A 72,089-nucleotide genomic window follows, 5' to 3' on the forward strand; every position below is an offset into this window, starting at 1 on the left:
GATTATTTGTTGTTATCGTTGTTGTTGTTGCTGTTGTTTTTAGTAGGCAATTTAAAATTGCACAATATTGGTGTACCTGGGTGGCTCAGTCAGTTAAGCACCCGACTTTAGCTCATGTCATGATCTCACAGTTCATGGGTTTGAGCCCCACATCAGGCTCTGTGCTGACAGCTCTGAGCTTGGAGCCTGCTTCAGATTCTGTGTCTCCCTCTCTCTCTGCCCCTTCCCTGCTAGTACTCTGTCTCTCTCTGTCTCTCAAAAATGAATAAAAATGTTAGAGAAACTTTTTTTAATTGTACAATATTGACATTTTAATACCACATCTCCTTATATCTCATAGTATGTATTATATATATATATATATATTTTTATTATTATTTTTGGGACAGAGAGAGACAGAGCATGAACGGGGGAGGGGCAGAGAGAGAGGGAGACACAGAATCGGAAACAGGCTCCAGGCTCCGAGCCATCGGCCCAGAGCCTGACGCGGGGCTCGAACTCACGGACCGCGAGATCGTGACCTGGCTGAAGTCGGACGCTTAACCGACTGCGCCACCCAGGCGCCCCATCATAGTATGTATTATATAACACAAATATGTGCAAGAAAAATGTAAGAGAAGGAAGAATTAAAGATGACATCTAAGGTTTTGATTTTGTATTTTTCTTAAATACCTGGGAAATGATACAATTCAGTAAGATAGGTTTTAAAGATGCAGGGAAGGTTGAGGAAGAAGGCTAAAGATCTTTCCCTGTCACAAATTGCTCTCCTTATTGCACAGTTGTGGGAATTGTGGTCCTGTGTGATTGGGAATATTCCTGTGGTCACGTAATTAGTCACTGTGAATTTTGAGATTTTTAAATCATTCATCTGTTACTCTTTCTGCTCTATTCTCAATGGCTGCATGCAGTATCACTACTGTATCAAATCCCCAAAGAGTCTAAGTCAGTACTTTCGGGATCGAATTCAAATATGTGCTTTTCATACAGAATAGAAAAAAAATTTGGCAATTTTGGCATGCTCACCAGGTTTAGAATGGCTGCACTGTACTATTTAAAATTATCTAACATGTGTGTCTCTAAGTAGCTCTTAAAATAAATGCATTTAATATTCAATCTTATTTTTATTCTGTATGAAAACTTGGATCTTTCACCATATTTGCCTCTTTTTTTCCCATTTAAATAACATCTTCACGTGATTTAAAGGTTACTATAAAATCAGAAACAGTATTCTGCTATGTTATCAGACCATATCCAATTTTTTCAATCCCACCATTTTCATTTACAAATAGAAAAATATTCCTGTCTTAAAGGAGAATGATATACAAGACCTGGTCTCTAATATCCCCTCTATATTGTCCTGAAAATGAAGAGTAAAGAATATTAGCAAAAATCTTGCAGAAATAATGGAAAAATTGGAAATACAACATTTGACTTTAAAAATGAAAAATTCTGGTGATAAAAATAAATCCATTTGATTTTTTTTAAGTGAGAGATCTTTTGGTTGCAAGAAAAGAACTTCAACTAAATTGACATATAAAAAGAGGAAGATGAAGTAAAATAGGTCTCAACAATAAAACAAATTAAATGTCAATAAATGAATGTGGCCAAGTCCTATGTTGTGCAAAGTGGAGTAGGAATTGATATGTTACACTTCCTTTCTCACTGAGGCTATGTAATCAACGAATCTCTCACTCCTGTTTCTTGCCACATAAGCCAGCTGTCCACTTCTCTCTTGCCTATCTATACCAGTTTCCTCACTTCCCTCCTCTTGTGAATGGTTCACTGGAAACTTCCAGCGCCTATTCAGCATTACAAATGTTCATTGCCACTGGTGCACTGCCACCTGTAGGTCTGAGTCTTAATGGAAATTTTTGAGCAAAACAGTGAAAGGAGGCTGAGTTTGTGTGTGAGAGACAGAATGAAATGGAAAAGACGGAGTTATTTGAAAGAAATATGGTGATATCAATCTTGTGTTTTCATTTTTCAATGATCTATCTTCTAGTCCCTAGTATGGCCTATCGGAACACGCAGGATGTGGCACCTGCCTCTTCAACTCGCTTCATTTCATGCTGCTCTACCCTTTCTTCTCTGTGTGCCTTCCCCTCCTCCTCCTCTCTCACCCTTTTTTTCCATTTCTCAACAATATCATACTCCTTTTTCAGCTCAAGGCCTTTAAACACGTAGTTTTTTTCTTCCTGGAATGCTTTTTATACCTCTCTTACTTAGTTGCTAGTTAATTCCTACTTATTCAGATAGACTGCATAATGAGAAAAAATTGTTAAAGGTTGTTTCCATTTTTAAGACAAAAATCACCTTCTTCAATAGTCAACTGAAAGTAGTATGTTTTCTCCTGTAGTATAAAATGAAGAGAAAAGGGGTCACATCTTTCTTCTTCACTTAAGTATTTCTAAAATAAAAGTGCTCATTAAGTATCTACTGAGTTGATGGAGTAGGGCACAAAGGAACAGATAAATGGATGAATGAGCACATTTTCAGAGCCACGTGCCAAGAATGTGATTCTCTGTTCTATTCAGTCTTTTGCTCTATCTTCTAACAGAGGTATTCGTATAGTATACCTATGAAGTCCAACTCTGAACCAATTAATGTATAACAATTAATATATAACATAAATTGGTACAACATCTCTTTCATTCTAGTTGTATGTGCAGTTCTGGGAAAATAATAAAAGAATAACGATATTTTATTGAATGCCACTGTGCCAAATTCTAAGTGCTTTATATTGTTCAAGAAAAATCTCACCATACTTCCAGATACACATGTCCTTAAGAGTTGGGATTATTCACAATTTCTGAAGGGAAAATCACCATTATTCTCTTTAGATGTTTTCTTTTTTGGGGGGGGGGAGTTCTAGGTGAAGGTTACAGTCTCTGTGCAGGTGTATCTTTCCCATTCCTAGGTCAATTCTTCCTGTCAGACACAGGGTCATGCAATCACTATGCCAGCTCAGTCTTGAAGACTGCAAAATATCATGTGGGGTTACCAGAAGGGGAAACAGAAATTGTTTTCTTTAAAAATGAGTACAACCTAGCTGGCTTTTGTCAACCCAGAACTTTACAAGTCATACTGATTGCCACAATAGTGGCATAAACTTTAAGATGTGGGGAATGAGACATTGTCATGTGGGGTCTGAAACAGCGCTTAGAGTGCCAGTAGAGCGCTGAAACAGTGCCAGGAGGAATTAAGTTGGCTGAAATCAGGCACATGAAATAAGAAAATTCAGATCTGAGAATGCAGGTTGAATATTGCATTAAAGCCAAGCAGTGAGTAGAAGTAAAGCCAAAAAATAGAGTGAAATGTAAATTAGATAACCAGCAACAAAATCTGATGAGTTTAGTTGTAAGTGGAAACTAATTCTGACACCGCAGCCTATCCATCTTCTCTGCCATCACTCTTCAGTATTGATCACTATCAGTCAAAGAGCAAGGGAGAAACATCCATTAGGGGCCAACATGTCTATAAATGACACAAAATGCATCTCCCAATTGAGAGAAATCAAGAATTTGTTTCCAGGTTTATCACTGAACTGGAAATAGTTTCTACATTTTTTGAATTATTTGGAATTTTTTATTTTTATTTTTAAGTTCATTTATTTTTGAGAGAGAGAGAGAGAATGAGCAAGGGAGGATCAGAGAGAGAGGGAGACCAGGATCTAAGCAGGATCTACATTCAGAGTGCAGAGCCTGATGTGACGCTCGAACTCACAAACCGTGAGATCATGACCTGAGCCGAGGTCACATGCTTAACTGACTGATGCACCCAGAAGCCTGAAACACTTTGAATTTTTTAAAATCACTTAAATTTTTATTATTAAAAAGTAATGATGATTTTATTATATATTATGTATCTCAGGTATTTCTTAGAGATTGCACCATAGCAGCTCAAGAGAACTCTAATTAGACAAAAATCTCAATATGAAGGAAAACTAAATTGGGGTTAGAAATTATATGCAAGTACACAGCAGTGATTTATACCAGAATCAAACAGCACTGATAATTAATCATCTTAGCAGATTACTTTGGATAAATAGAACTGGTCGGATTAGTAATGATGAAGTGGTTGTACATACACACCATCTCTTCAGTTCTTCTCTAGACATTTTGTTCTTTCCTCTTGTTCACATTTATAGCTAACTGAAATAAGTTGGTCATCTGCTCTTGCATGTAGCAGTGTTACTTAAGAGTGAAGTAGAATTGGGGCCCCTGGGTGGCTCAGTCGGTTGAGCGTTCGGCTCAGGCCACCATCTCATGGTCCGTGAGTTCGAGCCCCGCGTCGGGCTCTGTGCTGACAGCTCAGAGCCTGGAGCCTGCTTCGGATTCTGTGTTTCCCTCTCTCTCTCTGCTCCTCCCCTGTTCATGCTCTGTCTCTCTCTCTCAAAAGTAAATAAACAAAACAAACAAACAAAAAAGAGTGAAGTAGAATTAAATCAAATAATTTAAATAATTCAAGATTCAAAAAGAGTCAAAATGGAAGATTATGATTACCTGACTTCTGATTTTTTTCTTATTTAAATATTAAGACAATAGAAAACAAGCATCTCCAAGGAAAATATTCATTTGCATTTATCTTTAATGAGAGTGTTTGTTAGTGTCTTTCAAACTTGATGAAATAGAAATGTGGTTCTTTCAAAAAATACTACATACCCCCTACCTTGAGAAGGATATTTTCCTGTAAAATATGTAACAATTCTCAATTTCTATGACCCACGTGTCACTATGCATGTGTACCTCTAGAACATAGTATTTGCCTCACATTTACAACTTGGCAGTTACTCTTCTATAGATTATTTCTTTCTGATATTCCCTAGTATGGCTAACTTTATGTGTTAACTTGACTGAGCCATGAGATGCCCAAACATTTGGTCAAACATTACTCTGGATATATCTGTAAGGACGTTTTTGGATGAGATTAACATTTAAATCAGAAGACTGAATACAGCCCATTACTCTTCCTAATGTGGATGGGCCTGATTCAATCAGTGGAAGGCCTAAGTAGAAAAAAAGGCTGACTTTCCCATGAATAGTAGGCAACTCCTACCTGACTTTCTAGAGCTAGGATATCAGTTTTTTCTTGTCTTCTGACTTGAACAGAAATACCTCCTCTTCCTGGGTCTCAAGCCTGCCAGCCTCCACACTGGAACTACACCATTAGTTCTCCTGAAGCTACAGTTTGTATAAGGATCTATGAATTGGTCAGCCTCCATAATCATTTCAGCCAATTCCTTATAATAAAATTCTCTCTTTTTCTCTTTATATACCTATAGATAAATATAGATGCATGTCTTATTCTGCTTTTCTGAAGAACTCTGATGAACACACTCTTACTTTTCTCAATTTTTTCTCATCACAGCCACAAACTTTCTTCCCTTGATAGGATGCCATTTACATGACAAGAACACTGTCAGTGAAAATAAAATGGTACAGGACATACTTCTTTTATGATTCATTTGTTTACAACATTGCCATTCTGTGTTTGAAAGGTAATATTACACTCTTAATAAAGGAATAGGAGTTACCAAAATAAATTCTTTTTTTTTTCTCTTTTAGAGAAGGAAGAACAGTTGAAAACTACTTTATTTTTGAGGGTCCTTTTAATCCAATGTAAAAATAACAAGAGATGTTAAGCTTTCAACAGAGGCAAATCTCAAAGATAATAAAGTACCTGCTCTTACTTGTATCTGCTCAAGACCATTTGCCAAAGAGAAGTAGTTTCTTGCTTTAAAACCACAAAGTGCAAATCTCTTTAGCTCTTTAAGGAAACTATTTCCCTCCCCCTGGATTTGGTCTTAACCTTTGGTTCATCTCTCAGCCTAACAAATGATCCATATGATGCATTACTCCTTAGAGTCTTGAGTCATTAAGCTGAGACTGACACAATAGGAAAACTTAAATGAAAAAAACAATGATAGTCCCTTCTGAAATCTCCCCACTAGTGTGAGAATCAGAATGAAGCATTCCTCTGGTAACCCAGTACATAAATACTAAATGAGATCACTTCCCTAAGAGGAGAGGGTATTCATTTTGAGAGAAAATTGACCTAGATATTTTAGTGTTGAATATAGAAAAATAACCCTTGAAATGAACAGAACTGGATAGCCTGCTGTCTATAACAGATCTAGGTTTACAATATTATGTTGAGCAGGGTCAATTCAAAATATGCTTCCCGCCCACACTGCATACAGCTCTAACTGCACCAGTGGTTCTTGATATTGCCTGCTCATTAGAATGAACAAAATGCAAAACTGGAAAAAGGATTGAGAATAGAGAGACTCCCTATGACATATGGGGTAGGCTTACTACATGAAAAGAATATCTGAGGGGCGACCTGAGCATCAGAAATCTCTTTCAGCTCCCCATGTACATTCTCGTGTATCAACAGGATTGAGAACTACTGGTCTAAATTTAGCTTCCAGAAACTTACAGAAAAAAGTTTTAAATAAAAAATACACAAAACCAACGAGGAACATTTATGTAACATTGGAAAACATCATAAGTACAATTGATTAATATGCCAGAGGGAGAAGAAAGAGAGAGAACATTTTTATATACCAAATGCTACACTTCCTATTATTTCAATAAATGAGCATATGCTCCAGAGTGAGTGTGAGATGGAAGAAATGAATGTACTGTTCCTTCAGCAGGTTTCAGTTCCCACAACCTTCTCCTAAGTGGGGGCTTGTGAGAACATGGAGAGCAAATATTTAGATTAATATTTAAATAAGTTGTTCTTAGGACATGGGTTCTAAAATGAAGCCAACTGCCTTTCTGGTGCTCAGCCACAGAGTAACAATCTGTCCCAATAATGAAGAAAAAAATGTGATATTCGATGTATTGAAAGACATTATGTTCTTCAACAGTATAACTTTCTGAAGGACACAGACTGCCTGCAGTTGGATGTTTTTAGTACCTAAATTAGCCCAATGCGTGCATATATTTTTCTCTAGGTTAGGCCAGGTCATATTCCCAGGCAGGGGTTTTTTTTTTTGTTTTGTTTTTTGTTAGTTAGTTAGTTTGTTTTTTAATATCTTCTCACTTAGGCAGAAGAGAGGCAACATATCCTCAATACACTGTATATGCAAAACTCACAGGGTAAGTGAGGTTACACTCATAATTCATTACCCATAATATAACTTCTCATTTAATTTATAAGACAGATACCAGCTGATTTAAAGTAAAAAAAAATTAAGAGTTATTACTGTATTTGTAAGGTGTTACAATGTTTTAGCATAAACTCGAATCTTTGGGAAAGATTTTAAGTCATGTTACAAAACATAAATGGGTTTGATCACACTAATAATCTCCGGTGGGTGAAGTTTACAATTGTTTCCTGAGGGATGATTGTCTTTTGTATTGACCTTGAAATTTTTCCTTATTTCTAACATTATGCAAGGGTAATATTCCTAAATTGACCAAAGAACCTTTTTTTTGTTAATGTCTCACCACAACTGAACTTAAATGTTAAGAAGAAAAGTTCTCTCAGACTTATTGCAAATAAAATACCAATCTGTCATGTTTTAGTATCGCCATTGATTGTTTTGACCAAGTGCCATCTACTGTACTTGATGTCAGTGTTAATCATAGTCTTTAAGTGATACTTGTACAAGTATAGCCTGGGTCACTGCAGTAGCAATTTTATTTCTAATATACAAAGTAAGATATGTAGGGTATTCAAAATCAAGTTTTCTTAATTTGTACCTTCACAATCACTAGTATGACATGGGGAAGACAACTAAGATGCAGAAACTCTCAAAGATTTCTGGTTACTCCACCACCTAAGCAACTTGTAACAGCTGAAATAGAGGTAAAGGTGAGAAAGATCTGAAATAACTAATGGAGGAGGAGGAGTCAAATATCAGATATTGATATAATGTCATCTGTAATAGCTACAAGTAGGATTCTACTGAACACTTTGTTTTATATCTTTGCAGAGTGTATGGATGGTCATGACTTTGCTTGGGAGTTTATAATGTATTGGATTTAATGGAAGCTGCATGGAAAGTGTAAAGTGTGTAATCCCTTTGTGTAATTTCTTTCTCAGTCTCAGCACTATTCTTTGCTAGATAATTCTTTGCTGTGAAGACCTGTCCTGTATGTTGTAGATTTAGCAGCAGTCCTGGACTCTACTCACTAGATACCCGTATCTCTCTTCCAGCTGTGACACACCCATTCCCACCCCCCAACACACACACATACAAACAGTCAATGATATTTATGTCTCCAAATTTTGCCTTGCCTTAAACCAGTCCCTTCCCAGTATTTCCAGTTTTGTTAGCCAATTAGTCTCTATTTTGGCTCATCTACTTTGATTTGTGTTTTTGTCACTTGACAGGAAAGAGACCTACTTTTTTTTTCATTTTTTAAAATTTGTGTCTGAGAGACAGAGAGAGAGCACAAGTGGGGAAGGGGCAGGGAGAAAGGGAGACACAGAATCTGAAAGCAGGTTCCAGGGTCTGAGCTGTCTGTACAGAGCTGATGCAGGGTTCAAAGCCATGAACCGTGGGATAATGACCTGAGCCGAAGTCAGACACTTAACCGACTGAAGCACCCCATAGTCCTACTTTTTTGGTTGGTTAAGCATCCAACTTTGGCACAGGTCATGATCCCATTGTTCATGGGTTTGAGCGCTGCATAGGGCTCTCTGCTGTCAGTGCAGAACCCACTTTGGATCCTCTGTCCCCTCTCTTCTGCCCCTCTCTGGTTGTGCGTTCTCTCTCTCTCTCTCTCTCTCTCTCTCTCTCTCTCTCTCTCTCAAAAATAAATAAATAAACATTAAAAAAATTAAAGAAACAAACATAAAGGGGGTTATGGGACCAGGGAGTGGCAGGAACTAAGTAAAGGAACCTAAGTCACCAAAGCAAGACAAGTTTGCTACAAGAGCCAGAATATTCTGACATATGGTACTGGGTGTTTGGTCATAGTGTTCCTAGCTATAAAGTAGATAAGCAGATTACTAACTTCTTATTGGATCTGCACAAATAGAAAAGCTCTAGGTCGCACTGGGTGTTGTATGGAAACCAATTTGACAATAAATTTCATATATTGGAAAAAAAATTTAAAGAAGAAAAAAAAAAAAGAAAAAAGAAAAGCTCTAGGTCCAGTGAACAAAAGTCTGACTTGAGCCCCTACAATGGGGAGTCCTAGTCCCTCAACCAATTTCCAGGCTTGAGTCAGTTTACATATCTAGATCCCACTGAATAAAATGTAAGCTCGGTCCCCTTGAGTAAGGTCTCTGCTGTAATATCAAAAATTATAGTTTCAATCTTTCTCATAACCTTCTGGAGAAAATTTACCAGGATCACTGTACATTAGGTTTTATTATATTACTAAACTCCCAATTGACACAAATTTTTGGACAACCAAAATGCCACTTTGGTAAAACATTCAGAGCAAAAAGGTCAGGAAATCAAGTCCATTTTTAGTTCAAGTCTACTTCATAGAGGGCTCAGCTAGTCCCCAAACATACCTTGTACTTACTTTTCCCATTCTAGAATACACAATTAGAGTAGACATACTTAGTATCTAGCAGAATCAGCAAATATCTACATTAGTTATGCATTGCTGTGTACCAGTATTACCATAAATTTAGTGGCTTAAAACCATTTCATAGCTTCTAACTCATAGCTCCTTAGAATCTGGAGTCTATGCATGGCTTAACTGCATTATCTAAACTACTGTGATCAAGGTGTCATCCAGAACTGGGTTTTTCTCAGTTCTACTGGACAAAGATCCCAGGCTCACACCATTGCTAACAACATTCAGTTCCAGCAGGTGTTCAGACTGAAGGTCGCAGTTTCTTGCTGGAAATCAACTGTAGGTTGCCCTCAGTTCCTTAATATGTGACCCTCCCTATATACCAGCACACAACATGGTGACTTGCTTCTACAAAGGCAACAAGGGATTAGGAGGTGAAAAGAATAAAATATTAAGAGTTTAAGTCCTGGCATCAAGACCTTGAATCTTTTCATGCTGATTCTCAAAAGGGTTACGAATCTTTTCTATTAACTCCAAAGATGATCCTGACATATTGATGAATGACTGATAGGATTCACATTGAAGAAGAGAAAGAGAACATTCTAAGCAGCCTGGAGTGGGTGGCTGTTTGGAAAAATGTAAAGAGTATGAGAATTAATATTACTGGCTTGTTCAGGAACAAATCATTGTGGGACACAGGTCTCTTATACTAACTATACAAAGACAAAATTGGTTATACATGCTTGACTCTGGAAAGCAAAAGATGCCTGTATACACAGGGTGTGGATTTTATCCCACAGTTATTGTGGAGTCAGTGCCTTTGATCAGAGAAAAATATGAAATAATTAAACAATATGACTATTATAAATATTCAATAAATCATAGGTAGATACAGTAATAGTCACTATTATCATATATATGCTCAAATTTCTTCCTGAACAATTCTGAATAAGCTATAGGCTCAAATCACTGTGGTAAATTGTTTTTCACTGTTTTCAATACACTAATACATCCCCCAAAGTGCAACTTCAATGCAAATACAAGTGTACAGGGCTCTATTGTGACTAGGTTTGTAATTCCTCCTTTTAATGGACATTTTATATTGTTGAAATTGAGATAATTGATTCCATTAACCTCAATATCTATCAGTATGCAATGTAATGGAAAATAGCTCTTACCAATTCATTGTGCAAAGCATACTGAGAAGATGTTCAACAATCACCAATTAAAAAGAATGAGAGTACATTTTTAGGGATGACTTCAAACAATTATACCTGACATGCCTGTCAACTAATGTCAATATGGTTGCATTAAAAATTAAGAATAGATTTCTGTGCATGAAACATATTATTTTAGATACTTAGCATATAAAGAAAATAAACCAAGCATCCTTCTTCAATGTTGAACACTTGTCAGCCTTGACAAGTGGGGATGCCTTGAAGTTTGGTCACATTCACCTATATTTAAGATTTATCACTGATGCAATCTTCTTATATTTCAGTATGAAAGCATCTAGTAAGGGAATCATTATTTGTCAGCACTGAGGTACCAATGTGGAAACATTAACTAAGAGATAACATATGGATCTTATCATGACTAACATAAGCAAGAAAGCTAAACCAAACTTTGGAAATACTTCTATGATGCTGAAAGTGATTATGGCACATGATGCCTTCCTCGGGATGACAGTTTTTCCTGTGGGGGGAAAAACTATTTCTCAGTTAATAATAATAGAAGACAAAATTTAACCAACTAACCCAAATAATGAAAATCGGGAAAATTAAAATAGACAAATTACTTTATTTTGAAGGTGATCCTTCCCCAGTCTACCAATTTGAATGATAATCTCTCTTAGAAACACCTTCCTAGACACACCTCGAAAAAATATTTTACCAGTTATTTGGGCATCCCTTAGCCCAGCCAAGTTGGCACATAAAGTAGCCATCATGGATATTGTGATTTTTTAGACTTTGACATTCAAGTGGCAGTCATTTGTTCCAAATAAGTTAATTTTCCTATTTCCATTAGATCCAGGCATTATGCTGCTGTGGCACTTAACTCTGGTTCCCTACATTGTAGCCCCAGAAAATGTAATCATTATTCTCTTCACATTCAGTACAGCATCATTAACATTTATTGATCTTGTATAATGTGCAACAGAGTAGTTGTCTTCCCTACTTTGTTTTTAAGTCATATGCTCTATCTGCCAGTTCAGAGCTGGAGGTATGTGTTTCTCATCTTTGCATCACCAGTGTAATTATATAACTCAATAATTGTTTGCTAAATATCTACAGAATTTGAATAAATTGTCATAAAAATTATTTTCAGGGTTCTCCATCATGAAATTGGGATACTAACTGCCACCCCCTACTACCTCATAAAGAGAATAAAAAAAGGAAGAGGTTTCATTTTACAAAGTATAATAGGCTTCTACTATAATATTATATAAACATGTCACTTAGTTTTTTAAAATGACAGCATTTTATCGAACATTCAGCTTTATAGTTGAATAGTGTGTGTGTGTGTGTGTGTGTGTGTGTGTGTGTGTGTGTGTGTTTTGGCAAATGAGAAGAAAGATGGATGTTTGAAGTTAAGATTGACAAGTAGCCAGGTAGTTCTTGATCAGCAGGCAATTGCTAGATCTGCTCCCTCTCCACACTGATAGATTTGGCCAGGTAACAGTAAACCCAAACGAAAACAGACAGATTAGTATACATGTAGCAGCAGGATGCATGACCTTCAGTTTTGCAACAGCTCCCCCTTGCCCTCACGGCCCATGAAGGCAATGCAGAATGAGCCCATGTGAATGCTGTGCACAATGAAGTCTATGCCACACCTAAGGAAACCTGAGCTTAAGAAACCCCCAACTGTATAAGGATAGTAGCAAATCTACCCAAACTTTATCTCAGAAGGATCCATTATTGTGATGATACTACTCAGGAAACAAATGATCCCTCTCAAGGGATATGCCTCAAGACAAGAGAAAATATGTCTCAACTTGAAAAGACAGTCTGAGATAAAATTTATCATAAGTCATGTAGAAACACTAGGAGAAGTGTCTCACAACAATGGTAAGTATAGGCTCAAAGTAGCAGGCCTAATACTCTCTAGTTATCAGTTATTAATGAGTATATTTTATCTAATCTAAGAGAATATAAAACTGGGTATGACTGCAATTGTCGGTTACATCCAACATGTTTGTACAAAATCTGAACATTCTCTTTTAATCTGACCCTATTAAAAGAAGAACCACTGACCAAGAACTAGCGCTATGCTCTAGCATGGATTATATATATTTTTTATTTAATAAACTTCATATTAAAGAAATTTTAGGTTCACAGCAAAATTAAGCAGAATGTATAAAGCTGCCATATACTGCCTGCATCCCCACATGCACAATCTCCCCCACTATCAATGTCCCTCACCATCGCAATATATTTGTTACAATCAGTGAAACTACACTGACACATCATTATCACCTAAAGTCCATAGGTTTACATTAAGGTTCACTCTTGGTGTTGTACATTCTATGGGTTTTGACAAATGTATAAAACTATGGATCTGCCATGTAGTGTGATACAGAGTAGTTACACTATCCTAAAAATCCACTGTTTCTCTTTCTCTTCCCTCCTACCTGTGGCAACCGCTGATCTCTTTCCTGTCTCCATAGTTGTGACTTTTCCAGAATGTCATATAGTTGGAACCAAACATATGCAGCTTTTTCAGATTGGCTTTTTTCACTTAGCAATATGGATGTAAGTGTCTTCCATGTCTTCTCATGGCTTAATAGCTCATTTCTTCTTATATCTGATTAATACTCATTCTCAAGATTTACCACAGTTTGTCCATTCACCTACTGAAGAGCATTTTGATTGCTTCCAAATTGGTAAATTATGAATAAAGCTGCTATAAACATCTATATGCAGGTTGTGTGTGTGTGTGTGTGTGTGTGTGTGTGTGTGTGTGTGTGTATTAAGTTTTTAATTTGGGTGAATATCAAGGAGGGGAATTGCTGGATCATTTGGTAAGAGTCTGTGTGATTTCATGAGAAACTATGAAACTATTTTCTAAAGTGGCTGTACCATTTTGCATTCCTGCCAGCAATGAACAAGAGTACCTGTTGCTGTACATATTCTTTGCCAGTATTTGGTGTTGCCAGTATTTTGGAATATTGCACTCCAGTTGGAAGCTATGTCTGGAAAGTAGTATGCCAATGGAAAAAGAGGGGAGGGGAGTAGGGAGAGAGAAAGAGTGTGTGTGTTCCTGCTAACAGTTAAGCATTGCTTTAAAAACCCTTTTATGTTTGAATAAATTTTACAATTCATTTACAAATATCTTTCCAGTTATAAGAACTAGGAATACTAATATTCACTTAACAACAAATGGCTGTTTCATTGAAGCTTGTCTGGTTGTATGTTTCTGTCCACTTCCTGTCATAGGAGAAGGCTAAACTGCAGAAAATGTTTGTGCTGCTTGTACTATAGAATCTCATTCATTCTCTCTCTCTCTCTCTTTCTTTTATTTCTGCTGCAAACCAAAACAAATGCCAAAAAGAGTAAGTTCCTGTAATGGACACTTCTGTATCCTGTATCTTTGTTTCATGGAACACCGTGTGCTGTAGGAGACCTCTGTCTGCCATGGGGAGCACGAAACTGATGGAACTTTGAATTCATACTCACGATTCAAGCAGAAAATTCTCATGCTCTATGTAAAACTTTCAAGTAAGGTTTTGTTTGAATAATAAGATTTAGCTGATAAAAACAAATTCCTTAAAAAATTCTATATGAATAGGGGCAATGAATGTGTTTGTTACTAAAACTGAATCTTGGTGGGAAAAACAAAAATTCTATGCCTTAAATTTATAAAGGATACTAGTGTTTTTTCTTTATGTTAAGGTGAGCAAAACTCATTTTTCTAGAATTTAAAAAAAAATCAAGAAAGAGATTCCAATTTGAAATGACCTGAATTTGCATGACTCTTACGCAATAAACGAACAACAGCAAAAGTAAAAACACGAAAGGAAAAGAAAGAAAGAAGGAAAAATGTTAAATGTAGTCTGCAGTGACTCTGCTGCTTAGCAACAGTGAACCAAATCCTTGATATTGTTTACTATTGCAGTGTATTTTTCTGATAAAGTCCTTCGGAAGGACCTTCACCATTTTATCTATCACACTTTCACCAGCTTAATGTGACAAAGCGAGAAAATACAATTGTGGGATATACACATGATTACCAAACCTAAAGGTATTCCCTCTTCTCAAGGTGAAGAGTACAAAAAGCAGAAAAAAAAAAAAACATTTCTAGCGTAATCACTGATATATCATTTACTTTTAGTACAGGGACTAATATTATTTCTAGGTTTATTTTTATCAACACAAATAGTAATTATTTTTTGCCTATATGCAGAGAAACAGCCCAAACTCTGAGATATACTAGAAATGAAGCCACAGAGAAAGAAGGGACAGGGAAAACTTACTGGACAGGAAAACAAGGTAGAAGATTCTGCCTGGAGTAAAAATGATTCACTTCTGTTGTAAAATAATGGATCAGAAACTTCAATGGATAGCAAAGGTTAATGTAGTAATTTATGAGACAAGTAAATGCTAAAAACCGAATAAATAAAACCACATACTATTGTATTAAAAAGTGAAATTTCTAGAAGGAGAAATGTGAACAAGTCAGTAGCTAGGGAAAGGTTATCTTCATTTCCTATCGGAGTTAACAAATGAAATGGAGGTCAGAAGACACACAACAAACTTACTCTCCAGGTATATACTGAATGGCAAGTGAGGAGGTTCATTCCCAAAGGAAATTAGTGGGCAAAATGTATTTGAAAAAGTAATTATCTAAAGTAGGGAAACCTTTGAAGCTCTTTGAACTCTGAAATGGGCAGTTCCTCTGATAAAGATCTGATAAAGCAAGGAAAAATGAAGTATTCTGCATCTGTCCTTTTAAAGGAAAAAAGTAGTAACTTCCATCAAACTAAACCTGAAATTTTTTTTTTAATTTTTTAAATGTTTATTTATTTTTGAGAGACAGAGAGAGATATCATGAGGAGGAGAGGGCAGAGAGAGAGAGGGAGACCCAGAATATGAAGCAGGCTCCAGGCTCTGAGCTGTCAGCACAGAGCCCTGGAGCTCAAACTCATGAGCCATGAGATCATGACCTGAGCCGAAGTCGGATGCTCAACGCTCAACGGACTGAGCTGCCCAGGCGCCCCTAAACCTGAAATAAGTTAATTGCCCTTGCCAGCACAGTCTTAACTGAAACCCAGAAAACAGGACAGTATCTGATTCACAACATAAAAAGCCCTATACCTCTAAACAAAGTTTCTTTCCTTCTATGGCAAAATTCAAAATAGCAAACAAATTTAATGACAATTGAAGCTATAGATCTCTAAATGACTGATTTCAAAAAGCCCCAATGTAACCTAGGAAAAGGAATGGAAAAGAATGCTATTATTACTCATCTAGAATTCAACATTTATTTTTAGTTCTTAAAAGCAAAACAAAATTAAAAGCAAACAAATATACTATCAAATAAAATGTGCAGATCTTGGGCAAGTTGGAGATTGTAGGGTAACGGCAAGATTTATTTTTCATGTTTTTTTCTATAGATTCTATGGATTTATTTTCTATGCTGAATTTAGTGTAACTTTGATGATACTGCTGTAAGCAATGTCAGACTGAAATGTTTAATTAATTATTGCTTTTTAAATGAATTTTATTAAAACTAATGCTTAGCTGATGCATTAACTCTGACCCAGATAAACAAAACTGACTAATATATTTGCTCAATAAAATATTTAAAATGGGTATTCTTCTAATCTGTGCTATATTTTTGAGTATTTGCATATTATTTTCATAATGAAATAATTAATTTATATCCTTTAAATTCATACCTATTACATCATTTTGGATATAAGTTGAAAATCTTAATGTTGTGTGTTATTGTTCAAACCCCGCTCACTAACTGTCGCTCTTGCCAGAAGTGTGGGAAGAGGTGGCAAGGAGTGCTATCTCCAAAATCAGCTTTGTCTTTTTTGTGGCTCCAGTTAACATCCCCTTCTTACCTGGCTATTACCTTTTCTTTTTTTTTTTAATTTTTTAAAAAATCTTTATTTATTTTTGAGAGAGAGACAGAGTGCAAGTTGGGAAGGGGCAGAGAGAGAGGGAGACACAGAATGTGAAGCAGGGTCCAGGCTCCAAGCTGTCAGCATAGATATGTCCGATGTGAGGCTCAAACTCAGGAACCATGAGATTATGACCTGAGCTGAAGTTGGCCACTTAACCAACTGAGCCACCCAGGTGCCCCACGGCCACCACTTTTCTATAAACCCTCTAGTCCAAGGGAGAGAATGGCATTTCACAGTAGCTAATCTGTGGGTTGCCTCGTATTTCTTACTTTTTCCTATCTCTTTCAAAAATTAGCCCCCAGATTTAAATTCTTTACACTTTACAATATAACAGAGGCATTGTTTCCCAGACTATAACCCACAGCCTTATTTCCTGAGGACCATATACTGCAGAGCACATTAACTCATGTTTATAACAGTGACTCTCTTTGAGAAGGTACATTAATAAGGTGGTGTTTTTGTATTAACATTATAGTAAAGCTACTAGTTTAACCTCAGATATGAGTAATAAAAAATGTTCTACCTCAATGATTCTCTAACCCATCTTTTGAGTCGGTAGTATTGCAGGAATCTCTCTGCCCTTGAACCTTCGTCTTTAATAAATGATCTCTAAGTATCTGTCCCTAGATATCTAATTTACTAGGTTTTATTTCCTTATAAGAATGTTGTCATAATTCTAGATGTTGATAACAGGTCTGTGGCTTGCTATTTAAATTCTGAAGACTCACAAGTTTCCTTCCCATCAAGTTTGATAAATTGTATATTATCATACACTTCTACTTTATTGTAACTGCATTTTAGTTATCATTTCTTTCTGATTTAAACCCTAGAAATTATGTGTCTGCATTTTCCTCTTCCTAGGTCACTGTTGCCCTGGTTGTACATCACTGCTTCTCCACTTTCTGTAGCCAAATCTGCACCCAAACCCACACACCTGCCTAGCTGCCTACTCCTGGCCTCAATTCAGGATTTGTGGCTGCATCCCAGTTTTCGTTATGGCAAAAAGTTGTGATTGTTTTATATTTCTATGCAAATATGCAAAAGAAATTCAACACAAAAAAATAATTTTGCTAGGAACAGTATATTAATTTTGCTGATAGAAAAATAACTCAGATTCTGCCTGAAGGGTTTTTCCAAGCTATCTTCAGAAAGTCCTAGGAGTTAAGGACCTACTGAAGTGAGTTTAACATTTATGAAAAATTTATTTTAATATTATTTCTTTCATTCAGGATAAGTGATAAAAAGCATTTTGACATTCTAAACACTAAATACTTTGAGGTGGCGTTGAGAATTTGTTCTTAATTTTAGTTTTCTTATATGACTCAAAATTTGTATTAGATTATTTATACATTGCAGAATGGCATATTAGTTTATTAATTAAACATACAGTAAGTGTTTACAGATACTACTATGACTGAATATAACAAGATAGTTATTTTCATTTTATATACAACAAATGACATAAGAAAATGTGACTAGAGAGTGTTATAGGAAAATTGTCTCTTTCTCAGGTAACTGTAGCTTATCTCCTGCACTGCTCCTTGTGGCACACAATAGCTTTAATCTCTTTAATCTGGTATTAAGGCAACCACCATTTAATATTCTCATATCACTTCCTATATTTCATTCATACCTTTGTAATCAACAAATTCATTTTCCTCTATTCTCTGAAATATGGTTTAATACTTACTATTTTTTAGATTATATTCCTTTCTGTTGAAAAATATTCACTTTCTATTCAAATTCTATATACCATGTGAGGTCTAACCTCTACTTGTGCTCCATAAAAATTTACCACATTACTCTTGCCTGTGAATGAACTCAGAGTATTTAATCTTTCTCTCATTTCCCCCCTTATTTGTGTTCCCATAACACTTTCTCTATCCCTCTATTATAATATATATATAATATCATGCTATGATTTTCTGTAGTAAAACTTGAGCCTCTTATGTACAGCTTCTGTAATAACCTATAAACTACAATAACCGTGAGGTTCTCCAGGACAAGACATATGTTAAGGCATATTATAGTTCTTAGCACATGACAGAAAATAAGTGTATGTTTTGTTTAATAGAATTGCATTGCTCACCAGATACCATGTTGTATTGTAAATCCCTTCACATTCGTGTCTTACCCCTTCCATTTCAAGCAGAATATAAACTCAAGGAAGAAGGAATTACATCAAATGGAGGCTTATTTAAACTAAGCAGTTTTCAATGGTGCACAGAAGTAACTGTCTATACAGGAGAGATTTCTTTTTTTTTTTTTTTTTAAATTTAATTTAATTTTTTTTTATTTTTTAATATATGAAATTTACTGTCAAATTGGTTTCCATACAACACCCAGTGCTCATCCCAAAAGGTGCCCTCCTCAATACCCATCACCCACCCTGCCCTCCCTCCCACCCCCCATCAACCCTCAGTTTGTTCTCAGTTTTTAACAGTCTCTTATGCTTTGGCTCTCTCCCACTCTAACCTCTTTTTTTTTTTTCTTCCCCTCCCCCATGGGTTTCTGTTACGTTTCTCAGGATCCACATAAGAGTGAAAACATATGGTATCTGTCTTTCTCTGTATGGCTTATTTCACTTAGCATCACACTCTCCAGTTCCATCCACGTTGCTACAAAAGGCCATATTTCATTTTTTCTCATTGCCACGTAGTATTCCATTGTGTATATAAACCACAATTTCTTTATCCATTCATTAGTTGATGGACATGTAGGCTTTTTCCATAATTTGGTTATTGTTGAGAGTGCTGCTATAAACATTGGGGTACAAGTGCCCCTATGCATCAGTACTCCTATATCCCTTGGATAAATTCCTAGCAGTGCTATTGCTGGGTCATAGGGTAGGTCTATTTTTAATTTTCTGTGGAACCTCCACACTGCTTTCCAGAGTGGCTGCACCAATTTGCATTCCCACCAACAGTGCAAGAGGGTTCCCGTTTCTCCACATCCTCTCCAGCATCTATAGTCTACAGGAGAGATTTCTTAAAGATTGTTGTTATGATTTGTTCAATACAAGTTTGGGGAAAGGGTTATTATGGATCATGAGAATATTATAAGTATTTACGTATGGCATATGTAATTTTGAACCAAATAAATATACTTTGAAATAGTTAAGGATCAATTTCTTCATTCTGGAATTACTAAGATTACACTTCATTAAGAAAAAATCCATTCATCAAACATTAATGAGTATCTATTATGCATCAGACACAGATATTAATGAAATTATCACCAAAAAAGGTGAGCACCAAAAAAACTAGAGTTATTTAATGTAGGGAACACCACTGTGTGAGAGACCATAATACAGAGTTGAAGAGGAGTGGGTCATAGATTGATTCCTTTGAGCTAGAGACACTGAGATACATCGTAGGGTAGTGGCTGCCCATGAAAATGGGAGTTGAGCAAGAAGCATAGACAGATGAATTACCATCTATGTGACTATGTAAGGTATCTAGACTCTGAAGCCTGAGATAGACCTTGCAAATTATGGCACTTATGGAATATGGAACAATAAAATATTTTTATGTTGTTATAAAGAATAAATATATATTTAAAGAAAATGTGATCAAGCAAAGAGAAAACAGTAGTATTATGTTAAGACTGAATAGCAGAATAAAGAGTTTAATAGGGAATTCCCGGGGTTGGTACACATTCCCTGACACTTTGTGAACCACAGAGATCATGGAATGGGAACATGAAATGATTCTGGTCTTATTTATTACAGGCAGAGTTAAAATAGAGGCTAACGAAGAAACCAAGATCACATATGTGGAACAAAAATTTCAGGAAGTTTTTAATTTTAATTGATTTTATTAATTTTTTTTAAGTTCATTTATTTATTTTGAGAGAGACACAGACAGAGCACATGATCCTGGGAGGGGGGGAGAGAGAGAGAGAGAGAGAGAGAGAGAGAGAATCCTAAGCAGGCTCTGCATTGTCAGCATGGAGCCAGATGTGGAGCTCACACTCACTGACTGTGAGATCACGACCTGAGTCAAAACCAAGAGTCAGATGGTTAACCAACTGACCCATCCAGGTGTCCCTTTTTTATTTTTTTTATTTCATTTTTACACACACTGAAAAGGGCTGTCAGTGTACATCCTCACCCCTACTTAAGACAGCTTCAGTTTGACTCTTCCTTAGACAACGTTTTCCAACTGGTTCATTCAGCTCCTTGTTTTCCACCCTATATTGCTACTGTAGTTTCAAAGGCCAATATCAAAAGAGCCATGATCTGAGGAGACATACTGCTTTATCTGTTATTTACCATGTAAGCAACATGATTCTATAAACAAGATCAGAGCTGGAAGGTTGGCTAGGCATAAAGGTAAGGGGATGTGTGTGGTAGGGTGTGTGGGTGTGTGGGTGTATGGGTGTGGATGTAGGGTAAATGTCATTTAAGACACTAATTTACATAAGATAGACTAGAATAAACCATTCTTTCTGCATTCCCCCACAACCTTGGATAACCAGGACCCAAATGGAATAGTGCCAAAAAACATAAGTTAAATGAATAATCCTTCATAGTAGTTCCATGTTACCTATCCATCAATATGTGCATGTTGATTGAAAGCACAAACAATGTCGTGTTTCTGGATGTTTTATATATATATATATATGGCACACGAACATATAGAAACAGAACAAAAGTGCCTAATTTTTAACTTGTATCCGCTTTCTTAGCTTTGCAATGTTTGATAATTTTGTCTACCCTTTAAGCATATTTTTTATGTATAAAATAAGGATACCAATTTCACCTCCTCAGATTTTCTAAGTATTGAATAAAATATTTCTGTGAGACATCACCTGCCAGAATGTGTGATACATGACATCTGTTCAATAAATGCTAAAATGTTCTATTGTCAAATCAGTGCACATCTGGAGGGGGTGTTCCTGCCTCTGAGTGGAGAACCTATTCCAAGTGTCTTCTTTAGTCCAGTATTTCCAAATCTTCACACATAATATGAATGATGTTCATGTGTATGCATATGACCTATAAGGATACTCTATCACTAAAGATATTATATTGGAATATAACTGATGTTGTTACAGACATAATACTGAAACTCATACAAGTTTTTAAGTAATTCATTCTTATATTTATGGCACCACATAGTACAATTAACATATATCTGCAATACACTTATAATTAACTTTTAAAGACATGTTTTCCTGTAGACCACCTCAAAGATAGCAGGTAGGTTTCATCCCAAAAGACAGTTTCAACTGGTAGGACTGTAATGATTTCAGTATACATGAGGAATGAGAGCTGGCACATCAGTTCATTCGGGGAGTACGCTAATTGATTAACAATATTCACTACCAGGACAAGAAGGAGAAGTAGTGACTCACATGACAGATTATTTGCCATCCGTAGATTATTTTGTTTAACTTTGTAACATCTTACTGTAGTAAGACAATATCATATTGATAGGCATTTAGAAACTATGCAAATACTATGTGGTTGGAGTAGAAAGCCAGATATAACAAAATGTAATTCCGAAATGCAATAACCTTTGTAAGAAATTTTATTTTGTTTAAACCAAGTAGTCTAAAACTTACTCCACTAAACCATATTTAAAGCAAAAGGAACCTACAACAGAGAAGGAAGGAGGCAAACCGTAAGAGACTCTTATACGGAGAACAGAGGGTTGATGGGGAGTGGGGGAGAGGGAAAAATGGGCGATGGGCATTAAAGAAGGAAACTTCTTGGGATGAGCAATGGGTGTTGTATGTAAGCGATGAAACATGGGAATCTACCCCCAAAATCAAGAGCACAGTGTACACACTGTATGTTAGCCAATTTGACAGTAAATTATTTAAAAAAAAGAATAGAAAAGGAAAGAAAAATAAAATAAAATAAAATAAAATAAAATAAAATAAAATAAAATAAAATAAAATAAAATAAAAGGAACCTAAGCAGTAAGCAGGCTTTTCATTCAAAGGTGCATTAGCAAAACTTTACCTTGATAAGAAATACATCAGACTTATTACTTTGCAGTGCCCTGTAGCACATAAAGATTTTGATTAATGCATTTGCAAATGACAGTGAAAGAATTTATATTTATATATGTACATGAATAAAATGATTTTAATTTGAAAAACACAATATTTATGATTGAGGCTATTTATCTTCTTAAGGGACAGAATCAAGAAATTAATTATGTTCTCACAGTGATTACAAACAGAATTTCACCTAAACGACCTCCCTTGTTTACCTTTCAGAGAAGGATGAGTCTATATTTGAATACTTTAAGGCATCCACTCTTTAATAGCTTGGACACAGTGAATTCTATTATTTTCTAACAAACATATAATATGTGAAGAACAACCTATAAATATCTTTGCTGTTCAATGAAGCATGAAAAGAAAATTAATTCTTCACAGTTATTTAAAACATTAAAGGAAACATTATATTAGAGCATTAATATAAATTAAAAATAATTCTTTTCTTTTTAAAAAAAAATTTTTAACGTTTATTTATTTTTGAGATAGAGAGCGACAGACCATGAGCGGGGGAGGGTCAGAGAGAGAGGGAGACACAGAATCTGAAACAGGCTCCCAGCTCTGAGCTGTCAGCACAGAGCCCGACGCAGGGCTCGAACTCACGGACCACGAGATCATGACCCGAGCCGAAGTCAGACGCCTAACCAACTGAGCCACCCAGGCGCCCCTAAAAATAATTCTTAAAATAATTGGCAATAAGAAATGCAACCAGTGAGTATTAAACAGTAACTTTGCAAAAAGTATTTTATTGATAAGAAGGCTTTTTTTTTAAATGGCCAAGACCAGATTAAATCATAATTCAAAAATCCCAATATAGTTTCTTTTCTTTCTTCACAACAATTAAGATATGAATGGTCCTGCATGGTTTCAAACTTTGCCACATGTTTCTCTTTGCTGCCCACAAAGTTTAATGCAATCTGATTCATTACTTTCAGTATTCTTTCACATGTAAATATCCAATTTTCCCAGCACCACTTCTCAAGACTACCTCTTCTTCATTGAGTATTCTTGGCTCCCTTATCAAATAGTAGTTGACTGTATATACATGAGTGTATTTCTGGGCTCTCAACACTGTTTCTTTGTTTTTTTGCTCCTATTTTTATGCCAAAACCATACTGCTTGATAACTACAGCTTGTAGTATGGTTTCAGATTAGGAAGTGTGATTCCTCTGGTTTTGTCCTTTTTCAGAGTTGCTTTGACTACTATTCAGCATTTTTTGTGTTTTCATACAAATTTTTTATTTTTTATTTCTTTGAAAAAATGCCATTGCAATTTTGATAGTGATTGAATTGAATATGTAAATGGATTTGGATAGTATGGGAATCCATGCTAACAATATTAATTCTTCCAATCTGTGAATGTAGGTGTCCTTTCACTTGTGTCTTCTTCAATTTCTTTTACAAAAACCTTGTACCTTTCATTGTACAGATCTTTAACTTCCCTGGATAAATGTATTGATATTTGTGTTTTGATGCTATTGTGAAATTAGATAGTTTTATTTCTTTTTCAGATGATTTATTTTCAGTATGTAGAAATACAACTGATTTCTGTATGTTGATTTTCTATCCCACAACTTTACTGAATCTCTTCACTAGTTCCAATAAATTTTTTGGTTTAGTCTTTAGTATTCTCTGTACATAAGATCATATCACCTGCAAAAAATGACAATTTTACTCCTTCCTTTCTGATTTAGATTCCTTCTATTTCATCATCTTGTTTGGCTGCTTTAGCTAAGATTTACAGTACTATTTTTTTTCTTTTTAAAGTTTATTTATTTATTTTGAGAGATAGTGGGGGAGGGGCAGAGAGAGAGGGAGAGAGAATACCAAGCAGGCCCCCACTGTCAGTGCAGAGCCCCATGTGGGGCTCGAACCCATGAACCGTGGGATCATGACTTGAGCTGAAACTAACAGTTGGATGCTTAACCAACTGAGCCACCCAGGCACCCCATCCAGTACCTTTTGAATAAGTGTGGTGAGTGGGTACACTGCCTTATTCCAGATCCTAGAAAAAAAGCTTTCAACCTTTTACCAATGAGCATGATGTTAGCTGTGGTTGTGTTATTATAATATAGCTTTTATTATGTTATTATAAGTTCCTTCAATACCCAATATATTGAGGAGTTTTTAATCATGAAAGTCCGTTATATCTTGTCAAATGATTTTTCTGTACCTATTAAAATTATCATATGATTTTTACCTTTCATTCTACTAATGTGGTATTATCACATTTATTGATTTGCATATGTTGAATCATCCTTGCTTCCCAGCAATAAAAATAGTAATATTTAAACTGAAAAAAAGGAGAGAAGCAAGATTCCATGATGGGTTATTATGAGATTTACTTAGAAGATCAAAATAATTAAGCAGCATACAGAGAAATCAAGAAATCGATTCCATTTACAATTGCACCAAAAACCATGAGATACCTAGGAATAAACACAACTAAAGAGGTAATAGATCTGTGCGCTGAAAACTATAGAAAGCTTATGAAAGCAATTGAAAAAGACATGAAGAAATGGAAAAACATTCCATGCACATGGACTGGAAGAACAAATACTGCTAAAATGTCTATACTACACAAAGCAATCTACGCATTCAATGCAATCCCTATCAAAATAACACCAGCAAATTCACAGAGCTAGAACAATCCTAAAATTTGTATGGAATGAGAAAAGACCCCAAACAGCCAAGTAATTCTGAAAAAGAAAACCAAAACTGCAGGCATCACAATTCCTGACTTTAACCTGTATTAAAAAGCTATAATCATCAAGACAGTGTGGTACTGTCACAAAAACAGACACATACAGCAATGGAACAGAATAGATACCCACAAATGGATACATAAATGTATGGGTAACTCATCTTCAACAAAGCAGGAAAGAGTATCCAATGGAAAAATACAGTCTCTTCAGCAAATGGTGCTGGGAGAACTGGAAAACAACATACAGAAGAATGAAACTGGACTGCCCTTCTTATACCATACACAAAAATAAATTCAAATGGATGAAAGATCTAAATGTGACAGGAAACCATCAAAATCCTAGAGAAGGTGACAGGCAGCAACCTCTTTGACCTCGGCCACAGCAACTTTATACTAGGCATGTCTCAGGAGGCAAGAGAAACAAAATCAAAATTGAACTCTTGGGACCTCATCAAGATAAAAATCTTTTGCAGAGCAAAAGAAACAATCAACAAAACTAAAAGGCAACCTATGGAATGGAAGAAGATATTGTCAAATGACATATTTAATAAATGGTTAGTATCCAAAATCTATAACGAACTTATCAAACTCAACACCCAGAAAAGAAATAATCCAGTGAAGAAATGGGCAGAAGACATGAGTAGACATTTTTCCAAACAAGACATCCAGATGGGCCAACAGACATGTGAAAAAATGCTCAATATCAATCCTCATCAGGGAAATGTAAATCAAAACCACAATGAGATTACTACCTCACGTGTGTCAGAATGGCTAAAATTAACAACTCAGGAAACAACAGATGTTGGCAAGGTTGAGGAGAAAGGGAAACTTTTGCTCTGTTGGTGGGAATGCAAACTAGTGCAGCCACTCTGGAAAATAGTATGGAGGTTCCTCAAAAATTAAAAATAGAACTACTCTATGATCCAGCAATTGCACTACTAGCACTTTTTCCAAAGGATACAAAAATGCTGATTTGAAGGAGTACATGTTTATAGAACTGCTATCAACAATAGCCAAAAATAGAAAGACCCCAAATGTCCATCGATTGACAAATGGATAAAAACGATGTGGTGTGTGTATGTATGTATGTGTGTGTGTGTGTGTGTGTGTATATATATATGTATATGTATATATATGTATATGTGTGTATGTGCATGGGTGTGTGTGTGTGTGTGTGTGTGTGTGTGTATGCACACACACATCCACAATGGAATACTACTTGGGGATCAAAAAGAATGAAATCTAGCCATTTGCAATAATGTGGATAGAACTAGAGTGTATTGTGCTAAGTGAAATAAGTCAGGAAGAAAAAGACAAGTATCATATGATTTCACTCATGTGGAATTTAAGAAACACAACAGATGGAAATAGGGGAAGAGAAGCAAAAATAAGATAAAATAAGATAAAAATACAGGGAGTAAAACATGAGACTATTAAATATAGAGAACAAATTGAAGGCTGCCGGAGGGAAGGTGGGTGAAGGGATGGGCTAAATGGGTGATGGACATCAAGGAGGGCACTTGTTGGGATGAACACTGGGTGTTATATGTAAGTGATGAATTACTGGGTTCTACTCCTGAAACCAATACTACACTGTATGTTAACTAACTTTAATATAAATAAATAAATTTTAAAAATAATAATACTAACACCTAAAAAAAGATCAACATAATTCACTTTTGAAGTCCTTTAAGACTCTCAAGAGCCAGTGCATATATCTCTTCTCATGTCCTTGTTCAAGAATATCATTTTGTAGTCTGAAATTGAAAATGGCAGGGATATTTATTTACACTACAGAAATTCTCAAACATTACAAATCAGTGTCTCTCTCTCCACCCACCAAAATAAGAACTAGTTTTCCTGCATACTACTGAGACAGCTTGGTGCAAATTCTATCTTCTTCCTAACAACAGTGTGATCTTGCATGTTTGTTAGCCTCCATAACTATGATTTTTGTCTTCTATAAAATGGGCATAATAGTACAGAGACAATTATATTTTAATTTTTTATGAGTATTTTATCAGATAATCAACCTCAAGCATTTAGAACAATGCCTGTTACCTAGGGCATACTTGATAAATGTGTGCTAAAATAATAATTATTATTTTTTTCTTTAAAGATTTTCAGAAGCTGCCATCCTATAGTGGGCAATAAGGCAGTTGGAGAGCAACATGCTTTAGGAAGGTTAACTTGGCCCAGGTGTGGAAAGTTCATTCGAGTTTGCAGAGATCCAGGGTCATAAAGTTCAGGATTCTGTGCACAGCATAGCCAACAACCTTTCTTACGGTTATTCTGAGCAGTATGTAAAGGCAGTCATGTGTTACACAAATTCCATCATTCATACCCAAAAAGACAAATGGTTGACTTTGATGGATGTGTATTTAACGGCACATAGATTTATTTATTTTTTTTTTTTAATTTTTTTTTTCAACGTTTATTTTATTTTTTGGGACAGAGAGAGACAGAGCATGAACGGGGGAGGGACAGAGAGAGAGGGAGACACAGAATCGGAAACAGGCTCCAGGCTCTGAGCCATCAGCCCAGAGCCTGACGCGGGGCTCGAACTCACAGACCGTGAGATCGTGACCTGGCTGAAGTCGGACGCTTAACCGACTGCGCCACCCAGGCGCCCCAATGGCACATAGATTTAGTCATGGTCACAAAGGTAAAGACCCAAGAGTAAAACCTGTTTCTGGGAATGTTGGGTAGCTCCGACTAGTCTGTCAATTCCGCTATAAGCTGAGTTTCTTCTGAAACAGAACTTGAGTAGAAAAATGATATTTCCAAGCATCATTAAAAATTAAAATTCAAATGAATTAGATTTGCATAAGAGTCTAAATAATTAAGTTGGGTTATAAATATATTCAGGTATTAGTCAAAGATTTAGGTGACTTAAAGATGCATATAACACAGTCTCTAATCTGAATGGTCATTGTATTTATATGATGTGCATACGCACACATAAATTTTAAATTAAAAATGTCTCTAAGCCACAACAAAAAATTCTGAAGATTCAAAATCAGAAATTCACCTTGAGTAGTTAAGAGGTCTTCTAAAAATAGATAAAATTTAAGAAAAAAAAATTGGCAGGTAGAGAAGAGAAACAAAGAGATAATGCACTGTGTCTTATCTCTAAATCATGAAAAGCCTGAGGTTTAATGGGGAAAAGGTTATCAAAATATAGAAGAAAAATAAGAATGGAAGGCTATGTAAGCAGGGCTCAAAATATTAGGAATTCATATTCAACTTTATAGATTACCTTTCCACATGATTAAGTAAAATTTTATAAGGAAAATTGTTACTTAAAAAGATTTCTTATAAATATTTTCTGCTCAGCAACGTAGGAACATGTAAGTTTTGTTATTACCGTCATCATTATTACCAAATTAATTACATACCAAGGGAAAAATACAGCTTTTAGGTAAATATAACAGTTATGTGAGTTATAATATGACCTTTTGGTTTTCCCGCCTCTGAGTAAATCTCAGAGTCAAAAGCAGATTTTATCTGTATGTTGTCCTTATGAGAAGTTGACATTTTATAGAGCTTGTTGTTTTATATCTAATAGTCTACCTTGTGAGTTTATTATGAATTTTTTTCCTTGAGCAGATTCTTTTCAAAGAATATGGAGTCTTCAAAGGTCAACAGATGTAAGTCTTGAAGAGAGAAACAAATGCTAAAACAGATTGTCTCACAATCTACAGCAAAGCTAATAAGGGAACCTGGTAAAACTGAAAAAGCGGAATTATCTTTATAAGAAAAAAAATGAAAGTAGCAGGTTCATTACCCTTGCTCCTTTTGATTTAAACTACAAAATTAAATAAATTACAATGCATAATCCATTATATAAGCTCTATTTAGTTCAGTAAAATTTGGTACAGCTGGGTAAAAGAGCAGATGGTGACATTGTGATTGTGGACAGCACTCTCCAAAATCTAATTGAGAATGCTTGAGGGGGGACAAAAAAGACTGGTGTAATATATAGATACCCATAGTTACATTTCACCCTAGATAACCATCATGCACATCTGTTCTTGGATATCAAGAAAAACATGATTCCTTTAGTTTTTTTATCCAGTAGGCTCATCAAATGCTTTATAGATTGAGGTGGGATATTCTGAGAAACATGTGTTTGAGTTTGCTGGTTTCTTAATTTACAGTTATTTCAACCAAAAAGAAATGGCTAACAGAACTAGAATTGAATCATTTCAGATGGGAGTCTCCATCAGAGATTTGGGGAACTATAAGAGCATAATATATTGGATTCTGAGGAATGAAGAGGTAAAATCTGTAATTTGCATCATGAATTGTTTAAGTGGTTCACAAAAAGGCTCTACTATGCATACTGATTTTTATCAACAAAATTTGATCATTGTGTCTACAGAACACATTACATGATCTTGTGTTGGAATGGTCAAACCAAATAATTTTACAGTTGAGTAAACCAGGCCTCAAATAGAAATCATTATTTGCATAAGGTCATGCAGCTTTTTAGAGAAAATCTAATATTTAAATTTAGTCTCAGTATCAGAAAGATTTTATACGTAATTATCATAATTTCTGACACTATACAGTTTAAACAGTAGATTAAGGTATTATCCCACATAACAAAATCATCAGAAAATGGGGCAGATAATCCGGCGTTGGTTACTTAAGCAGTTCAACGTTGTCATCAACAATCGACGTACCTTCCCTATCTTCACTGGGCCACCTTATGACAGATATGACATATTTGATCCCAAGGCTGGTTCCTCCTTGGTCACAAGATATCTGAGCTGGAGGTAGCCTCTGCAGAAAGCTGATTCCTTCTTTCATTTAGTGTAACATAGAGAATCTTTTAATCCAATCTGGCCAACTTAAGATATTCTACGCATTTTTTGATAAGTAAGAGTCAACAAAATGTCAAGTGGGATGATGATGATGATGATAGTGATAATACTAAAACTAGCAATCAATGAATATATATTATGGGACAAGTTCAGATGCATTATATATTTTAATACATATTTAGTATATATGAATATATATATATATATATTCATGTGAAATGGAAACTGTTAGGCAACAAATAACACTAACAACAAATCGTTCTCTTAACCCTAGTATTCTACATCATCTCATGTGTATAAGGAAAACCCTTAATAGAAAAAAGTCTGGGTAATTAGTTATTTTGTTATTGTGTTTTAATGTAAATTAATAAAATAGAGAAAATTATGTCTGGTGGAGATCTTAAAGTTTTTAGTCAAAACACCTACCTTATTCTTTCATTAAAAATTGACTCCACTTTTGAAAACCTGGTGTGACAAAAACATACTATCTGGTAAGCCAGTCTGCAATTTCAAAAAAGGCCTATAGAGAAGACATTGCTGCAGTTTATATGACCACCAGCAGTGGTAGATTTCCTTCTATTCTTTGGTAATAAAATATTTAAGTGTCCCTGTATTACTGTTACAATTTCCAAAACATGAAAATGTGAAGTTGCATCCAATTCTTTGTCTTTATAAATCATTTACACAATTTTTGCTTTAGGTTTGAGACTGCTTCCTACAAGCATTTTTTTTTCAAACTCTTAACTGAAATATAATCGTGAATTTTCACAAATTTAGCACAATTACATACCAGCATCCAGATGAGGAAACAAGACATTAATATCATCCCAACTACCAGTAATTAAGTTGGTTTTATTTATTATGTCTCAATCCTTTTAAATCTCATTGTTGGCTATTATTTCTCTCACCCTTCATCTCTCCCTCTCTCTCTGCAAATACAGAATTGAAGCAACATTACCCACAGTGTCAGTGCAAGAATTCAACCTCCATATATATATATATATATATATACATATATATATATATATATATATGTATGTATGTATATATATATATGTATGTATGTATATATATATGTATGTATGTATGTATATATATATATGTATGTATGTATATATATATATATATGTGTGTGTGTGTGTATTCAACCTACATATATACATATATATATTTTAGGTTAAAATTCAACAAGAAACTTTACACAAGCCATGACGTTGAAGTCCAGAAACAACTGCATCATGCAGATGACAAACATTTACTTTTGCAAATACTCTATTCTTTATTTGACAACTTTAGTTGACATGTCTCCAGAATTTTAGGACAATGATGAATAATGTATCGCAAATTCTCTCAATTCAAAATATCTACTCTTTACTTATGTCAAATCATTTAATATGCAGAGGTTAGATTTACACTCTCATATCACACTAGCAAGTATAGTAGCAAGACCCCTATAAAGCTGGTACTGTAAAACATTAGTGTTTTCCTGAGGCCTTTTCAAAAACTAGAATGTCATTAATTCATTTGCCAGTGGATAGTTAATGGTTAGTTAATATTTATTCTGAGTATTAAATAGTTTGTTATGCTTTGTTTCACAACTAGTGTTATTCGAAATTGGAAGAATGAAGTAAAAAGCATTTATTAATTTTCAAAATATGTATTCAGAAGTTACATCTCAATAACTTTGGTGCTATTTGTGTTTTTTTTTTCAGTTTATGTGCCAGACTCCCCACAGAATAGACAAGAAGTTACATTTTGTTTCCCAACAATAGAAATTCAAAAGGTTCTAATAATCAGCTAACTCGCTTAGCAAAATAAAACAAAAATTTTACTGAATTTTTCTATTCTAAATTAACCAATAATCCAGTTAAAAATTCATTTGTACATACATTGTCTTCATACTGACATTGTATTTATATATCCATAAAGTACGGATTTTCTAATCAAACTTGTTATTCTTTAGTTCTGTGAAAATGACTTTGAGGTAATCCTCATTGGTAATCTTTGGTTGGTGTAAACATATTGATTTAAAATTATCAGAATATTCAGGAATCTCTAAGAATCATTAATAATTGTTACTGAACTAAACTAGAATGCTCAATGTCCTAGTTTCTAGATGAAAAGTTAAAAGAGTGAAAATACTGGGGCACCTGGGTGGCTCAGTCAGTTAAGTGACCATCTCTTGATTTGGACTCAGGTCATGATCTCACACTTCGTGGGATCAAGCCCCTGTTGGGCTCTGTGCTGAACGCGCCAAGCCGGCTCAGGGTTTTCCCTCTCCCTCTCTCTCTGCCCCTGCCCTGCTCTCTCTCTCTCTCTCTCAACTTAAAAAAAAATGTAAAACTCTTTTTTTTTTAAATTGGCTTTCCAAGTATGTTTACTTAAAATTTCTTACCTATGAACTACTATGTGATGAAATGTCTAAGTGTTAATATAAATGTTGTAATGATATTCTATACATATTAATCATGCATTTTCTATATTCAGGCTTTAAGACTTTGAATGTTTCATCTCTTTTCACCCATAAAAAGATAGAGTTACTGCTGCCCTGGGAATAAAAAGTGTGTGTGTGTGTGTGTGTGTGTGTGTGTGTGTGTGTGTGTATTATATGAATATACAAAGCCATAGCTATATTTACACATTTATATAATTATGTGTACACACACACACACACACATATATATGTTTCAAAAATAATTGGGCTATATTTGTTCTATGTGGTTGGTACACTTTAGGAAAAAAACATTTGCTTAGAATATATTCTATTCTATGCAACTAAAATCTTATTATACAATGGGTACTACAAATACAAGTGAAGTCTTAGTAGTTAACATTTAGATAGAGGTAAGTTTAAGTCAGACATCCGAGACATGACAGGGTGAGAAGGAAGATAAAATTATAATGTACATTAGTGTTAGAGGTGATTTCTGAAAGTATATATCCAAATAACATATTTAACCTGAAGAATTTTACCAAAATAAATCTGCAATCTCTTTCAATGAAGCTTACATATTCAGATTTTTAAAAATGGAGAAAACAATGACTTCATTTAATTAAACTGTGTCTTATATTTTCCCCTAATCAATGGACTTGGGTCAAGGTGAGTGGGGAATTCTATAACCTAAGATCCTCAGTAAGAAACCAATCACCTCCAGTTCTCTTTGGATAGTATCTGATAATTGTTGTCAAGAGTACTCCAAATATTATTTTTATTATTTGAATAACAACACTTAATATGGTATCTATCCTCTTAGCAAATTTCTAAGTGTATAATACAGTGTTAACCATAGGCACAAAGTTGTATAGACCTCTGTGTCATTACAGAGCCTAAGATATTAGACAATTTAAAATTGAAGGATCAGGTCAATTAGAATAAATTCTACCATTTAAATTATACTCGCAAGCGCACGCGCGTGCACGCACGCACACACACACACACACACACCCCAAGACTTAAAAGAAAATCTGTATAAATTTCCATTTTAGATTTACTTTTCAGGTTTGACAATAACAAGAGTGTGTATAGCCACTTCTCCCAACATTCAGGTTTATAGAGCAGTTAACATTTGTACTTAATTTTTATTTTCTAGTCCTCAGTAATTTAGGCACCTGCTTTCAAACTGATAAGCAATTTATCTCAACGTTTCAACAACTTCAGATTTTATGGAACGTTTTGAAGATTTAAAGAAGCTTTTAAAACTGATTAAAATGTTTTAGACTAAAAAGTAATCTTCACTGTAATGTTAAAATTTGACAATATTCTCTTAGAGAACCCCTTCAAAATAGTTCTTTTTGAACTTTCTCAAACAGGCCCATTAAGTTGTAGAATCTAAAGTCATCATTAAATTAATAAAATCCTTTGTCATCAAAATGGACATAAATTTGATCATGTGAGTATAAAATGAACATTACATAATTTTCATATCCATTACGCTCAGATATGAAATCTGTTTTATATCACAGCTGTATTTATGCATTCAAAATTACATTGAAAATTGAAGTCATGATCTTAATAGTTGTGTAATTTTGGTCTTATCTATATTGCAATAAAATATTGGAATTTGACTAAAATTATTCAGAATATTTAGACAAATTCTCACTGAATTATGCCTATTAATGTACATTGAAATACATGCATGAGAAATACTTGCTTATAATTGTTTATTTAACATGTATTTTATTATTAAGGTCAGAGAAGACATAGTTTTGGTGCAAAAATCAAGATACAAGTTATGAGTGTTGTGGTGGTGTTTCTTTCTGCTCAATGAATGTCTCAGAACCTAAACATTTTCTTCATCTAGATACTACTTTGGTTGTTGGAAGGAAAAAGAAAACAGAGAAAGGTAAGTGAAAGGAGGAGTTAAAATCCAAAATATGTTCAGAGATTAATGCACTCACTGAGAACTGGGGTTAAAATCTACAACTGACATAGATGTATAAAATATTAATTTAGGGGCGCCTGGGTGGCTCAGTCAGTTAAGTGTCTGACTTCAGCTCAGGTCATGATCTCACAGTTTGTGGGTTTGAGCCCCACATCGGGCTCTGTGCTGACAGCTCAGAGCCTGGAAACTGCATCGGATTCTGTGTCTCCCTCTCTCTCTGCCCCTCCCTTGCTCGCATCGTGTCTCTCTGTCTTTCAAAAATGAATAAACGTCAAAAAAAATTTTAGTATTAATTTATTTCTCCTTTTTTTACTAAAGAACTGGTTCAATTAGAAATCAATATTAAAGAGTGGTGTAGGAGCATTCCACATGTATCAGTTCTTCAAGGATTAAGATTAAAGTTGTATACAACATTCTCTTGATAATATTTCTTTTTTGTTTCCTCATCATCTTCCTGACTTACAAATGCATCTTCTTCTCAGGATATTTTCCTATAAATTTTCTTCTTCTTCATTACCCTCTAGATAAGATGTCGTTTTTATGCTAGTGCCTCTCAATGTGTCTTTTTTTATCTTTACTGCTCTCAGAACTCCATTGCTAGCTAACTCTGTAATGGCCACCTACTCCTGAATCTCTTCTTCTAAATGTATTATTTCATTCTAACCAATAAGAATAAATGGAAATCCATTCTTCTTATTGGAATAGACACCTTAGAAAATTATTGGCTTCTCTGATCGTCTCATCCAAATCCGTCTGAAAATCTTTATGAATCAAATTTCAATGTCTGCCTAGAATTTGGTTATTTTCTAATGTGAACACCATTCTTGTTCAACTCATTATCATTTCTCCCTTTTATTACTACAATAACTCATTACATATCTCTACCCTCCCAGAATTGTGATTCTTCAGTTTGTTCTCCAGAAAGAAGCCAAAGTGATGCTGCTAAAACATAATCCAACCATGTAACTCTTCAGCTTACCTCAGTATCCCTGTTCTTTGTCTACTTGAAATCTGAAATCTGACTAAAAGACATTATAAGATTTTGCTATATTGTCTATCATATGAAAAGAAAACAATAGTGATCAAGATTAATTAAACACATTTTCATGAAACTATGTTTAAGCCTCCTGAATTAATTGCCTGTAATGGAATCACTTTCAAAGTTCTTAAATATCTAATGGGAAAAAGTCTTTGTTATTTACAGATTTTTGTTAGTCCTATGTGTTGCTTTTATGACACTGAGCAAAAATAGGTTTTAATATTCTAGTTTTTGTTAGTTTATTTTCTAACTATAGAAAACAGATAGATGGTTACCAGAGGAAGGTAGGTGGAGAGATGGGAGAAATACGTGAAGGGGATTAAGAGCATATTTGTAATTTAATTTTTAGGAAAATAAAATTATGTTTTCAATGTCAGAATATTGGAGTACTATTATTGTTTAATGTATCTTTATTTCTTTTTTTAAAGTTTATATTAATTTTCTAATATTAAGTTTTTAATTAATGGCTGGGTATGCATGGTTAAAGCAGAAGGATAGGAAGATCATTCCATGGTAATCGAGTAAACTAAGAAAAATTAACAAAAAACAAAAAAAATGATCTAATTGTGGATGATATTCCACTGCCCACCAGCATTAGTGATCCTTCTTTGTGCATGAGAAGAATTACAATTTTCTGCTTCTCAAAATTAGCTGTTTTCATGAGACTCACATGATAGGTGAGCATAAATGATGTCTTTTTATTTAGATACTGAAGCAAGACACTAAAAATAAACTAATCAAAAGCTTAACCATGAGAAAAATTCATAAAAATAATTAGAAGGACTCACATGAAATAATTTAAAGTGGTTATATCTAGAGTGTTGTCATGGGCTGAGGTAAAGGTGGAAATATCCATTTTATGTTTAAAAGGAGATCCTTGGGGTAGGGAGAGTCAGAGAAAAATACTATGAAGGAAGAATTTGACAAGTTGCTTAGGCATTGGTGCAGTTAATCATTGTAACTGCTATTTGGAGCTTATTGAACTTTAGTCTTGCTTACTTTCACCTAGATAATGTTGATAGAGTCAAATTTCTCAGACATTTTTCTCCACATATCCTTCCAAATCTATTTTAATTTTTTAAATGTTTATTTCTGAGAGAAAGAGAAAGAGAGAGAGGATATGAGAGCGAGCAGGGGAGGGGCAGAGAGAGACACAAATACAAAATCTGCAGTAGGCTCCAGGCTCTGAGCTGTCAACACAGAGCCCAAGGTGGGGCTCGAACTCATGACCTGTGAGATCATGACCTGAGCCAAAGTCAGACACTCAACCGACTGAGCCACCCAGGAGCCCCTTCCTTCTTTTTTTAATGTTTATTTATTTGAGAGAGAGAGAGAGAGAGAGAGAGAGAGGAAGGAAGAGTACAAGAAGAAGAGGGGCAGAAAGAGGGAGAGCAAGAATCCCAAGCAACCTCCACCCTGTCAGCACAGAGATGAATAGGAGAAACCAAGAGTCAGAAGCTTAACCGACTGAGTCATCCAAGCACCCACATCTTCCTTCTTTTTCTAAATATTTATTTATTTTGAGAGAGAGAGAGAGAGAGAGAGAGAGAGAGATCACGCAAAAGCTCGCACAAGGGAGGGGCAGAGAGAGAGAGGGAGACAGAATCCCAAGCAGGCTCCATACTGTCAGAGCAGAGCCCAACATGGGGCTCAATCTCACAAACTGTGAGATCATGAGCTGAGCCAATATCAAGAGTCAGATGCTCAACCAACTCGGCCACCCAGGTGCCCCCCAGCTTCCTTCTTTAATACTTTTCTTCAGGGTGGTCATCAAACAGAGCTTTGTGACTACAGTGGAACAAAATTTTTTGTCTCTTTCTCTGGTTCTATTTTCTTATATTGATCATATGAATTTACTCTTCCTTCTTTTGTTCTTTCTGACAAAATTTTGGAAAATATAGCTAGAGTTTGGTAAATAACTAGTTGCATAGATGTTGGCATTATACACACACATATACATACACCACATGTATGTTTATTATAGATAATATATATGTTTATTATGTTTTTATTATAAATATAAAAATATATTAAATATATATGTGCGTATACACAAATTCCTTTTAGTTTCAATTTACTAGGTATTAGGGTTCTGTTAAGAGTGTATAATATAGGGGCTCCTGGGTGGCTCAGTCGGTTAAGTGTCTGACTCTTGATTTTGGCCTAGCTCAGGTCATCATCTCATGGTTCATGAGTTTGAGTCCCATGTTGGGCTCTGTGCTGAGAGTGCAGAGCCTGCTTGAGATTCTCCCTCTCCTTCTCTCTCTGTCCTTTCCCTGCTTGCACTCTGTCTCAAAGAAATAAACTTCAAAAAAAAGTGTACAGTATAGCTGAAGTCTGTCATTTTTAATCACTGCAGAATGATCCAGGTTGGAGGTGCAGGAATGTGTTCTAGACAGAAGACAATGTTAAAGGTTGTATCCTATTCGCATAAATGCAAGTGGCTCTATTTGTCTGATGCCGACAGAGCAAGTAGAGGAAGAGATGTGCTAAGAAACTGAGATGTTGATGGAGATGTCAGGTCTCAAAGCGTCTTCTAAACCACACTACATGAGAATCATGAGGCATTGCTAAAGGGATCTGAGCAAGAGGCAGAAATGGTGAGACATGTTTCTTAGCAGCTATGGCTCCAAGGGGTTTCCTATGGGAATTTAAAACTCTTCTACCCATTTCAAATAGTCTCCTCCATTCTTTGATGGAATATTTAATATTTTTGAAATTTTGTTACAAACATAATACAAATGCAGTTTCACATACAAGTCCTCTTGTTATCAAACATTTTGAAAATATAAACCAGTCTCATATTGGCATTCTTTTAGAACAACCACAGATCCTGTTCCTTAGAATAACTTACTGTTGTTGTGGAAATGAAATAGACACTAACAAAATTGAAGTCTAAGAGCTCAACTAACAAGTTTTCTTAACAGTTAGGGGGATCTGGCCCCAGGTGGTAGCAGTGGGGAAGGAGAGAAGAGCCTGCTTTAGAAAAATAATCAGGAAATATAAGACAGGGGTTTTAGCCAATTTGAAATGAGATCTGAGAAAGAAGAAGGTATCAAGAATAGGAACCATATTTTTGGTTTTGGCATCAAGGTTGCAAATGGACAGGTATATATTAGAAATAATAGATTTTTGGGGGGAGCTGTCATAAACTAAGCTTTAAGCATGCTGAGATGAGTGATATATGGGACATCTGGATGCAAGCATTTGGCAAGTTCATGCTTTATTATTGTTGCTACTGTCTAGTTTTCATGTCTAGTTAGTATGTCCTTATCCAGAGACTATCTAATGTAATTTTTGTGCATGTCCTACAATGAATCCAGAGTACCGTGATGATAGAACTCAAAACTGAAAACATACACCTGTCTTTGATATCTTATTACAATAAGCTCATGTGTCCTAAAAACACTTCAATTACTATATAATATAAAATTAATTAATCACATGTATCTCTATACACTGTGCAAAGTAAAACATTGAATGACTCAACAAATGCCAGTCTCTTCAACATGTTAATGATACGGTTGTAGAAATTTTTGTTAAAACAGTCCAGATATCATACAAATCTAGTTTTAGACACTATTTTTGTATGATATTAATTTACATATAAAATTTAAAACTTACAGTTTTTCCTAAATATTTGGTCTAATTTTTTTTCATATAAGTCACGAACAGGGAAACAAAATTAACCCTGCACAAATATAATCCTATCCTACACAAATAAGATAATGAGAGGATTATAGATTAAGATTTATTTTCAGAATATGGATGTGAGAGGAAATTCAAAATGTAAGCTTTTATATTACAAAATAATTAATGAACAGTCCCCAAAATTAGTTATTTTGGCTTTTTACCAAGTTATATGAAAATGAAACAAAGAAGAAAGCACATTGGATTTAAAGACAATAAGGAAGGGGGGGAAAAAGACAGTGAAGATAGTTTCCAAAACTCCAAAAGAACAAAGCTTTGCATAACAAAACTTGCAGAAGAATCTACCTCAGCAGATCTCACCATGATATTATCTGAATTATTGAAGAAGGTAATTCAGGTGAAGCATTATCTACAGAGATTTTTAACATTGATGAATTTGCTTTGTTTTGAAGCACATTCCTCTCAGAGCTAAAAGTAGTGGTGTGTGTGTGTGTGTGTGTGTGTGTGTGTGTACGTGTGTGTGTTTCTGAGCATAGTATGCACAGCATGACATGACATATTTTCAGACTTCTTTTCCCTTTCCCCACTCTTACCTTCAACCCTTGCTCTCTGACAAGCAAAAAGATGAAGAACAGATTCTCATTTATTTCAAGTTTGAGGATGCTGCATGGAGACACAGGTTGTGTGTAACTGTGTGTGTTTGTGCAGGCATTGTAACAGAGGGTGGTTATCCCAGATATCTAGATTTCACTTGAAAATGGTGAAAGAGAAGGATTTAAGATCAGGGGTGCCAAATTCCACCACTAAAAGAAATACTTCATCTGGTGTAAAAGTGATTAGTCAGTCAGAGAAAGACAAATATATGATCTCACTCATATGAGGGCTTTAAGACACAAAATAGATGAACGGATGGGAAGGGAAGCAAAAGTAATAAAAAACAGGGAGGGGGACAAAACATAAGAGACTCTTAAATATAGAGAACTGAGAGTTACTGGAGGGGTTGTGGGAGGGGGAATGGGCTAAATGGGTGAGGGGCATTAAGGAATCTACTCCTGAAATCCTTGCTGCACTATATGTTAACTAATTTGGATGTGAATTTTTAAAAATTAGATTAAAAAAAGTGAGAACTTTTCCAAGAGTTCCAAGTGCTTACGAATAGAAAATACAAATGCTAAGTAAAAATAAATCAGTCAGAGAAATACAAATACCCTATGATTTCACTCTTGTGTGGAACTTAAGAAAAACCAACAGGGAAAAAAATAAGAGAGAGAGGCAGATCAAAAAAGAGACTTTTTAAAAAAGTTTATTTCTTTGAGAGAGAGATAGAGAGAGAGAGAGAGAGAGAGAATCTCAAGTAAGCTCTGCACTATCAGTGCAGAGCCCAATGCAGAGTTTGATGAAGGGGGAGGGGCTTGATGGTGGGAGCTGGATCTCATGAACTATGAGCCCATATCAAAAGTCAGAAGCTTAACCAACTGAGTCACCCAGATGTCCCCCCAAAAAGGACTCTTAACTATAGATAACTAATTGTTACCAGAAGGGAGGTGGGTGGGGGAATGCATGAAATAGGTGATGGGGATTAAGGAGTACAGTTGTGATGAACAGTAGGTGATGTATGGAATTCAACCACTATATTGACTACCTGAAACTAATATAACACTGTATGTTAACTAACTCACTGGAATTAAAAAATTTTTAAAAGAATAGGAAACACAAAAAAGTTTTAAAACAGGATTTCCACTTTCAGATTTTGTTCTCCCACACTGAAAAAAAAAAAAAAAACACAAAAAGCAAAATTCTTATTTGTTCACTAACACTATAAAAACTACCTGATACTGGTCTAGAATGTAGGAGATTCTGATTTCATAAATAGGATCTCTTTTCTTTTTTCCCATTCTAGTGCTTCCATTGTTTTGATTACAACAGAGTAATCAACTTTACTTTCTTTAAGGAACTTCAAGAGATCTTTGTAGAGAAAGTCTGTGGTATTTGAACCTCACCATTGGATTTGTTATTATAAAACAAACATAGCCCTAGGCTCTGCCTCCTAATAATAGGACTTTGGGTAACTGACTTTATTTTTTTGATATCCCTTTTTTCATCTGTAAATAAGAGATTAGAGTGCTTGGTTTATAGGATTATAGTTAGACCAAATAAAATGATAAGTATATTGATAGACAAAAGTATTTAGTATGTTATTGTTATAATCAATTTATTTCATAACCACTGCTTTTTATTTAATATTATTGGGTTTTTTTCATTTTGTATTTTAAAAATCCACTAAGAATGCTAGGAATTAATTATTTTTTAATTTTAATTTTAAAATTGAGTATTTTGTATTAAAAAAATAAATCTAAAACAAAAATTTATCTTCAGGAATTTAAGTTCCATTAGTAAAAAAAATAAATTATGCCTAATTACTCTTTCTCCAAATAACAGTAATAAGCTATGTAAACTATGAATATACATTATACATTATATATGTTATGACATATATGTAATACAGATTGTATACAATATGCTACATTTTATATAGAGTGTAATAGAATACAATATAACAGTTTGAACACACTGATGAGGAAACAAAAGGAAGCAGAAAGCCAGAGTGAAACAAAGCCTAAGAGAAAAAAAATATATATATATATATTTATATATTTATATATACATATATATATATATATATATATATATATATATATATACATAGTATCAAGTAACAAAGCAGAGAAAGCTTTCCAATTAATACAGAAATTTTACTGGATTGCAGAATCAGATTTTGCAGTTGGGTTTGCCAGAGTGGCTGCACACTGAAGCAGGAGAACCTTAGCAAAAAGAAACAGGAGGGTGAACCATCAAATATACAAATTCATCTCAAAAGTATGGCTGACTCTCTGTGAAAAGGAGGCTGAGAAGGCACCCTGCAGGAACACAGCAGGAAACCACATTAAGAAGGCTAAAATTGCTGAAAAGGGATGAAAGCAGCTACCCAGAGCAGTATAGACAGGATTAGGAGTACAAAACCTGCTGAGTTAAAGGATCTTGGCAAAAACCTCTTAGTGTCAGCGAAAATCCAGAAATCATGCCTTAAGGATAAGGGTTGCATAATAGGATTAAGGGGTACAGTTTAAGATGAAAGACAGAAGTGAAATAAACTCACCAAAATAAAACCTAAAACCAACCCTACCTCTAGATCAAGACAATTCACCTGTAATTGTCTGCCTACTAGTACCACACACATATCCCCATAGGCAAATCACACTGAAACCGCTAAAAATCAAAACTAAGATGCCATAATGAAAGCAGGTAGAGAAAGTGGACTCTTAAAATAAATGCAAGATATGAATGATGGCTGGTTTCTCATTAATAACAATAAAAGACAAAATAAACTTTAAGTTGTTTAAAAATATGTAATATGTTAATTAGAATTCTATATCTAACAAAACCATTTTAAGATAAAATAGAAACTCACAGTACTAGAAATAGCAAGAAAAGTTCTTCAAGATGAAACAAATTTGTATAGGATGGAAATGAACTTCTCTAGGAATGAAAGAACAATGAATCGCATCACAACTGTACCTGATCAAAATCAATTAGCAAAATGTGGATTTAAACGCAATTGTATAAATAATGATACTAAGTGTAAAATAACCCAGCACTGATAATGAAAGCAAAAGTTCTCAGAATGGATTAAAATCAAGAAACAGATAACATCAACTTACCATAAAGATACGTCAAATCAAAATACATTGGTAAAGGAGGTATCATGTGAATACTAAATTTAATAGCATGGCTATATTAATATTAAACAAAATAGACTCCAAGGTAAGGAATATTATCAGAGATGAAGAGGATTTCATAATGATGAATGTGTAAATTCATCCAGACATAATAGTTCTAAAAGTATATATATTTAATAAAGTAACTAAAAAACACATGAGGCAAAAATAACAAGCCTAAAGACAGAAGTAAAACAGTGCTCCTTTGACTTTGAAGAATTTAAAATGCTGACCTCAGTAATGAAAAAAAAGGAACAAATTATTTAAATCGAGAAAATTCAAATAGCACTATCACCAAATTAATCTAACTGACACATACAGAACACTGCAACAAAAAACTGCAGAATATCCATATTTTGTGTGTATGGAATGCTCATGTTTCTGGACCATGCAACAAAACTCAATTAATACCAAAGAGAAGAAAAGATACAGGTATGTCCATTTCTAATAGAAATGGAATAAAATCATAAATAAAAGAGAATAAGCCCTCTAAAGAATCTCCAAGCAGGTTTTTTTTTAAATTTTTTAACTTTAATTTATTTTTGAGAGACAGAGAGAGACAGAGTGCAAGCAGGGGAGGGGCAGAGAGAGGGAGACACAGAATCTGAAGCGGGCTCCAGGCTCCCAGATGTAAGCAGAGAGCCCGATGCAGGATTCGAACCCACAGACCGTGAAATCATGACTTGAGCCAACATCAGATGCTCAACTGACTGAGCCACCCAGGTTCCCCAAGAATCTCCAAGAGTTTTAAAATTAGGCAACTCACTACATAAGTCAAGAACCCATCAATCACAAATAACATTAGGAAATACTTTGAATGAAAGGATAATAAAGCACAACATACTCAGTATGTGGAATAAACCTAGAGCAGTAAATAAGAAATGTATAGCTTTCAATGATTAAACAAGAAAGATTTACAGTAATTTATCTATTTTCTATCACAAGCTTGACAAAAAAGGATAAGCTAAATATAAAATAAATAAAGAAAAAAGAAACTCTCTGAAAGAGAATTACACATGAATAGAGAAAATCTTTAGAACCAAAAAATGTTTCTATGAAAAATTTAGTAAAACCAATAAACCCTTAGTAAATGTCCCTAAGAAAGAGAGAATACATAAATTTCCAATGCCAGGAAAAAAAGAGGGGAAATTCCATATATCCTGCAGACATTAACACTGTGAGAGAATATTATAAACAACTCTGAGTATAATCAACAAAATGCACAGTATCTTTGACCACACAATGTATCAAAACTCAGAAAAATAAATAGAAAATACGAAAGCCTATTATGTTAAAACAATGGTATTTGTCCTTTAAAACTTGCTCTAAAAGAAACAGCCATACCCAGATTATTTCACATAGGATTTCAATAAAATATTTAAGAATTTATAATATTTGTACACATTTTTTTTTCAAAAAGTGGAGGTGGTGGAAACACTATTCAACACATTTCATGAGGTCAACATAACCCAGTTATCAACCCTTGATAAGAATGTTACAGGAAAGTATAATTATAAACAAATATCCCTCTTAAATATAAAAAAATATTCAAAACTAACTGGAAAATCAAATCTATTAATATAAAAATGAAAATGCAGGATAGCCAATGCTATTTTAAATATTCAAAAAGTAATCAAAATGTTCAAAATTAGGTATGCAAAAATAACCACATTAAGAAACTCAAGGAGAAAAAATGCACAATCATCTTTATGGACTAAAAATAGAATTTGACCAAAAAAAAGAAACAGATTTTGACAAAATTTGATAGTCTCTAAAAGCAAGAATTCTTTACAAACTAGGAGTCAAATTCACAATTCAAAGGGAATGTACTAAAGCCCAGAGCCAATGTCATGGTGAATGGTAAATTTTTGAGTACTCTCACATTAAGTCTAGAAAAGAAGTGAAAGTTTGTCTTCACTACTTCTATTCAACACTGAAACAAAGGTACTAAACAGGAATAAAAATTGATAATAAATACATATATATTTCCTTATTCTCATATACCATTGTTCTAAATAGACAAACTCTAAGGAATTTAGAAAAGAAAGAAAAAGAAAGAAAGAAAGAAAGAAAGAAAGAAAGAAAGAAAGAAAGAAAGAAAGAAAGAAAGAAGGAGGAAGGAAGAATATTAATTCTTTTTAAGTTAAGACTATTCCTATGCCACTTTGGGCTCTCCATGATTGAATTAATAGGCATAAAATAGGTACTGGTTGGAGTGACTGATGATCATTTCTAAGGAGAAATTGTGCCACTACTGTACAAAAGAAGTCAAGAAAACTATGTCTGGGATACAGAAATTTCCTTGGGATGGCTCTTGGTATACCATACCATGGTTGAAGTCAATGGAAAACTACAACAAACTAATTCAGGCAGGGCTGCTAAAGGCCCAGACCCTTCAGGAATGAATGATTGGGTTACCTGACCAGGTAAAGAACCATGACCAGCTAAGGTGTTTGTTAAAGGCAAAGGTAATATGGGATGGGAAGTAAATGTCACCTCAATTAAAAGTTGAATTTTATGGGGCGCCTGGGTGGCTTGGTCGGTTAAGCGTCTGACTTCGGCTCAGGTCATGATCTCACGGTCCGTGAGTTCAAGCCCCGCATCGGGCTCTGTGCTGACAGCTCAGAGCCTGGAGCCTGTTTCAGATTCTGTGTCTCCCTCTCTCTCTCTCTGCCCCTCCCCTGTTCATGCTCTGTCTCTCTCTGTCTCAAAAATAAATAAACGTTAAAAAAAATTAAAAAAAAAAGTTGAATTTCAACTTCTATGAATCAGGGACAATCAGATTTATGATTTTTTTCAAGGCATTTTAAGCCAACATCGTATTTATGTATATATCAATGGATTTTAGACCAATATCCTACATAAAGCTAAAATTTAATATTTAGTATAACACCCATCCCTGACTTAAACTCTCTGACTCTCCTAGCACTCCCTAACTATCGATCCATTCCACTCCTAGAACGTGCTATTGCTGGAACATGTCAGTACACTCTACTTTAGTGCCATTAATCCTAAAAAGGAAAGCTGGAAAGCTCTAAATTAAATCTCTTAGCTTTAGTAAGTATTTTTTGCCAATCTCAGTTAACCATCAAATTTCACAGCGCAATTGGCCCTCAACCTCATGTTCCAGCTGATTCCCATTATCTGGGTTTACATTTTCTTTCTTTCATAGCTCTAAAGAGTCTCCAACATTAAATTATGTGTCTATTTATCATATTTTTCCTTATCCTCATCAGTATTTAAAAAGTTCCAAAGAAGGTATCTTTGCCTTATTAATAGATATATTCTAAGTACTGGTGTCTCACATATATTAGGTGTTCAATAAATAACAACAAAAAAAACACATTAATCCCCAGTACAATCTTTCTGAATAAACTGTTTCACATCACCAATTTTTTTAGAGTATTGAATTTTATATTATTTACACTTGGGGAATAAATTTTTTTTTATTCATTTCTTATTATTTAAAAAATTTTAATGTATACTTATTTTTGAGAGAGAGACAGAGACAGAGAGAGAGAGAGAGAGAGAGAGAGAGAGAGAGAGAGAGAGAAAGTACAAGCAGGGGAAGTGCAGAGAGAGGGAGACATAGAATCCAAAGCAGGCTTCAGGCTCTGAGCTGTCAGCACAGAGCCTGATGCGGGGCTCAAACTCTCAGACTGTGAGATTATGACCTGAGCCGAAGTGGGACGCTTAACCGACTGAGCCACCCAAGTGCCCCTGGAGAATAAAATATTTTGTCCATAAAAAGGCTGAAGCTTGGGGCGCCTGGGTGGCTCAGTCGGTTAAGTGTCCGACTTCGGCTCAGGTCATGATCTTGGCTCTGTGCTGACAGCTCAGAGCCTGGAGCCTGTTTCAGATTCTGTGTCTCCCTCTCTCTCTTACCCTCCCCCGTTCATGCTCTGTCTCTCTCTGTCTCAAAAATAAATAAAAACCTTAAAAAAAAATAAAAAAAAATTAAAAAAAAAAAAGGCTGAAGCCTTTACATGTGACATTTCTACACCACTTCATTACTAAACTAGGAAAAGGCTGTTTTTTTCTTTTTTGTTAAGTAATTCTTCTATAATCAAAGCATTTTCTTTTTAAAAAAAAAATTTTTTTTAACGTTTATTTATTTTTGAGACAGAGAGAGACAGAGCATGAATGGGGGAGGGTCAGAGAGAGAGGGAGACACAGAATCTGAAACAGGCTCCAGGCTCTGAGCAGTCAGCACAGAGCCCGACGCGGGGCTGGAACTCACATACCGCGAGATTGTGACCTGAGCCAAAGTCGGACGCTTAACCGACTGAGCCACCCAGGCGCTCCAAGCATTTTCTTAATCTACTTAAAGTATAATGATATTTGTGATAAGCTCACATGTACAACATGGTATTTGTATTCAAACTTATACTAAATATAAAATGAGAAGGAAACAAATACGTCATGTATTTAGTATAACGCTGCTATAGTAGAAAGCATATTTAGTCACTGCATTCTGGTATGTAAAGGAAATAAAGGAAACAACAGATTTCACTAATTACATTATTAGGTAAAAATATTTCATTTGTTGAAAGAAATAAAAACATTTTACTTTTCATGAAAAAAAAATCTGAATCAATCAAATTGGTTGTTGGGAATTTCCCATATAATGTTTTGCTTTATACATTGGTATTAAGTATTAAATATTAAATATTAAAATACCAAATTAAATATATTTCAGTGAAAAGACTTCTGTGAAACTATAAAGACTTTTAACTTTAGGTTTTTTTTGTTTTTGTTGTTGTTGTTGTTTTATTTTGTTTTTTGAGAAAGAGGGCAGAGAGGAGCAGAAGGAGAGAGAGAATCTTAAGTAGGCTCCACGAATGTGGGGCTCAACTCACAAACTTGAGATCATGACCTGAGCTGAAATTAAGAGTCAGATGCTTAACTGACAGAGACACCCAGGCACCCCTCAGCTTTAGCTTTTATCTTTAACTTTAATATAATGGTATTTGTTTTCCCTAAAATATCTTTTATCGCATTCTTTGAAGTGTAACTTATAAACAATAAAATTAATTCATTTTAAGGGTTTGGTTCAATGAGTTGTGACTAATGTAAATCTTTGACTTCTTTCACTCAGCATAATGCTTTGAGATTAATTCAAGTTGTTCTGGTTATCTTTATTTTCTTTTTTTCATTTCTGTGTGGTTTTCTAATGTATATATATCACAAGTCATCTATAAATATATATCTATATTATTTCCAGTATTGAGTATTATTAAGTTCACTAGTAATATTTGTGAAAAATATTTTGGTAGGCATATATTTCATTACTCAAACATAAATACCTAGGACAACTGTTGGGTCTTACGGCAGGTGTATGTTTGGCCATATAAAAATGTGCGTTGTATGATCTTTGTCTCATGTAGCATTACTACCAGCAAGGTAATAATTTAATTTCTGTGTATATTATGACATGATAATTGAGGCCTATTTTTTCCTATGGCTATCCAGTTGTTCTAGCATAGTGTATTGAATTTTCAATATTTTCCTCTGTGGCACAGCTTTAAAAATAAAATGGCCGGGGCGCCTGGGTGGCGCAGTCGGTTAAGCGTCCGACTTCAGCCAGGTCACGATCTCGCGGTCCGTGAGTTCGAGCCCCGCGTCAGGCTCTGGGCTGATGGCTCGGAGCCTGGAGCCTGTTTCCGATTCTGTGTCTCCCTCTCTCTCTGCCCCTCCCCCGTTCATGCTCTGTCTCTCTCTGTCCCAAAAATAAAATAAAAAATGTTGAAAAAAAAAAATTTTAATAAAAAAAAAAAAAAAAAAAAAAATAAAAAAAAAAAATAAAATGGCCGTATAGGTGTGGGTCTATTTCTTTTTTGTTTTTTCAGCTTTATTGTGGTATAATGACAAATAATGGGTCTATTTCTTGATTACCTATTCTATATCATTGATATATACATTTATCAATATATCAGTATCACACCATCTTGATTATAGTAGTTTTGTAGCTGGTCTTAAAATGAAATAGAGATATTTTCCAACATTTTCTTTTGGCTTTTTCTAGATCCTTAAATTACACACATGTATCTAATGTATGTATTATATGTATAGAATATATATATATATATATATATATATATATGTATTTATAAATATATACATATATATTTATCTCTACCTTTATTTCTAGCTCCAGCTCTTCCTTCAATTTTCAACAAAAAGTACTAGTGAATGGGGATTTTTTTCAAGCGTGTGTTCAACCTATAGAGTCATTTGGGCACAGTTAACTAATCACTAGTAAATATTCCAATCCATGAACATAGTATATTTTTTATACTATTTTTAATTTTATTTATTTATTTTGAGAGAGCAAGTGTGCATGAGTGGGGAAGGGCAAAGGGAGAGGGAGAGCAGAGCCCAAGCAGGCTGCCCACTGTCAGTGCAGAGCCTAACATGGGGCTTGATCTCATGAACCATAAGATCATGACCTGAACCAAAATTAAGAGTCAGACACTTAAGCCACCAAGCCACCTAGGCATCCCTATTTTTATACTTTTTAGGTGTTCCTAATATTTTTAGCAAGATTTTATAGTTTTTTATTGTTCCAGTATTGTACATATTTTTATTCTATTATAAATGTTTTTAAATATAATTTTTCAATTTTACTGCTAGTATATATAAATATAAATTTTTGCATTAATTTTTTAATGTTTATTTCTTTTTGAGAGAGAGACAGTGCAAACAGGGGAGAGAGAGGGACAGAGGATCCGAAGCGGGCTCTGTGCTGATAGCAGAAAGCCCAATGTGGGGTTCAAACTCACGAGCTGTGAGATTGTGACCTGAGCCAGTCAGACGCTCCATTAACTGAGCCACCCAGGTGCTCCTATATTAATCTTTTATCCTGCAACCTTGTTGAATCCACTTATCCTAGATGTGATAGGATCTTATAGTGTCCTTAAGTGATGGACACTTAAGGACTCATCATTTCCCTAGACTCATAGAGAGTTTTACGCTTTCCATGTGAGGCTTATTATTCACCCACAGAATCACGAGAATCCTTATGTACACTTCTGTGCTTCTTACCCTCCTCTCCAGTTCTTTGTTCCTCAGATTCCAGACACCTTAATTTCTTCTATCCTGATTACTATCTCTACAACTGAGTTCTCCTAAGGATAACATTCCTTAAACTTCTGTCCATAATACTTCCAGGCAGAAATCCAGTGTGATAAGGGAGTATATATCATTTACTTCCCTTCTTATATGAATAACAATCCAGTAATGCCATTAATTCAATATCTATAAACAGTTGTATTATATATGCTTTTATTGTTTTAGTTGTGTACAATGAAAAAAATAATACAGTACAAACTAGTTCCTCATGGTCACAGAATATAATTTAATATTCTATTTCTCTTAAAAATAAATAAATATTATCTCCTCTAAACTGCTGGTTTCAACTTCTTTGCATGTCTCATAATCTATTGTTGAGACCTAAAAATTTTAAGTAATATAATGCAGCAATTCTGGGAAAAAAATCTCAATCCTCTCCAGGGCATATTGTTATTCTTTGCTTGTTTAACATCTTTCCAGAGTTAATTCTGTAAAGTGTAAATTCTGTAAAGGTAGTCTTTCCACGTTTAGCCACGTGAGTCTCTGCTCAGCTAGCATAGTGGTCAGTAATGATTGCACAGAGATTTCCTTAACTGCCTGAAATGTGTAGGTTTTATAATCTCTTATGAAAGGTGCTGTGTGTGGGTGTGTATGTGGGTGTGTGTGTTGGGGCACACCTTCAACACTAAGCCAGTCAGGTAACAATTGTGCCTTTGTCTTTATTTCTTGCTTGAGCAAAACTTCAATGTCAAGCCAAGAAGAGAATTTAAGTCTGTCTCAAGCCTTTCCTGGGAAAAAGCACAGGCCTATCCATGTGTTTGTCCTTATAGCTTCCCACAAATATGCTAGAGCTTTTCAAAGACTCTACATACATCTTATTTTTCAACATTTCCTTTTAAAATTTTTGGTTTGCCTATCATTTGCACCAACTTTTATTTTTCAATTCAGGGACCAAAGCTAATCAGTACCCTGTAACTATTTTTGACAATCATCCCTGGAGAAGTTATTCCTCCATAGGAACTCCAAGTCAGGTAAAATACAGTCTTAGAAGTGGTATCTTATAGAGAACTACCAGAATGGTCAAAAAAATAACAGTTCTTTAGGAATGAGGCTTTGAAAGGACTCTAATCCCAATTGGTCTCCTCTGGTGGCTACCCAGCTATTGGCTTCACCATGATTGTGGCCATTGGTTGTTAAGTCTACTGTAGGGCTGCCTATTCCTATATAGGAATAAGTATATTAAGACATCACAAAGCTCTCTGTTCTTATGAAAACTAAGCCTCCCACCACTCCTTATTTGAATAAATGCTCCCTTAACTGCTGTAAACCTCTGGCTAATTTCCAGAGTTCCGAATAAGTTGGTTTTGACATTTTATTTTGTCGGTTTTATCATTGCTTTTATGAAGGAAAGAACTTGTAGGGGTCCTCACTTCACCACTTATACTAATGTTTCATGGGGATTATATTTTAAATTGCTTCATTTTATCTCTTTTACTTATGTGATAAACATTTCCATCATCTTTTTTTAATGGAAAGAATAAAGTATTTTATTGCTTTCCTAGTGGAAAGGCTGCTCAAGACTGGCAAATAACTTCAGCCAATAATGTATTACAAAGGAAGTAAATATAAAGTAGGAACAAGAGAATCACAATGTCACAGCTCTATGATGATCACTTTTACAAGGGGAAAGTGCCCTGGTAGTTGTTTAGGTCTACTTGACATTTATTCAAAGGCAATGAAAGGATGTGTTACTGTTTTATTTTTATCTATTTCTGTTTAGAGTAAAAGATCAACTTGAATAATTACAAATATAAATATTGTATTAAGCAGGTTTATAACAGGTGTATGTCAAAAGTGGAAGCAAAGGGAAAAGCAACTTTTAAAAATATGTCATTTTTGGGGTGCCTGGGTGGCGCAGTCGGTTAAGCGTCCGACTTCAGCCAGGTCACGATCTCGCGGTCCGTGAGTTCGAGCCCCGCGTCAGGCTCTGGGCTGATGGCTCGGAGCCTGGAGCCTGTTTCCGATTCTGTGTCTCCCTCTCTCTCTGCCCCTCCCCCGTTCATGCTCTGTCTCTCTCTGTCCCAAAAATAAATAAAAAACGTTGAAAAAAAAATGTCATTAAAAATATGCCATTTTAGTATTTCATGAATAAAAAGTAGATTAGTTTGTCCAGTCTTTAAAAGGGAAAGGGGAATTTTCTGGAAAAATAGCAAAGTGATGAAATTATCAAGGATTTAGTATTCTTTATAATTCCTTAGCTAATATAGCTTTCCTAAATTCCTAATAAATATCCTCCCCCGCACCCCCCCCCAAAAAAAAACTGTAAATTTCAGTTGAATTAAGACTATGGGCATAGTAAAAATAATAATCATGATAACAACAATAGCAATATTATGTCATATGGCTTATGAGTTGGGTTGAATAAGGTAGTCCTAATTTGCCCATGATGACTTTAATTAGTTGTTAATATCCTCCTTGACATTCAAAACAAAAATATACTTGGGGCGCCTGGGTGGCTCAGTCGGTTAAGGGGCCGACTTCGGCCCAGGTCATAATCTCGCGGTCCGTGAGTTCGAGCCCAGCGTCGGGCTCTGTGCTGACAGCTCAGAGCCTGGAGCCTGTTTCAGATTCTGTGTCTCCCTCTCTCTGACCCTCCCCCGTTCATGCTTTGTCTCTCTCTGTCTCAAAAATAAATAAACGCTAAAAAAATTTTTTTAAAAATATACATATATATTTTTTATATAACATATTTTTTCCTGTGTGAGAACAATATTACATAGTTTTGCTACAGTTAGAGAAGACACAGAGTTAGAGAGACAGAGACAGAGAGAGAGGAAGGCAGAGAGAGAAAGAGAGATAGAAACAGAGATAGAGATAGGGATGAAACCCCTTGGGTTTGGTGAACGCCCTCTGGCATCAGCTTTTTCCTCTTTCAGACAGACTCTTCCACCTATGTACTGGCCAGTGTTTAGTCGTTTCTCAGATTGTATTGGAAACATTACTTCCTGTGACTGCCCAATTGTCACTGATACTAATTCATCAGGTCCCTTTTAAATGTTCTCATAATTCCTGTACTCCCTTTCTATAATGCGTTTTCTTTTTAATCCTTAGTATCAATAAGCGTGGCAATTCTGAATTTTCAACAGTCAAGCCCTTAGTATATTGTATTAACTAGCAGCAATTATTTAAAGGTATCAGTGGTAAAAAAAAATTTTTTTCTTATATGCAAGAAGACGGTAATTTTTCTTCTTCCTCGTTAGTATATAAATGACAACCTTCTTCTACATCTCCATATTTTTCTATCTTAAACTATATCTATACTAAATTGTTTTATCTTTTCCTCTAGCCCAAAGATATTTTGCAGTTTATCTTATAAACTAATGATTAACAGAATTTCATACATTTTAAATAGAAAATTAATAATGACTTTTTAAAATAGGAAGTTTTTTGTTTATTTGCTAAAAAGAAACATTAATATAGATATTATCTGTCAACAAATACCTGCAGACAAAAACTGCAGTTGTGAAACAATATAAGAGAAATCAATAATCTTGATAGCATTTAAAATCTCTGTTTAGCAACTGGGCTTGAGGTATAAAATTTTCAGGAAGTACACAGCCATACTTTTTTTCACAAAAGCTGCTGCTCACCTTCTTAATCACCTGTTTTCTATACACTTAATTCAATTACATTCATGCAATCAAGTAAAACAAGTAATTTAAGTGATGGATCATTCTTAGAACTGTTATAAAAAAAGTGTTACTTTAAATACTATAAAATATATTATAAGGTATATTACAATCTATCAAAATGAATAGAAACATAGCATTCATATTTAAAATTAAATTAGATTCTAATGACATGATTATTTACATTAATGTAAAGCAGAGGTTTTCATCTTGTGGTATAGGAACCGCAAGAATACTTCAGTCTTTTGAATTTGATTTTCTCATGAGTGAACACTAGAGTTTTCTGCAAGTTGCACGACAATGTGATTAGGTTCCTGGTCTGCCAACTACTGAAATGTATGCATGCATGTTTTTTTTTTAATTTCAAAACTATTTTAATTTCTAACATGGTAAGTATATGTGTGTGTGTATGTGCATATATAAAATTCATGAACCAAAGTTCTTTCTGGGTCCAGAATATTTTTTCTAAAAGGTAAACGTATTTGGAAACCATAAAGTTGAGAACCACTGATTTAAGAGAGCACACATTCTTAATTTCACATTTATATTAAGTAAAAGAGATATTTAATGCCCTTTCTTTACTTGAAATTTACTTGATTTTTATGTTACTTCACCTTTTTTTGAGAGAGTCCATCATTTCAGTTATATTTAATGATGATAAAAGTTATTAAGTGGCATTCTTAGTCTTTCTCACAAAAAGAAAAAGTCATTAAAAATTCAGAAGTACAAAAATGTACATTTTAATTTTGAGAAACAAATTTTCTAACTTCAAATAAATAAATTATATATTAAATTAAGAAAACATGTGTTTAGGTATATACTTTTAGACACTGATGAAATTAACCTAATATGAAGAAAAGTAGCATTTATAATAATTTTGATAATTACATGTTGAATGGCTCAAATTTAATCCTGTGCATCATTCATTAAGGCTCCAGTATTTTTGCGAAAGCTATTTTAAATTAAAATGGAATACCCAGTGGATATAATTACAAAACAACTCAAGTTTTATTCTAAACTGTAGTAATTGATCCTACAGTGAGATTTATTCTGTAATCATGGAAGTCAATGACATTTACAACTAGAATAAATTAAGGTAAATGAAGAGGAAAATTGTATTCTGTATAACATTTAGTTCATTATAGGCTTAAACAACTATGTCAATCCATGTTCATCAATAGAAATTATGGTGCTTGCAGACATAATTGAATCAAAATATTATCTCCAAGAAACAGCCTATGTTACACAGTGCAAAAATTATTGTTTGGTTTTTTTAAAAACTGATTTGCTTTTTAAGTCCTTAATAAAAGGGATAAAAAATGTGGATAATTTGCAACACTATTGTATATGATCTCTTTTGTATTTTAATATAAAGAGAGTATTTGAAATTGCACCCTGTAGCTCCAGGGGAACTTGTTCCTTTAGGAATCTTTTTAGAAATTCTGTTGTGCTTATCTCTACTAGTCATTTTAATTAGAATCCCCATGATTAATTCAAGAGAGTGAATATAGATTCTTATAAAAACCATCCCAATGAGATTTATAGATTCTAATTCTGAGTGAAACATTATTACTTACTAAGAGGTGAACATTATGTTTACAGGAAATAATAATAATTATAGTAGTAGCAGTAATAGTAATATTATTCTAAAAGACCTCCCATGAAGGAAATGAGAGAATCTCTTCTTTAAGAAAACTCAGGATGGGGTAATATATCAGCACCTAACTGGACATTACCCCAGTTTTCAACTATTATATTATATTATATTTAATAAGTATTTAATATTAATATATATTCTCCCTTCGTTAGGTAAACATAGTAGCATGATTCTAAATGGCAAGGTAGACAGTGCTTTAAAAAATATTGGGTATTTTTTGCCTATCTACCTACATTCCCACTTCATTTTGAGAACATACTTTTATTATTATTATTAATTTCTAGAAATTATATTTGATTATTTATCAAACATATTTGATCATCCTATATAGACTACAATTCCATGTGGAAATAGTTAAGCATGTCTGTTATTACATCATATATTAAGAAGCTCCATTCCTGGAAAGAGGGGCCAGGCTGAATTTAAAAATTGCTAAATATAAGAAACATTTCAGAAAGAGTCTTTTAATTACAACTTTAAGCATGGAAGAGAAGGTCGTTTCTTCTAGGCCCTCTAAACTGACAGAATCTGAATGTATGTATAATAGCCTAGGTATAGAAATATATGTATAAGCATTCCTATAAGTAAACATCTCCATCTATATTAATCTGAACATCAGCCTTCAAAATCTCCAGCCCTAATCCATTACCACAGCTATCACGGTAGCCTTCTTCATTTGCATGTCTGTAACCTCACAATGGAACTGGGAGAAATTTGGCACTCGCCATCTGACATAATTGTTTAACTCCCATTGGAAATTACTTTGTCAACTAGAATACAGTGCTAGGTGCAATCATTTTTGCCTTTGGTTTTATAATCTCCACTCATTTCCAAGGTTACTTAGGCCAGTATCTTTTTTTCCCAAATCACTCATGTTTGTAATACATTTAGAGTCTTTTTGATCATACTGCATTCCACCCTGAGATTCCCCAATGAATTTTTAAATTTATGAATGGGAAGGTTTAATTTTTGTGCTGTAAAGTTCTATGGAATTTGGCAAATATTTCATAGCTTGGATTCGCCATTACAGTATAATACAGAATAGTTTCACCAGCCTATAAAATCTCTTGTTTCACCTACTCAATGCTTTTCCATTATCAAACCCAAGATCACCACTGATAATTTTACATCTCTACGGCTTTCCTCCTCCAGAATGCCTTTCAAAGTATGTAGTGGCTTTAGACATACTGCCTTCACTTAGCATTGTCTTTAAGATTCACCTGTGTCCTTCATTGTTTGGCAGCACAGTGCCTTTTTAGTGTTAAATACACCATTGTATTTCACAATTCACTGCAATTCACTGTCACTATACTGGAACCCTGTTGGTATAATGGTCAAGTGTGAGGAAGGATATGTGTTCTATAATGTTTTAATTAAATCTCAGTTCTTTGGTGGGCTTGTATCTCTGGCCTATGAGCTTCACAAGTGTTACTTCTCTTGTATAGCTTTCTCCCAAATCAGCGATATTGGGAAGCTAGAGGGGTTTGAAGTTAGAGAATGCCCTTCCTACTTTTATTATAAAAAGGGTTTTGTGTGTTTTTCATAAGGATTACTCAGGAGGTCCTTCTGAGGGCTCCTCTCTTAGACTTTACTTGAGAACCTGGTAGGGTTCTTGGAGTTAAAACCCACAGAAGAGGGTATTACCTAAAACTCAAATTTCCAATTTCATGGTAGTCCACATTCAGCCTTCAGTAATTTGTCAAAATCACCATTTAAGTGTCCCTACCAGTTTATGGTTCCACTATCCTCTGCTCCAAATCTCAGCTAGGACTCTGAATTTGTCCGTCTTTCTAGATTATAGCATGACAATTTGCCCTGTAAACTAATTTCTGTAAAATATTTTCTCTTTTTGGTCTGTCCAGTTTTTTCTTGTAAGGCAAGAAGGACAAATGATAAGCTTTTTATATGTCAGACCTAAAACTAGAAGTCTTGCTTTACTTTTGAAAAAATGTTGATGTTACTTCATACAGTGGGGTAAAAACTATTAAAACTTAAATGTTGTAAATATTAGGTCTCTTAAAGATTTCAGTTTTCCACAATTACATATTGTGCTATTTACATTATTATGGAATTTCCTGCTCAGGATTCTATCTCTTTCTCTGCCCCTCTCCTCCACTCATTCTCTCTCTTAAAAAAAAAAAAAAAAAAAAAAATGGCACCTGAGTGGTTCCATCGGTAAGTGTCCAACTCTTGATTTCTGCTCAGGTAATGATCTCAGGTTTGTGGGACTGAACTCCGTGTCAGGCTCTGCATGGACAGCATGGAGAAGCTTGAGATCCTCTCCCCTTCTCTCTCTGCCGCTCTCCCACTCATACACATGCATACTCTCTCTCAATCAGAATGAACGTTAAACAAATAATCAAAAAATAAAATTAAAATAATAAAAGTTAATTTATTAGTTAATTAATTAAATTAAAAATGGGCAGGGGGCTGGGTAGCTCAGTCAGTTAAGTGGCCAACTCTTGCTTTTACTTAAGTCATGATCCCACAGTCCTGGGATGGAACCCTACGTCAGGCTCCATGCTGAGCATGGAGCCTGCTTAGGATTCTCCCTCTACTCTTCCTCCTCCCCTCTCCCCCTACTCATTCTCTGTTTCTCTCTTTCTAAATTAATAAAAAAATATTATGGGATTTTAATTTTTCCTGCATCATAAAAATCTTAAGATTCAGATATATTGTATCACTTTTAATTACCTAAAAAACACAATAACCAAAATATGACTAGCTGAATTATTTAAAATTATAATAAAGATCTCTACTTTGCTAGTAATCAACCAAATGTGATTAGCATACTGCATACTTCATTTGCAAATTTTAATTTTAAGAATTTCTTAAAAATGTATCTTATGCATTATCTGTATTTATAATTACCTTTTATTAGTAGTGCTAAGGGTAGGGGTAGATATATAGTGTATTTCTATAGTATCTAACTTAGATATCAATTAAAATATGTCATGTTGTCTATAAAAGACCCACAAAGTAATATAAATAATCTGATTATTCTCAGAATTTTTAATTTATAAAATTACTGTATTTAAGATATTGCTTTCTATGCTTTCATCACTAGAAAACATTTAGCCCATTTGTTTGCAAACTTATGTTAAAATTTGATGATAAACTTTTGAAACCAGCCAGGCTAGCTATAGAGACCACACCAGAGGAAAGTGACAGAAGAAAATTATGAGGGAAAAAGGGAGAATGTAGCAGTGATGCACTGGTTATGGGAAAAAAAAATCAGTGTGAAATAGAGTCATACCTTGAGTGGGGGAATACTGACCGCGTCAGAGACCTGGTAGAGGAGAGGACTGGTCATTGGGGAAATAACAGTAAGAGATTTGAAATGTGTGTGACCAGAGTTACAGTAGAGTGTGTTCTTGGCTGCTCTAGTGTTACTGTTTCTTGGCTGTGTTCTGTAAAGGGAATTAGGATGTCTTTACCATAGCTATATCTTCAGCGGACTCACTTGTCCATAAATTTATGTCTATGCCCCATAAATATCCTCTCTTTAAAGCCTCACAATTTGAAAACTTTATCTCTTCCCATGAAAAAGGGTCTTGTTTATTGAACTCAACAAGTTTCCTCTAACACAGTGTCCCAATTAGAGCCTTGTAGTTTCTAGAAAGTGGCTTACTCCTAAAACTCCTTCCTACTGTAAGCCAACTATGGGGAGTTATGGCATGAAAAAGTATAAACTTGAACTATTAATCCTGAGATGTGAGCAAATGTTGAAGGAACTATCCCAATATATGACAAAATACAAGCCCAATTTAGAAATCAAATTGGTGAAGTTTGATTATAGTGAAGTGGCTTCATCTTACCAAAATTTTAGGCTATAAGGCTGCATTTTTCCAAGGCTGGTTTATAGATCTCTTTAATCAGAATTTTCTAGAATAGAAGTCTTTGGTACCACTCAAGATCTACAAAATCAAATTTCTAAAGATGAAATATAGGAATCTGGATTTAAGAAGATTCCTAGACGATTCTTCCGGATCAGAAATTTGGACAGTGTGGTAGATTCCTTTTCAAGGACCACTCAGACATTTGTCTGGCTCCAAATGTGGTCAGGGCTTGATAACTAAAAATAGGCCATGCAGAAGTTAAGGGCCCTGTTCGTAGTGGAGGGATGGAGGGTGAAAAAAATCCTAAGAAAACTCTCTTCCTAAAGTGAAAGACTATGACTGATTTTTTCCTAGAAAATTGCTACTATTTGAGAAATAATGAATCAATGCTTAAATTGAGTAGTTCCTTCTACAGTGCTCTAAGAGTAGCTGGTAACCAGATCTCTTCTGAAACAAGAGCCTCTTGTAGTCCTTTACTGGAGAGTATAATAGATGATCACTCTAGTACACCATTTGACAGCATCTCCTCTCCCACAAATAGGCCAAGAAGATGTAGGGATTTGGATACAATGCTTTATACTTCTCTATTACAATGTAACAATAAGTCATTAGCCTAGTCATGCTACAATTCTGCTCAAATATAAAGAGGATAATCTTATGAAAAATTGCATGCATTTGAAATAAAGGTGAGTATTCTCTTTTTTTCCATAATAAACACCCCTGAGGTGAAACATTAGAACTATCACAAATCTATGCTCTAAATTTCCCGAATAGTACTAACAGTCTCTATTTTATCTGCAGACATCTGTTCCAATCTCTTCTCTGTTTCTCACTAAAGCCATGATTCCAGGTATAACTGCTAGTATACAGTTCTGACACTAAGAAGGAGCCAGTGTAAATTTACTAATAGCTTAATGCCGACTCTTTTCTGTCCCTATTCCTCTATAATCATTAAGTTCATTTCAGTTTATTTCTTGAGCAGATTCTTAATTTTTTTCTTGATTTCCAACAATCTTTTTAACAAATGTGTGTCAGGTTAGATTATCGTCTGCTTAGAATTCTCCAGTGGCATCCAATCTCCTCAACATAAAACATGGTTTTAATGATGATATACATATGGTCCTACATGACCTGACCCCTGCTGTAGCTGACATTATGTCCTACTACTTGCTCTGCTTTAGCCATTCTTCAAATATTCCAGCCACACTTATCCAAAAGGACTTAACAATTGCAGTTTCTCCAGCCTGGAAGGCTCTTCCCTTAGAGGTACATGACTCAAGCTTCCCCCCCGCCCCCGCCCCTTAAATATCAGTTTCTCAGTGAAGAACATAACATTTCCTTTTTCTCTTCTTACAACTTAATAATATCCAATCAATTATGATTTGATAGGTAGAGAGAGAGAGAGAGAAAGAGAGAGAGAGAGACCTTCTATATTTTATCTCTCCTCCTCTAGAATATAATTCTATTAGGATAGGAAAATTTCCTTTTGTCAGTTTTGTTTGTTGCCTTATCTCAAGCACTCAAAGCAATGCCTGGCACATGGTGGAAATTCAAGAATTATTTGATAAATAAGTGAATGCTATAATCTTAGACTGTACAACTAAATGACTTGGAAAAAGTTATTCCTTGGGGTATAGGGAAGAAGCTAGAATAATCCCCAGTGATTTTATGATAGAAACATTTTCACTCATTCTGCAACAAAAATTCACTGAAGTTGTATTTTAAGAGCCATGTAATTGAAAGAAGAAATCACAATTATTATAAAACAATTCTGTCATGTAAGAAATGAATAAAGTGTTCTTTGAATCAAAACATACAGGCCACATGGTGACAATTATATGTGATAGATTCTCTGTGAAGTGAAAAGATGCAACACCAAGAGACTATGGTCTTTGAGATATGACCTTTGGTATGAACTACCATCTTGCTGAGTTCTTAGATACCATCGTGGAAAGACAGCTGGTTTTGTCATACCACTGATAAACAAATGTGTATGAAAACACCACAAGTATCCTAATCAAAACTGTTTGAAAATTCATTAGGCTAATTTGATAACAACATGGTATTATAACAACATGATACTTACAATGATAATTGGTCACCCTTAAATTTACTCATTTATATTACGAATTTGTACACACACACACACACACACACACATAGTGCACTACTCATGCTGCAAAATTTTAAAGTCAATCACACAACTTAATAATGGGGAAACCAATTTTAAATATAAAATATTTTATACTAAAATATATATTTGTGTACATATAATGTAAATTATAATGAGAGTCTTAATTTCCCTAAATTTCTTGATCTCTTAAGTGAAAAGACAATGCAAAAAAGCAAACTAGGATTATAAAAATAAGATATATTTTAATGAAATTACTAAAGTTAAAATTAGTTTTGACAATCCAGTACTATTTTCTGAATAATGATTTCTATTTAAAATATTTTCTTTAGTATTATAGTTATGCTGAAAAGATGATGAAAAGGTTAAAACAGGAAACATCCTAATACACAGAGCCATATAAATATGGCTGGAAAAATTCTGATATGAGATGTGAGAAACAGGGTAGTAAGTTTGAGGAAAGATTCAGATAAACAATAATTGCACTGCTGTATGTTTTAGCATTTAACCTGATTCTACTGAATTGAATTCTCTGTATTATTGGTTTTAGTTAATCAGTTAGTTGGTTTCATCAACAGACATATACCAATGGAAGAATCGTTAAGAATTTTGAGGGCTGAGAGCACTTGGGTGGCTCAGTCAGTTAGGCATCTGAATCCTGCTTCCGGCTCAGATCAAGATCTCACAATTTGGTTCATGGGATCAAGCCCCATATCGGGCTTTGTGCTGAGAGTGGAGCTCACTTGGGAATCTCTTCCTCCCCCTCCTCTTCCCCTGACCCACTTGTGCTCCTTCCCTCAAAATAAATAAATGTTTTTTTTTTTAAAGGACAAAAGTGTTTCTTATAGCAGTAAGAAAATAAATACACGTAATCAGTGCATTCATGTACCACCATACATAAATGAGATTATTTTCAAAGAGAAATTTGGTAGTTTTTTATTTGCCCTATTTTTTATGTTTATTATTTTGAGAGGGAGAGTAAAGAGGCGCAGAGAGAGAGGGAGAGAGAGAATCCCAAGCAGTCTCTATGCTTAGTGAAGAGCCCTACACAGGGCTTGATCCCACGATAGTGAGACCACGGCCTGAGCAGATACCAGGAGCTGGATGTTCAACTGGCTGAGCCATCCAGGCTCCCCTCACCCCCTTTTATCACTGAAACAGCATTTTCCAAGATTCCATTAATTGGAATCACTGGAGACACAGTGAATGGTAGGCTTTATACTTCACTCAAAATTGCATGCAGGGTTAACCAACAGTTTTACTATTGACCTCCAAAGACAAGGAATGATTCACATCTTTCTTCTCCACTTAAAACATTATTTCTACTCCTTGACTTATTTTCTTGTTGACTCTTCTCCCATAAATCTGACTAGTAACAAGATTTATTTGACATTCCCCAGTAGATCATTACTTTGTACACTAATAAACCCTTGTACTGTCAAAGATTGGTGGTGATTATTTTAGGAAGTAATCAACTTGGTTTTAGTATGTTCTGAATATACAAAACAGATGGGAGAAAATTAAATGTTACTATTTGTAAAACTTCCATTAAGGAGAAAAATCAACTAAAGCAACACAGAGAAATAAACTGCTACTCAACACATATGGTTACCTAATAACAAGTGGTGACATGTTACTATATTTATGTAAAATAATCAAAGGAATAACGTTAATTATAAATGGCCATATAACAAAAAAAGTACAAACACTAATATTTCCATATATTCCTAAAAGCAGAAAATATAGAAAAAATAGATTTATATACTTAGCACATCCAGTTCTCCATTTTAGTAAAGTATCTTGAATGTAGTAGCCTTTTCACTTTGTTTAAATGTAACACCACAGAGTGAGTTAAGTGCCCTAGACGTTCAACTTTACCTACTCTTTCAACTCTATCATTAAACAAGTGCAACACATAATTAAAGTCTTCTGAGATTGGAATCTTTCATTAAGTTTCCAATAAAAAGATTATACAAACAGATTCTCAAGTTTTATCTTTAAAATGTTAAGAATCACTTTTAAACATGCAATGAGGAGAAAGGAACTCAAATAAAGGCTGGAGGATTTTTATTTGATATTTTTATTTTTAGTGCCTTTGATTATCTACTGGCTAAATAACATTTTTTATTTATTGTAATAAAAAATAGGCTTCCTCAAATTCTGTTGGAGTTAGATGTATTTTTTAATGGAAAAAAAACCCAAATGCTCAAAATTTATTAATTTTCTCCTTTCAGATCATTAAATAACATTTTTAGTGCATAAAATAGGAATTGAGAGATTGCTTCTTTTCAGTATTTTTTTTTTGCAGTAATGTGGTATTTTTCTTATGGTTGCAGCCATAGCAAACTAACATATCCTTGTTTATAGATGAACAAGTATAAGAAATATAAAACATCTTGTCAAGTGCAGGTGTTCAGAAAATGTCTCATTTGGCCTTCCAATCCACATCTGAGATTTCAAAGATAGTATTTATTTTATTACACTGCACTGCTACCCTTCTTCAATTCCTTCTCTTATAATAAATATCACTATTACAATTTTATACTTATTGTGCAAGTCTTTATTCAATGAAAATGGCATAATATGTAAGATTCAATCCCCTCTCAACCTATATTGCCTTCTTCTTCCTCCATTCAAGGCAATAAATAAAGCTAAGTCATATGCAGTGAGATAATTACTGAGAAATTAATTTATGATTAGTTCCTAATGCTATAGGTGTATGTAACGAGTAAGATGTGATTTTCAATCTGCTTTCCTCAAGGGCCTAGTAATGTCCTTAAAAGAACTTTAATGTCTTAATAAAAGGCAAAGTTAGGTGGTAATTTGTATAAGCAGGGGGAAGGGTGTACTAGGTACTGGGAAGAGGATGAAGTTTTCGGGGACCACACACCCTCATGAGTTCCTGGGGATGACCATGTGGTGTTGCCTGATGCTTGGCTGTGCTCAAGGTGCTCTAAAAGTCAGCCCTGAGAAGATTACTGGATTTAAAGCTGGGAAAAGGCAGTAGAGAAGCCATCTTCAAGGTAGCCTGGATCAATGAGCATATCACTTGGGATTTGTGTGATAAACTAAAGGAAAGTCTCCCCTCTGGGGTTATAACTCGGATTCTAGAAAGTTTTTCACACTTCATCCAATTTTACAACTGAACATGGATTTCATCCCAGCCTGGAGAATAGTTGCATCAAGCAGTTTAACAGGGTTTTAAGAAACAAACAGATACAGTATTTATATTTTTGCACTATGGCATAATTATTGCATGATTAAGTTTTAATACTGTTGACTTATAATAGCCTTCTCACTCACACACATAATATTGCATAGTAACATTGTGGATGGAGAAAAAAGTAGAGGTAAGTGGAGTAAAATGTGATTTCTTTAGATCACTTTCTTTTTGTCCTCTGCAGAAAGTGAGACAGATGCTTCTGTCCCAGGGACAACTCGAGCAAATTGGGCCATGGGTCACAGCAGAGAAGGACACAAATGAGGATACAGAAAGATGAGATACAACTTCTGATGAGATTATACAGAAGTGATTTAAAAGAATATTTGTTTCCTACTTTTAGTGCAGAAGACAGAATATGGATTCATCAAAGTGTGTGTGTGTCAGGGAGAGGAAATGTCAGAAAGGACAATATTTACTTGAGAGATGTACAGATGAGTCTTAATATTATTAAAATGCTTTTAACCAGTATACTTGATTGTCTCTCCATGACAGATAATGACGTATTCTATATATTTATGCTTAGACTCTCCAAAAATAAAAAAAAAAATAAAAAAACAATAAACAAGAGAAGTTTCAGGCTTTCACTGGACAATAAAATCATGCCATAGTCTTGGATATCAAAAGGAGTCATGTTGAGCTTTTCAGATCAGGCTTAATACATCTTTTTTTTTTCTATTGTAGCACTTTGGAGAATGTAGACTTGTCCATTAAAATATTCAGACTGATACCTGAATGTACAATGTAATTCATTGTGCCATTCCATTAGCCCACAATTTACTGAATTAGAGCCATGTAACATTTAGCTAATTAAGAAAGAAGAATAATTTAAATAATTGATGTGAATAGATGTAATTTAATTATAACATTCAAAAATCACTTTGGTACTCCTACAAATCTACCCAAGTTTTACTTTTATAATATCAAAAATGCATTAATTATTATATAAATCTGAATAAGTCTATATTGATCCATTAGTCAAATGCCCTCATCTTAAAGTAGCAGAAATTGAAACATAATACTAAATAATGAGGTTATTTTCAATCAATATTATGATTTTTCCTTTGGTAAAATACCATATTTCATCTGTTTTAATTAAGAAGATTATTGAACATTGGAAACAGATTGAATCCTATTTGCAAGTTAGATATTATAAATTAGACAGATGTTTAATCAAACCTAGCGAAGGATCTGATACCTACATTATATTTACACTTAATTTTTTTAATGGGGAAGAGATTTCTGAACCACATTCAACAAAACTCTTTCCATAGTGATAAGAAGAGAGGTGGAGGAAAGGTGAGGAGACTGGACCAGAGAAGCTGTGGGCCCTCCATCCACACTCTACAAAAACATAATGAATACATAAATTTTTAAATAAACATATTTTACAAACTGATAATTAATTTCTTATAACCACAGTCAGTTTGAATTTTCAGTTTTTGAACCTCTCGTTTCACTCTGTTTTCTCTGATGAATATTCTTCTCTATATTTTCTTACAGTTTTTAGTAGCTGGGAGATTTCACATTGTTTAAATTTGAACAGTTCTTAGTTCTTTTTAACTCTTTTTTAAATTTCATAAACACCTGTGTTCTCTCAACTTTTAAATTTTTCTTATAATCTTTACCATCTGATATTAATAAGATATATTGCTTGCCATCCTCCGAAGGAAGTCATTCTCTTTGCTGCTTTGGTGTTTAGCTGTGTGCTCTGCCCTTTCCTTAGAATTTCTTTCCACTTCTCTAGTTAACACAAAAGTCACTTCCTCCATCATAATTTTCCCATTGCCTTCAAGTAAGTGTATCTGCTGTCTCATTGAGTATTCCTAATTTCTTTGCTCTCAGCTTTACTATCTCTCACAGGAACATGTCTGGCACAAAAATACATAAAATACATTGATTATAATATATCAACATCTGATTGTTATCACAAATTAAGAAACTGTATGTTGTCACTGTAAACTATTTTTTGACTGTGTCTTTTCTGTGCTGAAGCTACAATAAGAGCAGACGAAATAGAAATTTAGTATATCAAATAAATACATAACTAAAAGTAGTAGGTATTAAAAGAAAATATATAAGGGTTTCCACATGCATTGCTCTACAAAACAAATGTAGCTAAAGACTACAATGAATTAATTGTTGCAGATGCTATATTATGTCAAAAATATCTCCTTTTTATAACCTGAATATTCTTTTCCCAGCTTCCAGAAGTGTGACTGTTGACAGTTCACAGGAGACTGCCTCTTAGGAATTATTGTCTGCAAAGCAGAGCTGCCTCACCTAAGTTTACACACCATTGCTGTGTGTGGATTTGTCAATGACTGGACAATACTGGAAATGTGAGGGAACAACACCCCCTACCTCAATCCTGGACAATTCTTAGAGTTCATGCCAGCTCTATGTTTCCCCCTACGGCACCACCTGAGGCCTCTGTTGCGACCATATCCCAGTTTTACTGATTTCTATACTGCCTTGTTTCCTTCACTCCCTTGTAGGTAATGGCCCCAACAACACTCCTCAGTAAATTCCCTGAACTCAAATCATCATCTCAGAAGCTATTTCCCTGGAAACCAGACTTTACCAAACCAAAGCACCTTATGAAAGAATGTGTCAGTTTTGAAAACCTGCTGAAGCCAGAATGCCAATACCTCCTCAGGATGGTACTATTCAAGAAGGGCCTTTGAGATTGCACTCCCATTTTCTTCTCCCCACCTCCTCCTATAGCATCCTGTAATTAGCAAAGCTAGGGGAAAAGGTACAACTTCCAGATGGAAATTTGAGAAGAAAAGAGAAGAATAGAACAGAAGAAAAGAAAAAAAGAACAGAGAAGAAAAGGAGAAGAGAAGGAAAGAAAAGGAAAGAAAAAGAAAGATTTATTCTTTCTTTATTTCAAGAAACAGGCTCCATAACAAAGAACATGAATTTGAGAATATTGTTTTTACTTTCCTAAACACGAGCCTATACATACATACATACATACATACATACATACATACATACATTTATTTATTTTTTAACTTTTTTATGGGTTTAAGATAATAGAACCAGATGTGAATCATCAATTTAGGAAAGATTAACAAAACAAATTTTAGGCTCTGAAATATGTTTTATTGTTTCTTCAATTTTCTCCTATTAAAAAGGCAATTACTAGTTGTGGATATAAACACTGAGGAAAAGAGTCATGAGTATTTTTGTGTTAATGCAAGTCATATTCTGATACTTGAGCAAAATAGGAGGTTTGACAACAGCTTATTTTAAAACAAATAAATGAAAAACCCATAGTTAGCATCATCTTCTAGGGGGAAAAGCTAAGAGCTTTTCCTCAATAGTCAGGAACAATACAGAGATGTCTACTGTCACTACTGTTATTTAACATAATACTGGGAGTCCTAGCCTCAGTCTTCAGACAACAAAAAAGAAATAAATGGGATCCAAATTGGTAAGGATAAAGTAAAACTTTCACTATTTAGAGATGACATGATACTCTATAGAAAACCCAAAAGATTCCACCAAAAAAACCCTGCTACAACTGAGAAACAAATGCAGTAAAGTCATAGTATAAAAAATCAACATACAGAAATCTGTCACATTTCTATACACCAATAATGAAGCAGCAGAAAGAAAAATCAAGGAATCAATCCCATTTACAACTGCACTGAAAACCATAAGATACCTAGGAATAAACCTAACCAAAGAGGTGAAAGACCTGTACTCCATACCCATTGGGGATACCCATATCCCAATGTTTATAGCAGCATTATCTACTATAGCCAAATTATGGAAACAGCCCTAGTGTCCATTAACTGATGAACAGATAAGAAGTGGTATACGTATACACACACACACACACACACACACACACACACGGAACATTACTTGGCAATCAAAAAGAATGAAATCTTGCCATTTGTTACGACATGGATGGAGGTAGAGAGTTTTATGCTAAGTGAAATAAGTCAGGCAGAGAAAGACAAATACCATATGATTTCACTCATAAGTGGAATTTAAAAAGCAAAACAAAAGACAAAGGGGAAAAAGGGAGAGGGAGGCAAACTAAAATGAGACTCTTAACTATAGGAAACAAACTGATGGTCATCAGAGGGAATGCAGGTGGGGGCACAGGTAAAATAGGTGATGCAGATTAAGGAGTGCACTTGCTGTGATGAGCACCGGGTGTTGTATGTAAGTGTATGGTACACTTGAAACTAATATTATACTGTATGTTAACTAACTGGAATTTAAATAAAAACTTAAAAACTAAAATAAACCAAATACATGAGAATGATCTCAAAAATCCCCATTATCTATATGCTTTATCAGGAAAATGTTTTTATTTTCCATGAAAACAACCCTGCTTCACTTACCAATAACTTCACTCTTAATTGTACAAGAAAAAATATCATAGACAACAAAGCAAACAGAAGGAAAAGGCTTATTTGTAATTTACACTCTCAGAACCAATCCTCCTTCCCTACTTGCTCTTGATGTCTATATCTAATAACATGAATGTCTGGCAGAAAAGACAACCCCAGATGGATAACATATATATGTGTGTGTGTGTGTGTGTGTGTGTGTGTGTGTGTGTGTGTGTGTATTAATTATATATATATACACACACATATATATATATATACCTATATATATATATATATACTCGCGCACACACACATATATATATACACACATATATATAATTACACACACACACACACACACACACACACACACACACACATATATGGTTTCCTCAGGTCAAAGATAAAATTAAACTGCCTAATATTTTATTTATGGTACATGATAGCTAAAATTGCTAAATAACTCTATCAACTATTCCACAAATCTGTTTTTAATCTGTTATTTTGGCTTTATAAGAAGAAAGTTGTAAAGTTAAGGAAGATAAATGTTGCAGGTGTTTAATCAACAGTGCAGTCCCTTTTGTAATGTGTGCTTTGGCTCTCCTTCTCATCATATATCTTCATGAAAGGTGGCATTAGTTGGAAACTTTCTGTTGATGATCTCAGATCATTACTGAAGACGAGGATATAACCTAAGTGTTTTCTCAGGACACTTCCCAGCTCTGGTATACACATCCCTTCCACCTCATCAGTTCTACCCAGTCTGAATTTCTTGACCTTTTGAGGCAAGATGCCAACTCCATCTGTTCATTCAGGCATCTCAGAAATGAGAGTAAAATTTGTTTAAGGATGAATTTTTCTATTAAAGATGAGTTTTCAGTTGCTGATGATCATTACTAGTGCAAAGTATCCAACCGTGTCTGTGTTCCGAATGTGTGTGTTCAGATGTTGAAAAGATAGAAAATGAAATATATGGCTTTTTAAAGCAATATAATTTACATTAATTAATTTGACATATGGTCTCAGGGTCCAGCCAAAGCCAGGGTTTCAACGAAAAGTACAATTTTGCCCTAATGCCAAGGAAGGAAATGAGAAAAATCTATCACTGAGTATCTTACCAATTAAAAAAAAAGTGTAACTATATCTCAGTAAGAAATATGCTTCATATGTTTTATAACTTTCTAGCTTTTCAAAATATAATCATATACTTTCATTTAAAGCAGGTTTTAATGAAACATTTTGCCTTAAAAAAGTATGTCTACAGAGGCGTCTGGTGGCTTAGTTGGTTATGTCAGACTGTTAATTTCAGCTCAGGTCATGATCTCAGGGTGGTGAAACTGAGCTGCGTGCTCTGCACTGGGCTGAGCACGAAGACTGTTTAAGTTTCTCTCTCTCCTTTTCCCTCTGCCCCTGCACAGCTCATGTGCTGGCTCACGCTCTCTCTCTAAAAAAATAAAAATAAAAATAAATAAGTCTGTAATATCAAAAAACCCACTTACTCATTAATATTAACATCTACATCAGGGATAACTGACTCCTGAGGCAATTTAAAAGGGTGTGCATGTGTGCTCACACACACTTGTGTGAACACAGACACGGTTGGATACTTTGCACTAGTAATGATCATCAGCAACTGAAAACTCATCCTTAATAGACACTTGCCCTTCAGGCTCTTTTACAAAACTAAAGTTTCAAAACTATATTAAATGCATTGGTACAGAGGAATGACAAAATTAAATTAGAAATGCTAAGTAAAAGGCTCTAAAAACAATAGCGCCACACCTGCATTACTCCCAAAATAAAAATGAGAGTCAGATGGAAAATTACTGGTATTAGGGTTACATAGCAGCAGTCATGCTACTGACATGAACAGGTTCACTCTGAGTATTTAAATTTCAATACTCTAATAGGTCAAATGAGAAGTCTCAAAATATTAAATAAAATCATAACAATGAGATTAGATGTTACATATTATTTTCTATAGTTTTGAAAATATGTTGAGTTGTTAAAAAAGAAGGAAACAAAGTCAACCAGGCTGGTTCAGAAGCAGTTCTTGCAATGATACAGTCTAGTATGATCTAATTATTTTATAATCATATTTTCTGCTCTAATGATTATATACCTAAACATAGTAGTAGAAGTCTACTACTTTTTGTTGTTGTTGCTGTTGTTTTAATTTCTTCCTTTCTTTATGGAGCTTGAACAACTATAAAATGCCAAGCCAATAAAACTGTCACCTGAAATATGAAAATATCACCTGAAATATGAAAATATAGCCATATATAATAGTAAAAAGGAAATTTTATTAATCCAAATTATTCACCAACTCTTAAGTATTCTTAATTCAATTACATAGCAGTTATGCTAGAAATCAAGTATGTTTTCCTATTGTAAAGTTCATAAATATATTTATACCTCTGCATCTATGTGTCCAAAGACATGACGGTAGGGTGCCATAGTTTCATGCATTCTTCTACTTTGCCCTCCCTAAATACTTAGGTAAGCTAAAGTGAAGTCATTCAATATTTTCACATGCATTAAGCTGTGAAAGGAAGGATGGGGCAAAATATACTTTAACATCCTTTTGAGTCAGAAATTGAATGATGTGAGATTATAGAACATGATGTTAGAAGTTTATTTATTTGAATTTGATGTTAGAATGAGAGAATTATTCTCATTCAGCCAACAGTCGCATGGTCAAGTTTACCTTGCATATAGCATGTGCAACTTGCAGATGATCTGCTAGAATCCTTTGGTTCCCAAATAAATGTGATGTAGCATTTCAGATGCACCTCATTAGTCATCAGTCCTTTGTTATTTTCTTTTATTTTATAGACTTATCTCCAAACTCCAAGTTTATTTCTATTTTTTCCTTAGCAAGTAAACAAAGTTAAAAATGATTATAAAAATCATTTTAAATCTGGCATTTCTCCAAAGTTAAAGAGTAAAACAATCTTTGCCCTCCTCCCTCGGAAGAAAAACTTTCCATCTCAACAAAATAAAAATCTTCCACAGATTAAGATTTTCTTGCCAGTATTAAAAAATTTACCGTTGGTAGAGATCTACCATAACAAAATCTTAGGTTAGATTACACTTGAATTTAAAAAC

General features: G+C 34.5%; 1 long non-coding RNA gene across 1 annotated transcript; it reads left to right on the forward strand.

Annotated features, from left to right (window-relative positions):
• The first annotated feature begins 29,507 nt into the window (after positions 1-29,507).
• LOC131508386 (uncharacterized) lies at positions 29,508-35,621 on the forward strand. Its single transcript, XR_009259989.1, has 3 exons — positions 29,508-29,620; positions 34,357-34,511; positions 35,444-35,621. It is a non-coding gene; the product is annotated as an uncharacterized LOC131508386 (long non-coding RNA).
• The last annotated feature ends 36,468 nt before the right edge of the window (positions 35,622-72,089 follow it).

The sequence above is a fragment of the Neofelis nebulosa genome, chromosome 4 (genome assembly GCF_028018385.1).
Source record: "Neofelis nebulosa isolate mNeoNeb1 chromosome 4, mNeoNeb1.pri, whole genome shotgun sequence".
In the NCBI taxonomy this organism is placed as follows: domain Eukaryota; kingdom Metazoa; phylum Chordata; class Mammalia; order Carnivora; family Felidae; genus Neofelis; species Neofelis nebulosa.